The sequence below is a fragment of the Brachyistius frenatus genome, unplaced genomic scaffold (assembly GCF_029030835.1).
Source record: "Brachyistius frenatus isolate BFR_SWC_R1_liver_20210118 unplaced genomic scaffold, ASM2903083v1 Contig_538, whole genome shotgun sequence".
NCBI classification, from domain to species: domain Eukaryota; kingdom Metazoa; phylum Chordata; class Actinopteri; family Embiotocidae; genus Brachyistius; species Brachyistius frenatus.
Genome location: NW_027211137.1, coordinates 658 through 72746, shown reverse-complemented (window position 1 = coordinate 72746; position 72089 = coordinate 658). Strand labels below are relative to the sequence as shown.

The window sequence follows — 72089 nt, the reverse complement described above, 5'->3', positions numbered from 1 at the left end:
TGTTTGGATTCGAGCTCCCTCAGCACGGGTAAGACCACATCACAGATGACACAGATGTCACATTATCTTTGGATGGACATCTCCTCGGAGACTGGAGTACTTTTGGTTTTAATTTCACTGGTATCTGTCCTCACAGGCAGCTGGTGTCGTCATACAAGGGGAAGTTTGGCTACGTCCAGTACTGTGTGAAGGGCCTGATGGAGAGGCCCCAGCTGCCCACGCTGGAGTGTAAAAAACCCTTTGAGGTGGAGGAACCTCTGGATGTCAACACGCCAGATCTGCTGGTGAGTTCACTGACACTTGTGTACATTTATGTGGTTTTTCTGCTTCAGACAGCCAGAACACACAGAACTGCTGTTTGTAGTCCTTCTCTGATATCGTGCTGCTAGAGTCGGACTTGTAATCCTCAGATGAACTAAGTGAGGTCTTCCTGTGTGTCCTCAGTCTCCCACAGGTGGCATGAAGGAGAAGAAGGTCACCTGCATGTTCATCCCCGATGGCCAGGTGTCCCTGAACGCTAAAATCGACCGCAGTGGTTTCTGCGAGGGCGAAGACATCTGCATCAACGCCAAGTTTGAGAACACCTGCTCCCGCATCGTGGTGCCCAAGGCCGCCATCATCGCCAAGCACACCTACCAGGCCAACGGCCGCACCAAGTTCTTCCGGCAGAAGCTGTCGTCAGTGCGCGGGAACCACATCATCTCCGGCATGTGTGACGCCTGGCAGGGGAAGAGCATCAGGGTGCCCAAAATCAAACCCTCCATGCTGGGCTGCAACATCATCCGGGTGGAGTACGCTCTCATGGTGAGCGCTGCGTTTCTGCCTGAGCTTTATGACCATCACATCCTGAGAGCTGAATCAGTATTAATGTGTCCATGATCCTTCCTCCAGATTTACATGCACATCCCTGGCAGTGAGAAGCTGATCCTGGAGCTGCCTCTGGTCATCGGGACCGCTGGGTTGGGCAGCCGCAGCAACAGCGTGAGCAGCCAGGACGGTTCGGTGAGCAGCGCCTCCCAGAGCTGGGTGTCTCTCCGGTTGCCCTCCGAGCCTCCGAGCTACTGTGACGTCACCCGTGACTGCCGCCTGGACCAGCCGCTCACTCCGCTCCTGGACGACTTCGACGGGGACGACAGTCCCATCTTCATGGCACCGGCCTTCCAGTTCCCAGCACTTCCGGCATACTCTGAGGTAGGAGTCTCAGACAAGCTGTTTAAATCTGTCACCTCAACACACTCGTAGAGACACATGTATCTGGTGACAGTCCATCTAATCAACTCGCATGTTTTCCAGGCTGAGGAGGAGTTCAATGGGATAGCCCGCATGCTGCCGGTCTGCTGAAGCCCAGGAGTCCCAGAACTGGTCCAGTTCATCTGAGGCTCATGAAACAGAGCGAAGGTCCAAACTTCAGAGCAGATCTGATGTTAGGAGGAGAAGTAGAACCAGAACTGTGCAGGTGGACGGAAACGCGCGTCCTCGTCTTCACCACGCTTCATCCCCTATGCTGAATCGGAGTCTTCCTTCTGGCCCTCTTCAGGGCCGAGACCCGCAGGTTGAGCCACCGACTCGGTGGCGTGCTACATTTCTGAATAAGCTGTCCCTTCCAGAGACCGGCGGGTCTCTCTGTCCCTTCACAGCCACTTTATGACTGTTTTCGGGGCACGCTGTGTATGAGGTGGCCTGCTGTGACGTTTGTGCTTCCGTTTGGGGGTTCGGCTTTTCCTCGAGATGCTTCGTCATTCCGGTCGATCCCTGTAGTTTAAAGAGATTTCACAAGAGGAACAAACCTTTCTGTTAGTTTATGCGTTGCTGCCAAGAGCTTGTTGGGAACATCATCACCTTTGAGGCATTCAGCATGTAGATAATCTTCCTGGGATGTTAATAGAGCCTCGTGCAGCATCCATGATTCCTTTGTTTGAAGAGACTTGGCTTATTCCTGTATTTTATTGCACTTTTCGATTGCATTTTGCTCGACTACTGCCTACCACAGTTTCTGTGTTTTCAGTTTTGTTTGTTTTTATGTGGAAAGTGAATTTTCTGTCTGTAAAACAGTCTGAATTTATATGAACCTTACATTTGATTTGTCCAAATCCTAGCTTGGTGATTGGCTGTAATGTGCCAAAAAGGATCCATGCAACACACACACACACACACACACACACACACACACACACACACACACACACACACACACACACACACACACACACACACACACACACACACACACACCGCTGTCATGGACGGCACCTTCTGTGTGGATAATCATTGAATCCGACCTGCCGTTGTCCCAGACAACATTTCATTGAGAGCTCCAGTGTGGAGAGTTCACAAACTGTTCCTTCACGGTGCAACGAAAATCACAGCTCAAGACTTGACTTGTATGAAAGTATGCAACCTTGATACGTCAAAGTATTTTGTATGAGACCCTATGGGTTAAGTTTTTTTTTTATAATAAAAACATTTTTGAATAAAATGTTCTGTGTCTGCTTTTCTCTTTGAAACTTGTGGAGGCCAGAGGTTTCACTCCTGAGTCGAGGGAAGATGCTGTGAGCGCGAGGCCCGGTTCAGGGTTTCCTCTGGTGTCCGCTTCCTCCCACAGTCCCAGATTAACCTGAGAGGGAGTGAGACCGGTTTGCTGACTCTTGACCTATTTTAGTTCAGATATTAACCTTCAGGACTCCTTTGGAAAGCACATGACTAACATGATGAGCAGATGGACTCTTTACAGTCCAACAGATGCAACACGACGGTGCGTCCAGCCTCCAGTGAAGAACAGTTCAACAGTGACCAAACATGGGATTTCTGCCGACACCTCAAAAGATAATTGCTGACATCGTGTATCTGACGAGGAGCACGAGCAGCTCAACGTTGGGAGGATACATCAGAGACGACTGTCCAATGAGAGCGCAGCATCCAGTCTGCAACACGCCACAGCTGCAGATCCCCGTGTCTGCGTGGCCCAGAACGTTTTGGTGATTGTTGCAATCAAAGATTCTTGATTTCGCAGAATCTTTTTTTCTCAAAACTTATGATGCAATTTGCAGAGTTTATGTGTTTTTGTGGTAAAATTGCAGCAACTGGAAAAAAAATGTCAATTATAGGAAAAAGATTTTGATTCTTTTTTTAAACTGCTACCCACTAAAAAAAAGTCATGGGATGAATTCCTAAATGAATATGCATCCTACATGCTCTGTGAATAAGAGCTTTAAATGTCCTTTAAATCATATGAACTCAACTCCTACTGTATGTCCAGAAACACAGGGCCGTCTCCTCCAGCTGGGAGGGTGCAGTTCTCAGGACAGCATTTCCATCATTTCCTGTTGTGCAGTTTGTTTTGATGATCGGAGGACAGGTTGAAGAGCCCTGCTGACAGTAAATTAATTATTGTTGTTGATAAAGCTTGTTTTGTTTTGGAAGGCTGTAATGCCTTCAGTAGAGCTTCGGTTGAGTTTGTTTAATGCAAACAAATTACTGGAATTTATACAAAGCTGCAAGACTCTGCAGATATCAGGCAGTCTAGTTGAATGTGCATTAATTATTCGGATTGTAAGGCAGTGGTTTTCTCGAAGGACTATTTGTGAACACACCATAACCAGCTAATGTACTTATAAAAGCTGTGAAACACATCCAGAAATCCACCATCCCCACACACCCAGTCCATGTGTGCAGTTTGTTGATGCTCTCAATGTGCATGGACTGATATAAATTCAGCAAAAGCCAATTTTTTTTTATCAAGATCATTGATGAAGCAGGGGGTAATTCTAAAATAACACGGGATAATCTAAAGAAGTTAACAGACAAACATAACAGCAATTCAATGAAGCAACTTAAAATGAATGTGAACGGCTGCCTTACACAAGATGAAGTTGTAATTTGTACAGCTTTCAATTCATACTTTATCAACTCAGTGGACGCTTTAACTCAGAGCTCCAGTGTTGGTCAATTTCATCGTACACCAGTAAATAAAGGTCAACCATGCTTCTCTATTCAAGAAGTCTCTGAATCTACTGTCACCAGAGTTCTAGACTCACTCAAGAATTCTAGGGCCAAAGATGTTTTTGGAATTGACAATATTTTTCTGAAGAAACACTCGCTCACCCTTTCACAAGCATTGTCAACAAATATCTCAGCCAACGTGTTTCCGAAAGGATGGAAATCAGCCACAGTAACACCTGTTTTTAAGTCAGGAGATTCAACCGATGTCTCTAATTATCAGCCAATCAGTATTCTCCCTGCTGTTTCCAAAATTGCTGAGAAATGTGTTGCAGAGTAACTTATTAAACACCTCGACAGCTCCATATCAGCTACATCCTATGCAGTTTGGTTACAGGGCTAATCATTCGACTGAAACAGCCAACTGCTTTCTCTTAGAGAATGTGAAGCTTAAAATGGATAAAGGGGGTGTAGTAGCAGGGTTTTTTCTTGATCTTGATCTCAAGAAGGCTTTTGATACAGTTAATCACAATGTCCTGATTAATAAACTGTAAAATTTTAACTTTTCCCGAGAGTCTCTTGCCTTGCTGAAATCCAACCTTGAAGGAAGAACCCAGTGTGTCAGAGTGGGTGATGTTTCATCATCTGCTCTGAGATCTAATGTGGGAGTACCCCAGGGTTCTATTTTAGGACCTTTATTATTCAGTTTATACATTAAAGATTTTCTAGGTGTGATATTCAAATGTACGCTGATGATAGAGTGATTTATGTGCACGCAATGAACAAAGAACAAGCTGCGCTGAAGCTCACATCCACAATAACAAATGTAACTAAATGGCTTGCAGATTCCTGCCTTCACCTGAATGTTAAAAAGACTGTTTGTATGTTCTTCACAAAGAGGGCTTGCAAAGTGTCACTGCAGCCGGATGTTTATGTTGCTGGTGAGAGGCTACAGTAGGTGTCAGATTTTAAATATTTAGGACTCTTTATTGATTCTAATCTCTCTTTTTAAAAAAACAGGTAAAACATGTGACAAAGGTCTTAAAATTTAACCTCATGAATTTCAGATATATAAGAAACAGTCTAACCATGCAGGCTGCGAAATTGTATTTTAATGCAAAGATTATCCCCCATCTGAGCTACTGATTAACCAGCTGGGCACAAGCCAGCAGCACAACATTAAAATCGATCCATATTCTCCATAAACAAGCTCTAAAAGCACTTGATAAAAAGACACCATCACTGCAATATCCTCATCAAACACCATATCTTGAGTTGGGAAAACCTCATTAAATTCACTGATGTGTGTCTGGTTTTTAAAATTTTACATGGCATGTCCCCGCCTCCGCTTAGTGATTTTATTAAACAACGCACTCAAAGTAGCAGAAACACTATATCTGCTTCAAGAGGTGATTGTGTCATTTCATATGGGTCAAGCTCTTTTAGCAAATCTGCATTATCTGTGAATTCAGCACACTCGTGGAATGCTCTGTCATCACACATACACACAAAAAACACGTACAAAACATTCAAACAGCCTTAATGAATGGCTTGTTGCCAATCAGGTGTGCAAGTATTAATGTACTGTCTGGCCTGCCTGCTTGTTTCACCGATATGTGCGTTTGTCTTGTTCAGTGTTGATGTACAGTATGTTATGTACCTCAGTGTTATATGCAGTATGTGCTTGTACTGTAGGTACAATTTTCTTTTGCTTACTGTATCTGTGAAATGTTTTTGTCTATAAGTTACTGTCTGTTTATCGATGAATTTTAGTTTCATTATGTTATTTGAAATTTTGAAATTTTAGGCTGCCTTCAAACATCTGGCCGGGGACAGCAGATGAAAATTAGCCTCTCTGGCTAACTCCGGCTCACTTACAGTTTTACTGTTGATTAGTGTGCATTGTCCCTGAAAAATATAAAATAAATTAAAAACAAATTTAAAGAAAATTCTTGTGATGAAATTAAAGAAAAAAAACAACCTGGTCAATAATTTTTCTGAACAAAAAAACCCCCAAAAGTATTTGCTAAATAATCAGTTATTTGTTAACTAGTGGGGATTGATTGACGTGTGGAGAGTATGAGTGCATTAACAGCCACAGCTGGAGGTGAAAAAAGAAAAGGTTCTTGCTGCTTGTCAGATGTCTCAGAGTTTGTGCAAACGGTTTCTGCTTCCTTTAGTGAATGAAACAGGTTCATTTCCTAGTTTAAAATTATTATTATTATAAAATATGAGTGATTGAAGATCCCATTAAGTCATGAGTTCTTCTGCAAGATGCTAAATGACGAGTTGATTATTTCTGTAATGACAGAGATAAATTTATGTTTTGATTGTTTGACAGATGTTGGAAATGACAGGAGCAGAAGACGGACGTATTTGGAGACGAAGGTCACACTGAGGGGGATCAGCGAACGGAAAGTCCGGCCTTGGTTTCCCTTCTGTGGTATGCAGCCACACAAAGTGAGTTCTCAGCTCTGCACAGATGACGTCTTCTGACCTCTCAGATAAGCAACAGATAAGGAGAGTGTTTATCTTGGAGCCCCTGTGCGAAAGGGGTGGGGCTTCACAGCCAGCCCAAGACAGGCCATGAGGACAGTTAGTCAGATATTCACGGTCCTTAGATGTCTTTAAGTTTACTGAACTGAGGGAACAATATAGCTCTATCTATTGCTATAAAAGCTGCTAATAGACCTGAAGACACTAATCATGAAAGAGTTTGATTGGTTATGTTGTGGGAGGGTTGAGGATGGGCTTAACCTGTGAAGCAGATAAACAACCAAAGTGTAACAGAAGGTGAAATGTACAAGCTTTCACAGCAGCGCAGAGTTCAGAGTCTGCATCACTTCAGCTGATCCAATCTGCCCTCAGACATTTGGGTTGAGCCAAAGTTGGTCGTTTCCAGGAGGAAACCCTTTTTTGGTTCAGTGACTTGTGTTCTCAGAATCATGACTCACTTTCTTATACACATATAATACACACCGTTGTTGTTCAGGGTTTTCCTGATGGTTGACTCATGAACATTATTATTAGCCAATGTGAGAGAAGCTTCTGTTGCTTAGAAATGACCCTGTTTTCCTTTGAGACCTCACCAACTATCCCATGATCTTTGTTGGTCGTCTGCTCCTGGGAGCGTATTCTGTAATTGTAATTTATAGCTTCTTTTTCACAACATCTATATTTGAAGCATCGTCTACAGTCACGACTACAAATTCTTGTCTGTTGTGTTCTATCAAAATGAACGTAATCGGTTGATCATGTAAACACATAAGGATTCCTTTAAAGAGAGAGGTGCTGAAAAGTTGATGAACCCTTTAAGATTTTTCTTATTTCTGCATAAATATAGAAAAGTAAAAGTAAATATCTACTGTTTGGATACCTCAGCTTGTTGCTGAGGCTTTGTTCTGTGTACTTTCTTACTTTGGTGTATCAGTCTAGCATGCAATCACAATCAAACTCAAATGGCTCATTTCCTGACAGTTTCCTTGAGGATCAGTGTAACGGAGACGGAAAGTAGCGTCTTTTCATTCACTTACACATGTAAGTCTAGCTTTTATCATATGAATGATATATTCTCTGACCAATGACAAGCTGCAGGAGGGTCTCAGGAATGCTCTCATTACATACGAGCCAAACTATGTTGAGATAGTCAAATATAGGCAGTAACTGTAACGAACGAACGAACTGACTGACTAACTAACTAACTAACTACCTACCAACCAACCAACCAACATGGTTACCTACACAAGCTACCATAATGTTCACAGTCAGTTTTTATGAACCAGCTGACTCCATTAATGATAAAGACGGAGTGAAGATGACATCACAGCAGTTTAATTCGATGATTCTGGGTGCATATATAATTTATCAGAACTCCTGAGTGTTAATCACGATCAGTCTATGTATCACAGCTAACTTCAGGCTCGTGACCAGACTTGCTGTGTCAGCACAAAGAAGTTCCTGTGGTGAATCAGAGCTTCACTGAGTGTACAGAGGGAGAGGAGGAGGGAGGCGCCTGCAGGAAGCCAGCTCAGTGTGTGTGTTTGTGTCTGTGTGTGTGTGTGTGTGTGTGTGTGTGTGTGTGTGTGTGTCTGTGTGTCTGTGTGTGTGTGTGTGTTTGTGTGTGTGTGTGTTTGTGTGTGTGTGTGTGTGTTTGTGTCTGTGTGTGTGTGTGTGTGTGTGTGTGTGTGTGTGTGTGTGTGTGTGTGTGTGTGTGTGTCTGTGTGTGTTTGTTTGTCTGTGTGTGTCTGTGTGTGTGTGTATAACTTATATTAGTGATGTTCTGGGGACTTTAATCGGTCACATTACGGGGACTGGTTTGGAGAGAAGAAGCCTCGTGGACTTGATTTGGCCAGTAGTGGCCCTGGTTAATATACAGTGAAGTCGATGTAATGTCCTCCGAAGTGGTGGAAACATGACTGTGTGTGTGGGTGTGTGTGTGAGTGTGTGTGGGTGTGTGGGTGGGTGTGAACGTCTCTCGTGTGCTAACAGTCGTGCACAACCGCTTCAGCGAATGAAAAGACGAGTGCTGCGCTGCCTCAGCCAATCACAGCCGGCGTCTGAGGACGGAGAGAGGCATGCACACTGATCACCATGAGTCATGAATGATGGTAATAATGTTTTCACCTACACACATACGCTGTTGTGACTTTCTATAGTTGTGAGGACACTTATTGACATAATGCATTAAACCCTAATTCTACCTGGACTCTAAAACCAAGTCTAAACCATCACATTTCCCTTTTTATAAAAACAAAACTGGTCCTCACAATTATAGAAAGACACACACACACACACACACACACACACACACACACACACACACACACACACACACACACACACACACACACACACCTTCAACATGATAGCATGTTGTGTCAGGTTTGTTTACAGATAAGGAAACCCACAGATGAGTCACAAAGACAAAAGTCTTTTTGACAATATACACACAGGACACATTGACATGTGACTGACATGTGTATCACACAACAAAGCTTCATGTCTCAACCATGTCCAGTAGGACATAGTCGTAGTCGTCAGTGAGATCAGGTGGAGATGGAGGGGGAGCCACAGGTGGAGATGGAGGTGGAGCCACAGGTGGAGATGGAGGTGGAGCCACAGGCGGAGATGGAGGTGGAGCCACAGGTGGAGATGGAGGGGGAGCCACAGACACCCAACTGTCCAATCACGTGCAGAGTGGATTCACGGGAGAATCTGATGATGCCACAGAAAAGAATCTTATGATGTCACGGAAGAGAATCTGATGATGATACAGTAGAGACTCTGATGATGTCACAGAGGGGAATCTGATGATGTCACAGAGGGGAATCTGATGATGTCACAGAGGAAAATCTGATGATGTCACAGAAGCGAACCTGATGATGTCACAGAAGAGAACCTGATGATGTCACAGAGGGGAATCTGATGATGTCACAGAGGAGAATCTGATGATGTCACAGAAGAGAACCTGATGATGTCACAGAGGAGAATCTGATGATGTCACAGAAGAGAACCTGATGATGTCACAGAAGAGAACCTGATGATGTCACAGATGAGAACCTGATGATGTCACAGCAGAGAACCTGATGATGTCACAGAAGAGAACCTGATGATGTCACAGAGGAGAACCTGATAATGTCACAGAGGGGAATCTGATGATGTCACAGAGGGGAATCTGATGATGTCACAGCAGAACAGTAGAAGTTGAGCTTCAGAAGTGTCAGGAAACATTTCCAACTGGTCTGAACAACATCTCCCAACAGCAGGTTCATGGTGAAGACAGCATGAAGAGCAACGCAACCAAACACGCAGCAGAAAGCTGCATCTAAGAAAAGAGAGCTGCAGTTTGTGGACACTGAACAAACTGCAGGTACGACGTGCTGCCTTCTACCGCAGGATCTCCAGTTCAATGCTGCTGAAGATGATGGACAACAGCACAAGACAACAGTGGGACGTCTCCAGATACTGGAGCAGCCGTAATAAATGCGACGGGCCCAGGTGAGACAAAATGTCCACTGATTAACAGGAACAGTTGTAACTCAGCAGATGAACACATTCTCGGCCTGTTATTAGTGTCCATAATAAGGATTCAGATGCAGTCCAGTGTCTCTTTGTCCACCAGACCTTTGTGACTTTCACATCTTTTCCTGGTTTCAGAGTTTGTTAAAACACCTCTTTCTGTCCCTCTGTCTGTCTCAGTCCCTCCCTCTTCCTTCCCTCTTCCACCTGTGGGACAAGGTGTCCCACTTTATGTGGACTGCACAGCATTTTCATGTCTTGTCCCACGTATGAAGACGATGTCCCACATTTTGATTGTCTCTTATTTCCAGTAAACACTGCAGGACAGAAACTTTTCTAACTTCTGTCTTTTGTCTGAAGGCTGTGTAGAAAGCAGGAAGGCTGTTATCATTGAGCTGTTGGATGTCAGTCTGTGTACACGTGGGTCCAGTGCAGGTTCGTCTGTCTCCATCTTTGCTGCCATCATTACGTGACCACAGAGTCACAAGCTGAGCTGCAGAATGTGAAGGAAACTAGCAGAAAGAAAAGGAAATGCAGCGGCTGGGACACTTTATAACTGGATGAAGACGGTAGGAGGACATTCTCAGAGGATTTTGATCAAATAATCAAATCAGCTTCAATCAGCAGTGTGACAGAGGGAACAAAGTTATGAAATAAATAAATACTGAACACACAGATATGACAGGTTTCCTCACTTCTCTTTCTTTCCACCCACAGGTCTCCTCCCCTCTGTCTCCTGAAAAATGCTTAGCATCGATTGGATGAAGTCTACTGCCAGGTGTTCTGTGATTGGTTGAAGTCCTTGTTCATCCAGACAGGATGTGTCGGCCTCCTGTAGAGGAAATCGGTGTCACAGAGGGACGTCCTGCTCACTGCTGCTGAAGCTACTTTCACTTCTTCACTGTGTTTGTCTTTGTGGAGGTCAACCTCTCTTCTCTATGTCGGAGCAACACAGTAGACTTACTTTGGCCCCATCTATTAATTCAACCAATGTAATCTTAAATCTAGTAATAAGAGACCTGCAAAGCAGCTTTGTGCCTGAGCACCTCGGCCTGTGAACAAAGTGTTGAGAGGAGCAATCCTGTAATATCTGGAGAGACAGAAGGTAATCAAGTCAAATGAAAAACAGCTTAAAAAAAATAATTTTAGTCAGATTTGCAGATTTTCTGGTCCAATGAACACATCTGCTCCTATCTGAAGGATGTGCTTCACGTCTCCAAGGATATATGTTGGTGAATGTATTGTCTGATATCCAGCCAGCTGTTGTTGGTCATGTTAGGCTGGATTTATCCACTAGGGGGCCTCAGGACAAAATGAGCTGTGGGTGCAATATTTTAACACCCTTCCATACTAAAACAAAATAATTTAAATAATGCAGGTGTCACATTTCCACTTATAATATTTTTCAGTGGAGTGTTAATTATGACAAACACGTGTTATTGATTAAATCACCATAAACTGACTGTCCCATCGTAAACCTTCAGGACCCCTGAGGTTCTGCTGGTTGTTTCCTCGTCGCCTGATTGCTGAGGAATCTTCAAACAAACGTCAAAGCTGGATGACCAGAGTTTCAGGGTCAAATCTACAAAAAAAAATCTGTAGCAAACAATGTCTTCGGCTACATAATGTACATAACATCAACAAGGTCATCAATGAAAAGCAACACAGTCATAACATCCACTGTATTTCTACAAAATATAAACATCAATAAGAACAAAAATCAGTTTGGAAGCAGTTAGAAAGTCTTCCGGAGTTCAGTCGATGAGGAGTCTGATCATCAGTGTGCTTGTATTGACGTCTGAGCGTGCCCAGACCGAAAAACACACACTGACATCAACAAACACAGCGTACAAGACGGAACATGCAGCACAGATGTGATCATAATCCAATGAGACTGAGTCTGTGCACATGCAGATGGTGTGTGTTGCGTAGGTGTGTGTGTGCATGCAGAGACCTGAACCCGGAGGAGAGGAAGCAATAAAAACACAGTGGGAATGTGAAACGCCTGGCTGCACCTTCAGCAAACCTACCGCAAAACAAGTTTCATCACAAGGACAGGAGGACGTCGGCCTCTCGTCACCCCACCTGCAGACCTCAGCCGCCACTTCACCAGCACCGATTGTTTCTATGGGATTATGTAAGGTGTGGTGCTGGTGAACGCAGTTCTTGATATTCAGAGTCATAGATTGTAAACTGCACCGACCTCAGTCAGATAAAGAACCGTTGCATTTAACTACATATTAACAACAGGTCCTCGGGGCTGGAGGTGGCCGGTTGGTTAACAAGGAGGATGCAGTTTGGTTTCATTTGGGTAATAAAGAGGATGTGTTAGGAGGTGGGTGTATTTTTCCAGGACCCAAATGCAAGCACACAGACTCGAGGTATAAGTTCCAAAAATACTGTCTTTATTGTCCCAAAAAATAAACCAAAAAAAACTACAAACCAAAAGGTGGCACCGAGCGTGTCCACTTTACGTCCAGTCGGGAGGGCAACTCAACCGACAGCTCCAGGGGGACACGGGTAACAGGGCAGCCGGCAGACCAGCGGAAGGGACGGCGTCAACAATCCTCCTAGCCGGGAGGGCAACTCCACCGACTGGTGATTTTGACGGGGATATCCGCAGGAGACACAGAGGCCGGAGGAACGGGAACAGAGCTGACAGAGAGCTGACTGGGAGCAGACGGAAGATGGACGGGGAGCAGACAGAGGACGGACGGGTGGCTAACAAAAAATGAACCGACCACCAGAGTTGTGCAGGGGCAGGTTACATATAGTCTGGGGAGGTGATCAGGGAGATGCAGCACACCTGCAGGTGGTGATCAGGGGTGAGTGGCTGCATCTGCTGGGACCGGTGAGGGGCGTGGCCACAGACAAAGACAGGGGACACAGGAGGAGAGGTGATCGGGGGCAAAACTGAACTCCTGACAGTACCCCCCCCTCAAAGGGAGCCTCTCGGCGACCAAAACTGGACCGGACGGGAGGAGGGGGGACCGGAGGAGGGACGGAGGACCACACTAACACAAGACATGAGACAGGAAACCTAGGTGGACGGAAGAAGGCCACGGGGCAAGACGGCCTGGGGTGACCGCTCCGGAGGACGGCCACGGGGCAGGGCGGACTGGGGTGACCGCTCCAGAGGACAGCCACGGGGCAGGACAGGTTCGGGGGATCTCTCCGGAGGACGGCCACGGGGCAGGACGGACTGGGGTGACTGCTCCGGAGGACGGCCACGGGGCGGGACAGGTTCAGGGGATCTCTCCGGAGGACGGCCACGGGCAGGGCGGACTGGGGTGACCGCTCCGGAGGACGGCCACGGGGCAGGACAGGTTCGGGGGATCTCTCCGGAGGACGGCCACGGGGCAGGACGGGTTCGGGGGACCTCTCCGGGGGACGATGACGAGGTAGGGCTTCGACCGCGATGGAGGACGGAGCCGGAGCGATGACATTCCTGGAGGACGGAGCGGCGACCGAACAGGAGGATGGAGCAGGAGGCGGGGCGGTGTCCGCGCCTGAGGCCGGAGCCGGAGGCACGACCTCGCCGGAGGACGGGGCCGGAGGCGTGGCGCCAACCTCGCCGGAGGCCGGAGACGGAGGGACGACATCCCTGGAGGACGGAGCAGGAGGCGGGGCGGCGTCCTTGCCTGAGGCCGGAGGCATGGCGCCGACCGCGGCGGAGGCCGGAGTGACGACCGAACAGGAGGACGGAGCAGGAGGCACGACTTCGCCGGAGGACGGGGCCGGAGGCGTGGCGCCGACCTCGCCGGAGGCCGGAGGCGGGGCGGTGACTGCGCCGGAGGCCGGAGCGGGAGGCATGACCTCGCCGGAGGCTGGAGACGGGGCGGCGACTGCGCCGGGAGGACGGAGACGGAGGCGGGGCGTCGACCGCGCCGGAGGCAGCAGGGGCCGGTGGCGTGACGACGACCGCACAGGAGGACGGAGCAGGAGGCGGGGCGTCGACCACCCTGGAGGACGGAGTCGGAGGCGTGGCGACGACCGCGCCGGAGGACGGGACCTGAGGCGTGGCGACGACCGCGCCGGAGGACGGAGACGGGGGCGTGGCGTCGACCGCGCCGGAGGCAGCCGGGGCCGGTGGCGTGGCGTCGACCGCGCAGGAGGACGGAGCCGGAGGCGTGGCGACGACCACCCTGGAGGACGGAGTCGGAGGCGGGGCGACGACCGCGCCGGAGGACAGAGACGGGGCCGTGGCGACGACCGCGCCGGAGGACAGAGACGGGGCCGTGGCGACGACCGCGCCGGAGGATGGAGCCGTGGCGACGACCACCCTGGAAGCAGCAGGAGCTGGAGGAGGGGCGTTGACCACCCTGGAGGACGGAGTCGGAGGCGTGGCGTTGACAGCGCCGGAGGCAGCAGGGGCCGGTGGCGTGGGGACGACCGCATAGGAGGATGGAGCAGGAGGCGGGGCGTCGACCCATCCGAAGGCAGCAGGAGCTGGAGGCAGGACGTCGATGACCCGTCCAGCGACGGGGAACGAAGGAGCAGCATTACTGCCGCATAGGCCATGCTGCAGGTACTTGAGGGCCAACGCCCGGGCCCGGATGGCGTCCGGATCTCTCGCCGGCGCTGCGGGGGTAGAGAGTTCGTAGCGGCCGACGGGGCTGTAGGCTCGCCCGTAGCGGCCGACGGGGCTGTGAGCTCGCCCGTAGCGACGGACTGGACTGACGGCTACACGTCCAGAGATTAAGGGCGCAGCAGGGCCGGATGGCCGGTGACCCCGGCGTCGCCGCCTCCTTCTGGGGGGGTCCCAGAAGGCCAGGCGGGTTCCCTCGAACCCAGTCCGGGGTTCAGCGGAAACCGTGTCATTCAGGCGGGCCTGATTGGAAAAATATTGAAATAAAGTCACGTATTTAGGATTCGAGTCTGTGGCTGCTGGGTCCCTCCGTGGTCGGTTCATTCTGTTATGAGGTGGAGTATTTTTCCAGGACCCAAATGCAAGCACACAGACTCGAGGTATCAGTTCAAAAATACTGTCTTTATTGTCCAAAAACAAACAAAAAAAACAACGAACCAAAACGTGGCACCGAGCGTGTCCACGTTACGTCCAGTCGGGAGGGCAACTCAACCGACAGCACCAGGGGGACACGGGTAACAGGACAGCCGGCAGACCAGCGGAAGGGACGGCGTCAACAATCCTCCTAGCCGGGAGGGCAACTCCACCGACTGGTGATTTTGACCGGGAATATCCGCAGGAGACACAGAGGCCGGAGGAACGGGAACAGGAACAGGACTGACAGAGAGCTGACGGGGAGCAGACAGAGGACAGACGGGTGGCTAACAAAAATGAACCGACAACCCGAGTTGTGCAGGGGCAGGGTACATATAGTCTGGGGAGGTGATCAGGGAGATGCAGCACACCTGCAGGTGGTGATCAGGGGGGAGTGGCTGCATCTGCTGGGACCGGTGAGGGGCGTGGCCACGGGAGGTGAGGGGCGTGGCCACCGACAAAGACAGGGGACACAGGAGGAGAGGTGATCGGGGGCAAAACGGAGGACAAAACTGAACTCCTGACAGTATGTCATCCACCCTCATCCTCCCTCCGTCCCCCCACGGACGGTGTGTGAAACCGACGGGGAGGACGATTAGTACCTGTGGCTCTGGTGGTTGTGTTGTTTGGAGAGAGGGCGATAAAAAACCCAAAAGAAGAAGATGTGTTTGTATCACTTAATGAACATGTTTACAATAAAAAAGACTTCAGCCTCTGTTCATGTCCTCCTCTCACGTCAGCCAATCAGCATGTGTCTGTGCTGGTGGGATCATTTCACAGTCACATGAACATGCATGGAAACAATGTCCGTCCTGTCTGTCACACGGCCGGACACGGAGACCTTCAGCACCTTCAGGGATGAACACATGGGGAGTGTCTTCAGCGGGACGACTCCTTCCATGATGTTAACTTGAGGAAGACCTGAACAATGTTGCTTCTCTTTCCACAATCTGATTTTACAATCATCAGCAAACTACAAACTACCAGCAGGACAAGAATCTGTAGATTCAAACTGCAGCCAGTGTTACACTGAAATCTGTCCCCCATCATCTTCTGTCACCTGATATTCTTCCCCTCAGTCCTCACGACTAAACAAAACTAAGAACCAACACTGTGGGTCACGGACGTCAGTGGAACTCGTACTGAAGGCAGTGACTCATTGTCAAATTGTCCTTATGGACAAAGTGCTTTTACAAGATGGATTTACACCTTTAAGGTTTGAGAACTGTCACACAGTCCAACACATCGAGTTGTCACAAACAAAACAGTAAACACAGAGCACATGGAGACGAGAGAGGCCCGGAGGTATTCGTGGCCTCATTTACGTAATGTTGTTGTGTAAACTTCCTTTCTGGGAAGTGAATTCCTTGAAGTGTTTGTGGAGGTCATGCTGTCACTGGAGCTCAAAACTCTCCTTCAAACAACCTCATGTTTTTTACTGTGAAACTTCTCCGTCATCACTTTCTTACATACAGTGGTGTGAAAAAGTGTTTGTCCCCTTCCTGATTTCCAATTTTGTTGTATGTTTGTCACACTTAAATGTTTCAGATCATCAAACAAATTTAAATATTAGTCAAAAATAACACAAGTAAACACAAAATGCAGTTTTTAAATGAAGGTTTAAACATAACTTAACTGTGGTTTATCACCTGAGTTCAATTTCTCGAGCCACACCCAGGCCTGATTACTGACACACCTGTTCTCTATCAAGAAATCACTTAAATAGGACCTGCATGACAAAGTGAAGTCGACCAAAAGATCCTCAGAAGCTAGACATCATGCCGAGATCCAAAGAAATTCAGGAACAAATGAGAAAGAAAGTAATTGAGATCTATCAGTCTGGAAAAGGTTCTAAAGCCATTTCTAAAGCTTTGGGACTCCAGAGAACCACAGTGAGAACCATTATCCACAAATGGAGAAAACATGGAACAGTGATGAACCTTCCCAGGAGCGGCCGGCCAACCAACATTACCCCGAGAGAGCAGCGACGACTCATCCAAGAGGTCACAAAAGACCCCACGACAACATCCAAAGAACTGCAGGCCTCACTTGCCTCAGTTAAGGTCAGTGTTCATGACTCCACCAGAAGAAAGAGACTCGGCAGAAATGGCTGCATGGCAGAGTTCCAAGACCAAAACCACCGCTGAGCAAAAAGAACATTAAGACTCGTCTCATTTTGACCAGAAAACATCTTGATGATCCCCGAGACTTTTGGGAAAATACTCTGTGGACTGACGAGACCAAAGTTGAACTTTTTGGAAGGTGTGTGTCCCGTTACATCTGGTGTAAAAGCAACACCGCATTTCAGAAAAAGAACATCATACCAACAGTAAAACATGGTGGTGGTAGTGTGACGGTCTGGGGCTGTTTTACTGCTTCAGGACCTGGAAGACTTGCTGTGATAAATGGAACCATGAATTCTACCGTCTACCAAAACATCCTGAAGGAGAACGTCCTGCCGTCTGTTGGTGACCTCAAGCTGAAGCCAACTTGGGTTCTGCAGCAGGACGATGATCCAAAACACAGCAGCAAGTCCACCTCTGAATGGATGAAGAGAAACAAAATGAAGACTTTGGAGTGGCCTCGTCAAAGTCCTGACCTGAATCCTATTGAGATGCTGTGGCATGACCTTAAAAAGGAGGTTGGTGCTGGAAAACCCTCCAATGTGGCTGAATTACAACAACGCTGTAAAGATGAGTCGGCCAACATTCCTCCACAGCTGGAAAATATTGAGAGACTTTAGGGGGAAACACTTTTTCACACAGGGCCATGTGGGTTTGGATTGTTTTTCTCCCTTAATAATAAAAACCTTCATTTAAAAACTGCATTTTGTGTTTACTTGTGTTATCTTTGACTAATATTTAAATTTGTTTGATGATCTGAAACATTTAAGTGTGACAAACATGCAAAAAAAAAAGAAATCAGGATGTGGGCAAACACTTTTTCACACCACTGTACATGTTTCATTTCTGTGTTGTGTTGCAATAAAAACGTCCTTGTTGCAGACCGGTGGATCAACACTCACAGAACCTCCTGCTCCACATATTGACAGTAGAAAGGTGCCTCCCACAGTCCCAGCTCACACTACAGTAACACGGCTGTTTACACACACACACACGCACACACACACACACTCCACAGGTCACATGACCGCCCTGTGTTGTGTAACATGTTTTCCTGCTGCGAACACAAAGGAACTGAGGTGCAGCGGTTTCTGTTCCTGCAACATGTTCAAGGCTTCATCAGCACGTTTCACGGGTAACTCGGTAGACAGAAACATTTAGTGGAGGTCAGCCTGAAGAAGGAAACACACGAGTGTGAAGAAGCATTAAATCTCCAATAAAAAACAAGCAACGTGTGAAGTAGATTTTAATGTGTCACAACTGGAGTTTCCAAAAATAACCTCAAAACTGAATGCAGTGTTGTTTCCTATGTTTGAATAAGTCCAACGATCTATCTAAAACCTGCAGATATGAAGTGTTACAGAAACAGAAGGAGGACAGTTCCTGTGTAACTCGGCGCTGGCAGCTCATTGGACAGCACAGTCACAGTCGTTATCAGTGGTCACATGACGCTGGGGCCCAGAAAGACTTCTTTCTGCTACAAGCATCAACAGAAGGTTCGTCTCAGGGTCTTTGGTTTCATGTTTCAATTTCATTGTGAGAAAAGAGGTCGACTTGGTTTGACTGAAACTTTCCACAGATCATCAATCAGAAGGACTTAAATCTGACTTCCAGTTTAAGGTTGTGTAATTAACGACTTGTGTGGGAGAAGTTTTGGAAGACGTCCACTGCAACTTCTGTTTTTGGAAGAAAAGCTTTCATCCAGTCGCTGCTGTAAATGTGTTCCAGCTCAGCGATTCGCTCTTCTCGAGGAAGACTTCAAATCTACTTCCTCACTTGTCCACTTCCTTCCTGTGTGGAGCAAACGTTCAACAAAACTCAGCCCAGAGCTGAGAACTCAGTCGGTTCTTTTAGAAACCTGTTCATGCAGAAATCACGTGTAATCGACCAGAGAGATCAAACACACCTCAAGTTTCAAATAACACATTTAACACAATAATACATTTAGTGATGTTTCACGGGGATGTAGTCACTTTGATGTGTCCACCAGTCATTCCACAGCAACATAGCCGAGGACACAGCAGACACGAGCAGACGCTAGAAGACACACCCTGAGACGTTTATCAGAGGTGAACCAATCATGAGGCAATGCTGCCGAAGGTTTGGACCAGCTCCCGTCCTGTTAGCGACGTGGCAGAGCTGCAGACAATCATGGGACATTTGAAAAGTCCTGTTACACCTCAGCAAACTCAATGTAAAGAAGACTGTGATATACTTCACAGCCTGAACTACAGACCCTGATGTTGTGTCTAAATGTGTTCAGTCAACACTGATGATGAGAGCAGGTGAGAACTCATGAGAGGTCAGAAGATGACATCAAGGAAAGGACACAACGCTTTGATCCTTTTCCTGTCTTTGATGTAAAGAACCTCATTGAACACCTGTCCCTTTACCAAACTGAACAGTACGTTCATTCTGGTTTCTATGGCGACCTCACATTGATGTCAAACCCAGATAGGACATCTTTCCTCACAGCTGAGTTGACGTGTGAAGGGATCCTTGCTTCGTGCTGCCACCTAGTGGTCAGCACGAAGCAAGGATCAGGTCAGCACGACATGAACGGCCTCTGAAGTGAGCTGACGTCAACAAGCTGAGGATGCGTTCAAGATCATTCTGACACTTTCAACTTTGAAAGACATCCTGCTCGTTGTCCCCTGAACGAGTCACGCTCCAAATAACTATGCTATATTACCCACAATACACTGGGACAGCAACCTCCATTAGAGTTCACTGCCCACTTCTTCCAAACCTCACACCTCCAGGTTCAAGTCAGGTTCTCCAACACAAGCTTTTAACTCTGAGACATGTTTTAGAGCACTGAACAATTTAAAATAAGCAGCAGCTTTAACTGAGCAGCTCCACCTTCGGTCCAAACTTCAGGGAGCTTCTGATGTTCAGGTCACTGAAGGTTTCTGGGAGGAGATTGAAGCTTATCTTCACTTACAGGCTGCTTTTCATTGTTATTCATATAATAATATTCATATAATTCACATGTTTCGTCTGTTCACTGGATGTGTGTGTGTGTGTGTGTGTGTGTGTAAATGAAAGCAGACTGAAAGCTCCACACACAGGAAGTATTAAACATGTGAGGATGTAAATCAAAGAGCTGACTGAGGTGAATGATGTCACACTTGAAAGCAAATTGTTTCAACCTTTATTAAACATAGCTTGCAAGAGATAAATATTACAAAGTTATTTCCTCCAAAATTAGCTTATTTTTTCAATCAATGCATAATTGTCAATCAACTGGCAGTATTCAAACAGCATTATTTTCTTTTACTTTTTTGAAGACCGTTAAATATCAACTATGTGCAAAAGGTCAGGAGTGATGTAAGCAAAACAAAACGAACTCTGTTTAGTCTGTGGTCGATTTCATCGTCGTTTCTGCTTCCCTAGATGTTTGTTTGTTTGTTTGTTTGTTTGTTTCAACATTGTCAACACTATGCAAAAAGAGACGCTTATACATGTAAATTGAAAATTGATAAAACTGATTCTGCAATTAAATCTTTCCCTGCATTAGCAACGACAACTAATAGAAGATAAAGCCAAAGAGTACATGACCATACGTGTTGTATGCTGGTGTCGGCAGACAGCGGTCACTGGTTCAGGCATCGAGCAGAGCAGACTTCAGATCAGATACCCGGTTACATCCGCACACGTCGGTCTGAAACAGACCGTACGATCACATTCGTGTTTTCAGAGGAAACAGGGAGCAGAAGAGCAGAAACCCTCATTAAACAAGCAGCTTTATGTTCCATCCTCAAACCAGGACTCAATTACTGACCACTTATCTTTTAAGATTGGATGAACACTGTTACTATGGAAACCATGGATCATTGTTGACTATTTAAAATGTTCATTTTACAACAGGATAAATTTGGCCTCTGCTGTTGCAGCGTGGAGGAGGTGAGCAGTCGTCAACGTGTCAAAGCACCAGTCAGGTGTGAGATGACAGCTGGATGGATGCAGGACGATTCAACCAATCAAAGTGTTTTCATCTTTGTTTGTTTCATAAGAACAGAAATGATTTCCAGCTGCAGTGAACCGGCGGTCAGACGCGCTGCAGCCCGTCGCTCTGAACCAGTGAGGCTCTCCTGCAAACTTCAACTAGTCCAAAATCAAAGCGAATGCATCCAGCGAGGCCGCTTCAAGAAGCAGAGGAGGGGAGAAAAAAAGAATCCCAAACATTTTGCACATTTGTTACACAATAATACACAGTGATCACAAAACGAAATGACAAGCTTCACAATATTCATGGCTTTTTGTTTGCTTTTCTACACAATGTACAACCATTTAATTTCTTTTTTCAGTACAAGGGAGGAAAAAATGCTTATGTACAATAAGTCATTATTACTTCAAAACCTAGCAAATATCGTGTCATTTATTTCAGTCAATACTTTTATTTTTGCTTTTTTTTTTTCAAACTGCAACAGAAAGAAAACAACTGAATTGAGACATCAGAATAAGAATGACTTTTGAAATCTAAAAATTTATCTTTGAAAAGAACCTGAAGTCCAAATACAAAGGTGTGTGGATGCATCTGCAAAAGAGGAAGAGAGACAGGATTTTTTTTTTTTTTTTTTTTTTTTTTTTTTTTAATTTAAACTTCAGCTTGGCAGCAAAAGTAGAGATGCAGGACGAACATCAGATATCTGATCAGGAGTGGCAGGAAAAAAAAATCAAATCCAGGTATTTGAATTTGGGAAAATATGTTGCTGAATCCAATTTCAACTGTTCCACCACTGGAGAGATTTAGAAATAATTTTAATATAATAAACAACAAAATTTAATTTGGAAGTGTAACCTTCAAACTAACAGAACCGGAACCGGAACCAGAACCAGAACCAGAACCAGAACACATTGTCTGACAGCCTGCGTGGAAACAACACGAGCAGCAGCTGTAACGTGCCGAGGAGAGTGACGGCGACACCGATGAACAAACACGTGGAGGAGCTGCAAACATCCAGCAGCTCGGAGAGACCGACCGGAAACCGACAGAACCGATCCACTTCAGGATTCATAGGAACCAGGCAAACATTGTTTTCTTGTCCTTAAAGGAGGTCATGAGAGAGCAGGAGCTGTACGGTACTTTCTTTCATTTGGATAAAAAAAAAAAGAAAAAAAAAAAGGTTAAAATGATCATTTTCTTCGATTCTGAACGAGAAAAAAAAATAAAGGGCGACCAATCAGAGAGCAGCGTCGGGGGGTCAGCGCCACAACGCTGAAGTCCAGCGTTTCTATTTATCTCCTGTGCGGCTTCACTTGGACCGAGCAGCGCTTTGAGCTAAATGCCAACGTGAAGGTGGAAACACAGGAGGAGGTCCGCAAACGTTGCTGATTAACACTTTTGAAGTCCAGCTGAAGCTAACGAGAGCGTCGATACTTGGAGGATCAAAGATTCCAGGATGAAACCAAACATGGTTCAAACCAGCAGGTCCGACCCAAACACACGGAACCAGAGACCCATTCACACACAAGCACAGATCAACATGTTGGTAGGAACGTCATTTACATAACCCCGGTTCTGAAGGAATCCAACAGGGCTGCTGCAGCAGAACCTGGACCACCATGTTTCCCTACACACCCGGCTGGACGCTCCTAACAACTGTTTCTGTCCTCCTGCCTGAATGTCATCTTTATGGAGGTTTTTAAAATCACTCGAACTTCTATAAATCTGAATCCGATGAGACTCCAGGAAGCCGTGACGGTCTGAGACTCGTGAGATGAAGTTTCGTCTGACTGAGGTGTGTCGGGAGTCACCGTCCTCCATCAATAATACTGACTGACTGAACACTGCGTTAATAACCTGCTGCTAACTGTGTTTGACATCAGGGTGCTGATGTGGAGGAGCGAGCGACACAACACAATCTGACGTCACTCTTCCCTCCTGACACGTCTAACGGACTCTCATGACAGTCCTGACGTGGACCTTTGTAAGGAGGGTTTCTGTGGTCTGGACCGCCCGTCCTTCTTCTTTTTTGATTATTGCTGCTGATTTCTGTAAAGCAGCGTCTGTAAGTCTGAGGATCTCCTCCCTTCAGCTGCAACCGCACTTTGACAATTAGAAAATAGTCGCAGGGAAACAAATCTGAAACGTGGGGTTCAACGATTGTGTTGATGTGGGTGTGTTGTCATGGCGCCACAGTTCAGGACGTGTGCATCGAATGTTTTCCCTCAGAAGGTCCCAGTAGAACTCTGTTGACAGACAGAGTGCACAAAGAAAAAACCACCAGCTGACCTGAAGCCGCTTCTTTGGTCTGAAACGGTGACGTTCTGCTGCTCCGACACGCCCCAGCCAACCCCGCCCCTCCACGCCCAACCCCGCCCCTCTTCACCCTTCCCCGCCCAACCCCGCCCCTCCGTGCCCTTCCCCTCCTCGCCTCACTTTCTGAAGCCTTTCAAGCGTCTCTGCTTAAAACCAACTCTCCGAGCTCTCTGCAGGTCCGTGGTGATGTCGTCCATGCAAACGAAGCAGTGGTCACTAAAACACACGTAACGGCGGCGCTGAGCTCAGATCTCTGGACACATTCACCTGCTCCGTGAGCATCACTGGACTAACAGGAACCACCTCGGACCTTCTGGTGGAACGTAGTCGCTCCATCTGTGAGCTCAACCTTCTGTACGCTGCCTCGTGATTCGGCCAGTTTGAAGTAAAAAAAAACAGCGGTGCATCGTGGAAATAAGTGAGACAGGTTTTGTAGAATAAAGTTTACCTGCAGACTGAGAAACGTTTTCCTCTTGATTTGATCTCTGACTGAATCCTGGAGGAACACGATGCGTCCGTTCACCAAGACGTTCAGCTCACAACTTTCAGGACAGAAACGTTCAGCCACGATTCATCATGAAACATTCTTCACTTTAAAGAGCTGAAGACCTCCAACTGGACCTGGTTCTGGTCTGTGTGTCGGTATGCTACTACACCTGTAGTTCAGACCTCAGAGCAGCGAGGTGCACTGAAAAATACCTCCTGAATCCTGAAGTCACTGCTGTGGTTCCTTCAGACAGCGAGTCAGCGGGTTCTGGTACCGACGCTGCTCAACGACGGGCCGGGTCGGACCTCATCACTACATTTACAGAGATCAACACTGGCGAAGTAAAGAGGATGAAAACACACAGCCTCCTCAGAACATGTCAGCCAGCATCCAGACCTCCGTCACTCTCAGCTCTAACAGTCCGTTCCTCGGTTGATAAAAATAATTTCCAATTGGAAATATGCAAAGTGCTCCTCTGGAGTGAGGCGACATGTGCGCAGAGCATGCACACAATGATTGATCCGTGTCTCTCCCATAAAAGATAAAATCCACATCATTTTTTCTCTGAAGCTAGGTATCTATACATAATTCATACAGATATTTCAATAGTTTCTGTTTTATGTTGATTATTATCGTCTCCGGAGGCTAACACCTCTCAGGTACGCCACCGTTTCATCAGGAGACGCCGCAAAAAAAGGAACAAATAAACAAACCAAAGAAACAGGAAGAAAAAAAGGGGGAGGTGGAGGTGGAGGGGGGGAGGGGAGGGGGCACAAGAATCAGAAAACAACCTAAAAACCCAAATATAAAAAGAAGAGGAACACAGATTTCTAGGTACAGAATCTGGGTCGGGACGCACAAAGTGTGCTTCCACCTCCAGATCGGAGTTCTGTTCACTCTCAAAGAACACGCGATGACGTCCGAGAGGAGCTGCTGGGTACAAAGGGTTCAGTCTGTGCATACTGAGAAAGCAAAGGTACTCAGGAGGGGGGTGTGGGTGGGTGGGGGAGGTGGTGAGATGGGATGGACTCAGGCGGGATCATCAACCGGACTCTCAGCGCGGAGACCACCGTCCCCCTGAACACCGCCGGGTCTGCAGGTCCGCTCCGTCAGCTTCCTGTTCGGTCTGCTGGTCGGCTGGAGGGGCGGGGGGGACGTCTGTGTGTCTGTCAGTCCTGATTGGTATCACTACAGTAAGTCACACACACACCCGTCTGCTCACCTTTCAAACCTGCAGCAGGAGCAGCTGACGTCTGAAACCAGGAAAGTGAGGAGGACCTTCAGACGGAGGAAGGAGGAGGAAGGAGGAGCAAAGGAAGCGGATCACATAGGATTCTCTTCAGTGTGTCAGTCACCTCCTCGTCACCACAACTCAGGCTGCAGCACTAAAACATCCAGGTGGACCATGTCAGGAAGGATCGTCGCTGCAGGTGAGCATGAAAAAGCTCTTGTGTGTGGGCTCTCTGCTCTCGATTACCCCCCCACCCCCACCCCACACCCATATTTTATATTTATAGAACAGGCTCGTCATCCTCTTTTCAAGAGAGCAGAGCTTCATATTGTCTGTTCTTCTTCCTATCAGTATTTTCCACTTTGATACTTCTAACACGTTTTACAAACTTCAAACTTGTTCAACTTTATGTTGCATAGCAACCAGAGTGCACCCTGTTGATCTTTTACTAGCAATGGTCACGTCTGAGCTTCAGAGTCGAATGGAGAAAAAAAAAAAATCCTATATGATCGTGGCCTAAAGCGACCCTACGATTATCCACCGTCACCACGGACGGCAGAGGAACAAAAAATGAACCATGCACTTATAAAAGATAAAAGCATAATGAGTATAGTAACTGAAGCAAAAATGGCAGTTGCAGGTATAATAGTGCGACCACCAGTGATAATAAAGGGAATTATAATCGTTAAACAATGCTGACGAAGGAAATGGTTACGCCACTAAGAAGGTTTGAGATGCACTGACAGTTAGTGTCTTCATCCAGCTGGGTGGGTTCATGGGGCGGTTGAAGGTAGGCACACGGACAGGCACTGCATGCGATGGTCCATCTGGGAGTGCTTCAGTATGGAGTAGGTAGGCAGATGGGGGTGGGCGGGGCTTCGAGGGGTGGGGGGTGGTGGGTGGGGAGGTGGGGGTGGGCGGGGCTCATTTCTGTCCGGTGATGGACTGCGATATGGATCGAGGTGGGATCATGTCCAACAGGTACTCTCTCTGCCGGTCTGCTAAGCTGGAGCTCTTATGGGCTCCGACCGCCGCCGGGTTCAGATAGGCAATGTTTAACCCTGCAGGGACAGAGGACACAGTCAGAGAAAAAGACAGGAGACACAGTCAGAGAGGACAGGAGACACAGTCAGAGAGAGACATTCACAGTTTCATAAAGTGGGCGGGACTTTAAAGTGTTTGACCTCAGAGAGGATCATGGAGGACCTTTGGGACCACACGTAAAATGGAGATGAAATATATAAATCTGTTTTCAGAAAGACAACATATCAAATGTTGATATGGAGAAAATGTATTGTTTTATGCTCATTTTGAATTTGATAACCACGTTTCAAAAAAGTTGGGACAGTATCAACAAAAGACTGGAAAAGTTGTGTAACGCAAAAAAAAAAATCACCTGGTGGAACATCTGACAACTAATTGGGTTACCATGGCAACAGATCAGTAACATGATTGGGTATAAAAGATGATTTCAGAGAGGCAGAGTGAAGATGGGGAGAGGTTCACCACTCTGTGAAAGACTGAGTGAGAAAATAGTTCAGCAATCTAAGAATAATGTTCCTTAAAGTAAAACTACAAAGAATTAGTGGATTTCATCGTCTACGGTTCATAATATCATTAAAAGATTCAGATCTCTGAACACGAGGGACGAGGCTCTGTATTTCTCTGTTTCAACATTGATACGTTTTCTTTGGTCTTTTTGAAATTAAATATGAGTTCATGTGACTTTCAAATCATTGCATTGTTTTTATTAAAAAAAATGTCTACTGTTTTAGAAACTTTTGATTGTGAACATTTGAAACGTCTGAAATCTAAGAAGTCTTTGATGTCGCCTGATGACAGAACAGAAGGACGTCCACGGCGAGTTGTCTTCTCTCAGTCACGTCTCAGTTGGACTTTTATTCATAAATAAATGTTAAACTTTTAAACTTAATATTTCTGTAACAGGATCAAACTGCTCGAGACCATCGACAGCAGTCACGTCCGCTAGTCAGAATGTCAGCAGATCTCAGGTCACATCTGGAATCAGCACTTAGATCATATTAAAGGACCAACATCTGGCCATCTCAGGTCGCATCTGCTGGATGTCATCTCATATCAACTGTGTGTGTATATATATATGTGTGTGTGTTTGTGTCTGTGTCTGTGTGTGTGTGTGTGTGTGTGTGTGTGTGTGTGTGTGTGTGTGTGTGTGTGTGTGTGTGTGTGTGTGTGTGTGTTTCAGTGTGTACCTGGGATGTTGTAGATCTGACGGCGGCTGTCGTGTTGCAGCCGGTTGCTGCTGCTTCCTCCTCCTCCACAGTGTTTGGCGCTCGTCATCCCCATCAGGCTGCTGGCCACCGACAGCTGGGACGCCTGGGCGAAGTTGGACAGGACGCCTCGCGCCGAGTTGGACAGACCTCGCTGCAGGGAGGCCTGAGGCTGCGGAGCCTGAGGACAAAGGAGACGGCATTAATGTCACCGATGACAGAGACGTGCTGCTGAAAACCTCGTGGACATATGACATGTGACAAAACGTTGGTCAGGTACGCTGAGCTGAGGGTCAGATGTACCTGGCGGAGGGCATGATGTCGGATCATGGAGTCAGTCTTGGAGGCGTTGGGGCCGGTGGGGGCGGAGCTGGGAGAGAGCGCCGCCTGTTGCTGCAGCCTCTGTTCAATCTCCTGATATGGAAACACACTCACGTTCAGGAAGTCACTACCACGTAAAACACTTTCACAAACGTTAAACCAGCAGAAGACTCCGAGAAACACATGAAACATATTCACACTTCACCAGGCTGCCAGATGGTGGCGACATTCAGCACCGCGTCATTTAAGTTTATCTTGATGCAAAAGAAAGAAACATTTCAGACACCTCATCGGAGATGAGAGGACATTAAAGGACAGAAGCACCGACCTGCTCCTGCTGCAGCGCCTTCACGAAGGCGTTCTTCAGCCGGTTGGTGTGCTCCGCCTTCAGGGCCTTCTTCTGGTTGGAGGTCATGCACTGCTCACACAGGATCCTCCCACTCTTCTCCTGCTTCCAGTGGGGGGTGAAGTCAGTTCGGCATTGGGCGCAGAAGAACGGCTCCATCCGGGCCAGCGTCCCTCTGAGTTTACCTGCAGAGAAACCACACGGTCATGCTGGAGTCCATCCTGTCAGGTGTGTTAGTGTCTGACCCGGAAACAGTTTGGACCAATCAGAGTCCTGTGAGGATCCTGCTGACAGATACAGGTGTTTATGTGGGACAACAGAGAGAAGAAAGATCAGGATCTACACACTCAGGTGAGATCAGGATCTACACACTCAGGTGAGATCAGGATCTACACACTCAGGTGAGATCAGGATCTACACACTCAGGTGAGATCAGGATCTACACACTCAGAGCTCACTGACACACAGCTGTTGGTGTAAGATGGTTGGTTGATGGGTTTTCTTCAGATCTACAGTTGTGTACTAGAACACACATCCTGGTAGTTAGGGACCGTCTGAGAACAGGACAGGTGAACAGGACAGGTGAACAGGGCAGGTGAACAGGACAGGTGAACAGGTGTGGGTCAGGGAGTAAACACCTATGTCCAGAGTTTGTTGTTGAGGTGAATCTGATTTCTTACCTCCATGTTGTTTATCTGTTTGGTGTCAGAGGTTTTAGTTCCAGAGAAACGTTTGTATGAACACAGATGTTTGTCCAATGCTTACCCTGACTGTCCAGCACGCTCTGCACCACCTCCTCCAGCCCCACCATGTAGATGAACTCGCTGTTGGCAGCGGAGGGCAGGAAGTGGAGGAGGGGGGCGGGGGGTTTGGGTGGAGGGATCTCCAGCAGGGTTTTCTCCAGCTGCTTCCTGAGGGCCAGCTTGGCCGCCGCCTGGCTGCTGGCCTGGTCGGCCATGGAGCTGGCCGAGCCCGACATGGTGGACGGGCTGACTGCCGAGGCTCCGCCAAGTCCGCCCGCCACGCCGCCGGCCCCCGCTGCCGCCGCCGCCTGCATGTGGGCCAGATTCATGTACATGGCACTGGAGCCTGAGCGCTGGGACGCTGCCACCTGCTGGCTGGCCTGAGGGAGACACGAGGTTACACAGTTGTCAGGAGTCATCACAGAAATAAAAACAGTGTCTGTGTTTCTACTGTATGTGTTTCTAGTGAATGTGTTTCTGCTGAATGTGTTTCTGCTGAATGTGTTTCTAGTGAATGTGTTTCTACTGAATGTGTTTCTGCTGAATGTGTTTCTAGTGAATGTGTTTCTACTGAATGTGTTTCTGCTGAATGCGTTTCTAGTGAATGCGTTTCTACTGAATGTGTTTCTGCTGAATGCGTTTCTAGTGAATGCGTTTCTACTTGTGTTTCTAGTCAATGTGTTTCTACTGAATGTGTTTCTACTGAATGTGTTTCTGCTGAATGCGTTTCTAGTGAATGCGTTTCTACTTGTGTTTCTAGTCAATGTGTTTCTACTGAATGTGTTTCTACTGAATGTGTTTCTACTTGTATTTCTAGTGAATGCGTTTCTGGTGAATGTGTTTCTACTGTACGTGTTTCTAGTGAATGTGTTTCTAGTGAATGTGTTTCTACTGAATGCGTTTCTAGTGAATGTGTTTCTACTGAATGCGTTTCTAGTGAATGTGTTTCTACTGAATGTGTTTCTACTTGTATTTCTAGTGAATGCGTTTCTGGTGAATGTGTTTCTACTGTACGTGTTTCTAGTGAATGTATTTCTAGTGAATGTGTTTCTACTGTACGTGTTTCTAGTGAATGTGTTTCTAGTGAATGTGTTTCTACTGAATGTGTTTCTAGTGAATGTTTTTCTAGTGAATGTGTTTCTACTGAATGTGTTTCTACTGAATGTGTTTCTAGTGAATGTTTTTCTAGTGAATGTGTTTCTACTGTACGTGTTTCTAGTGAATGTGTTTCTACTGAATGTGTTTCTAGTGAATGTGTTTCTACTGAATGCATTTCTAGTGAATGTGTTTCTACTGAATGCGTTTCTAGTGAATGTGTTTCTACTGAATGTGTTTCTAGTGAATGTTTTTCTAGTGAATGTGTTTCTACTGAATGTGTTTCTAGTGAATGTTTTTCTAGTGAATGTGTTTCTACTGAATGTGTTTCTAGTGAATGCGTTTCTACTTGTGTTTCTAGTGAATGTGTTTCTACTGAATGCGTTTCTAGTGAATGTGTTTCTACTGAATGCGTTTCTAGTGAATGCGTTTCTAGTGAATGTGTTTCTAGTGAATGCGTTTCTAGTGAATGTGTTTCTACTGAATGCGTTTCTAGTGAATGCGTTTCTAGTGAATGTGTTTCTAGTGAATGCGTTGTGGAGTATGAGCATGAAATTAAACTGGTATAAAACAGTTGGAGTCAGGTCATGTTGTTGGGCTGTAGTAGTAATTTACCTGATTAAAACATGACAAGGAGCTGTTCTCACTTCTATAATAGAGCCTAGGAGGTTCTGGTTCCACCGTGGCTCATGTTGGTGAGTCATGAACAGTTTCACTTTAGAACTACTTTGTTCCACAGACAGAACCTGCTGTGGGTCCTCTGCATGAGACACCTGTTTGAACCTGGCTGCTGTGGGACAGACTAAGTGTGTAGCTCTTCTTCCCCCTCGCAGAAATGTTCCTGTTTTTTTATTTCAAGTCAAAATCACATGACAAGCTTAGACCTCTGTCACACTGACACCAAGAGCAGATGTGGAAGAAGGACCACATCACTCGATTACAGACCGTGGAACAGAAATGAACAAGAGAAGGATGTGGACATGGAGGGAGACCGGGGCTCAGAGGAGAAAGGAGCTGCCGGATTTTTGTAGTGACTACAGTTAACAGGCTTAAGATACATCACAGAAAAACGTGCTTGTCAGAAGATGAGCAAGTGGGTTGTATTGGTCAATACTTCACCAGGAGTCAGTCAAGTCAGTGGACTGAAATGTTTGGGAACTGAGGAGACCAGTTTCTGGAGTTTTGAAAATGAAATATTGTCCCACTATAGGATTTCAGCTGCTCAACAGTTCAGGGTCTCCTTTGTTGTATTTTTCATGTCCTGATGCTCCAGATGTTTTCAATGATTGACAGGTCTGGACTGCAGGAGGTCAGTTTATCAGCGGACTCTTCTACTATGGAGTCATGCTGTTGGAATACGTGCAGAATGTAGTTGGACGTTGTTCTGCTGAAATAAACAAGACCTTCCCTGAAAGAGACGTTGTCTGGATGGCAGCATATGTTGCTCCAAAACCTGAATATCTCACTCAGCATTAATGGTTCCTTCCAGATGTTCAAACTACCCATGTCATGTGTACTAATGCATCCTGTACCATCACAGATGCTGGCTTTTGAACTGAGCACTGATAACAAGCTGGATGGTCCCTCTCCTCTTTAACCTGGAGGATGCAGCGTCCATGATTTCCAAACAGAATCTCAGATTTGGATGAATTATACTTTAGGACAGTTTTACACTTTGCCTCAGTCCGTTTTAGATAAGCGCAATCTTTACATGGTAGAGTTTTAGCCTTCATTTGTGGACGCAGCGATGAACTGTGTTCACAGACGATGGTTTTCACAAGTGTTCCTGAGCCCATGCAGTGATTTCCACTCCAGAATAGTGTGTTTTTAATGCAGTGCTGCCTGAAGGCCTGAAGATCTCCACCATCCAATATTGGTTTCCAGCCTTGTTCCTTGTGTTCAGAGATTTCTCCAGATTCTCTGAATCTTTTAATGATATTATGAACCGTAAATGATGATCTTATAGAACCACATCATCCTGACAGATCTTATGGAACCACATCATCCTGACAGATCTAATAGGATCTCATAGAACCATAACATCCTGACAGATCGAATAGAACCACATCAACCTGACAGATCTCATAGAATCACATCATCCTGAAAGATCTCATAGAACCACATCAACCTGACAGATCTCATAGAATCACATCATCCTGACAGATCTCAGAACCACATTATTTTAGATTTTTTTTTTTTTGGTGATTTTATACACTTTATTAATCCCCGAGGGGAAATGTCTTCACTACAGCAGGGGGGCTCTCAGGGGGGAGCTGCTGCAGCAGGCTGCCACGACCGCGGCGCCAGGTAACCTGACCTGAGGTGCATGTTTTTGGATGATGGGAGGAAGCCGGAGAACCCGGAGAGAACCCACGCAAGCACAGGGAGAACATGCAAACTCCGCACAGAAAGGCCCAGGACCGGATTCGAACCCGGAACCTTTTTTGCTGTGAGGTGACAGTGCTAACCACTGCACCACCGTGCCGCCCAAATCATCCTGACGGATCTTCCAGAACCACATCATCCTGACAGATCTCATAGAACCACATCATCCTGACAGATCTCAGAACCACATCATCCTGACGATCTTCTAGAACCACATCATCCTGACAGATCTAATAGAACCACATCATCCTGACAAATCTTATAGAACCACATCATCCTGACAGATCTTATAGAACCACATCATCCTGACAGAGATCTTATGGAACCACATCATCCTGACAGATCTTGTAGAACCACATCATCCTGGAAGATTTTATAGAACCACATCATCCTGACAGATCTTATAGAACCACATCATCCTGACAGATCTAATAGAACCACATCATCCTGACAGATCTTATAGAACCACATCATCCTGACAGATCTTATAGAACCACATCATCCTGACAGAGATCTTATGGAACCACATCATCCTGACAGATCTTGTAGAACCACATCATCCTGACAGATCTTATAGAACCACATCACATTAACTTCACTCTTTCACTCTCTATAACTCATATCTCATCATCACGTCTCATTAACTTCATGCTTTTTCTCTCCTGACAGATCTCATAGAACCACATCATCCTGACAGATCTCAGAACCACATCATCCTGACAGATCTTCTGGAACCACATCATCCTGACGATCTTCTAGAACCACATCATCATGTGTTTCTTCTTATTGTCTGTTGTCTCCATTCAGTTGCTTCGCTCGTGTAGTTTCTGTTCTTTCTTTTCCAGATGTCCCGTCATGGAGCTGCATGTCTCTGCTCTGTGATTGTCGTCTCCACCAACAGTTCTTCTCTTCTATCTCTATTTTATCCTTTTCTCTCTCTGCTCTCCTCTCACCCCAACCAGCAGATGTTCTCCACCTCTGAGTCTGGTTCTGTCGGAGATTTATTCATGTTCAGAGGGAGTTTTTTTCTCCTTGCTACTCACATAGGAATCGTTGAATTGTTGGTTTTCTCTGTATAATGCTGTAAAGTTCTGTTGTCAGGACTTCACTGGTGTTAAGTGCCCTGAAATAACCTGTTTTGCGTTGTGACCATATAAATAAAACTGAATTGATTGAAACACCTGAGCAGTGCCCACTTGACAGCCTCAGAGAGATAACACACAAGAACACTTCCTGTGTGTGGTTTGTACGTGATGTGTGAAGGGTTGTGTCAGGAGACTTTGTGCTGACTTGTGTTTTACTGGAGTGTGCTGGAGTCAGCGTGTCATCCCATGAAGGCAGCACACAGAAATAATGCAGCTTTCAGTGAAGTGGCTCTTGGTGTGTTTCTGGACTCATATGGCCCTCTGTGTGTCGTAAGAAGCATGAATGACTGCAGGTCAGAGCTCAAAGCACTCAGCTGATCACCCTGTGAATCCTACCTGCTGGTAGCTGACAGCGTTGGCCATGCTACTGGAGCTGGAGCGGGACATCCCAGGTTTGGAGGAGATCCTCTGGCCCTGCAGCTGGGCTGGGTTGGGGGCTATCACTCGTTGGGACATCAGCATCGGGGGTAGGCTGGCATTGGCTGCTGACCGGATGACTGTATGACCCTGAAGAAAGGAAGAAGAACAAGGTTTATGAAAGTAAAAGGTTGAAGGGACAGTTGTATTTTCTGAAGGACATTTCAGTCTGTGGGACAGAAGTCCCTTCATCATCATCAGACCTGCAATAGAATATAATCCCCAAATTATACCTGGCTGTCTCGTCTGAAACCAAAGTTTGAAAAGATGAATGATCAGGCTGATGTGAAGCTGCTAATACTCAGTCAGCTGCTTTACTTTTCTAAACACAGTTCGATGGCGGATTTGTTATCTTTAATAACACTGTACTCTTATTTTGAAATAAAGGCAAGATGAGTATCGATGCGAAACCATAATTAGATCATTGTCATGTAATTACTCATATTTGACTAAAGCGTGTTCAGAGCCTGGGTCAACACATTTACAGACATATGTCTCATCTGACCATAAGTTCTCAAATAAAGTCTCAAGTAAAAGTCGGTCCAGTCCACTCTTCTATGACATGCAGCTCTATAACTGCCACCATCATATACAGTGTGCCTGGTGTATTACCAAAACTACTCAAATCAAGTCAAACTACGCTGCTTCCAGTTCTCCTCTAAGAGTCCCGGTGTTTCAGTATCAGAGTCCGAACATGTGTATCATAGAGGACGACTGGTACCGCTGAATGTGGATCATGACATGGATTCATCATGGCTCTAAAAACATCTGTGTTTTGTAACTAATGAACTAGAACTAAATTTGAAGTCTGTATACGTTCAGTGGGCCAGATGTCCTGCTTCACAGTGTTAATGTGAAAATGACATTTACTGGGTTCCTTCCTGGTCCATGTTACACCATCCCACTAAGTTTGATTAAAATCAGGCCTATAATGTTTCTGTAATGCTGCTGACAAACAAACAAACAAACAAACAAACAAACTGTTACAGGCTAAGTGCTGCAGGCAGCGAACCACCTGAAACAACCAAACAGCGAACTCCGCATCATGACCCGTTCTGCAGCTCTGATTGGTCAGAACCACCGTAGAGTCCCGTCACCGCTACACTGAGAGGAGTCATGTTTTCAGCTGCTTCTTCTCTGCTGGCTGGCCAACATATGGATGTCATGCTATGAGACCAGATGTCTCAGATATTTAACATTATAATAATACTCCTGGTTTTAAAGGCTGCATCACCGTAAAGTAATTCTCTCACGACACTGTTCCAACTGCTCCTCGTCATTACAGCAACACCGCTGATCAATATTCATCAAACAACTGAGTGTAGAAATATCCATCATGCCTGCAAGGCTGTCGTAATATTGGTATTGAGGTATTTGGTCAAAAACATCATGATATCTGATGTTGTTTGTACCGTTCTGCCCTGCTTTACCTCATGGACCCCCTCCAGTGTAAAGTCTCATGTTATACACCGTGAGGACAGCAGAGGGCAGCAGCTGCCTGCTCAGTGCACCAACAACAAACCAGCAGGACTTCACCATCCATACAAAATGAGCTGATAAGACAATCCAACACATACAAAGACTCTCTCTCTCTCTCACACACACACACACACACACACACACACACACACACACACACACACACACACACACACACACACACACACACACACACACACACACACACACACACACACACACACACACACACACACACACACCCCCATAAACAAGGAGATGTGCTGAATATTTAATCCCATCTCAACATGTAATGGAGGAGCAGAGCTGCGTCACGCAGGAACAAAGGAATCCAGCAGGAGGCCGTCTCAGAACCACAGAGAGCCCGTCCACCGATCCATCCATCCTCTGAACTGAACCGCTCTACTGTCAGTCTGCACCGACATCTTAATTCTAACCCGAACCTCCGGTTTAACCCCCACACACACACACACCCACACACGGAGGTTCAGGCCTTTGGAGAACCTGAGATCCTCAGTGTGATGACATAAAGAGGCATTTCTTCATTTCCTGTTAGGATGCCTCCAAATGGAAGACCACATAAGTCCGAGACAAAAGAAGTGTCCCTCTGGAAAACCTGACTTTAAACAGGGACAGGCTGAAGGAGTCCTAATGTGCAACCACACTTCAGGAGGAATACAAAAGATATGTGAAATTAATTAGTGCAGCAGAAGCTCAGATATTGGAGATATCCTAACTTTTGTATGGTTCAAGTTCCATCTTCCTTCCTACATTTCCCACAATGCACTGTGTCTGATAGTCACAACCCACACCTGACAAGAGCTCCTACACACACTGAAAACATCAAACCCGAGAGTACCGACCAGTGAGCCGAGCTGCTGAGTGACCTTCAATCTGAGAGAAACTGTGTTTATCGTTTTAATAGAGAGATAGATGGACATCTTATTAAATAATGGAGCTCTACTTGAAAACATATTGTGGTGATACACTGTAAATCCAGCTAAATACACATTTGCTCTACTGTATATCAGTCCTACAGGTGTTCATCACAATAACTGACGCACATTCAATCAATAGACACAATATTTGCAGGGGCTGGTCATTTTGTGACAGTCCAGTGATTCCTCTGCAATAAAAGCTCAACTGAAGACATTACAGCTCCAAGTAGGCCTTTCAAAATAAAACTTGGCCAATTAGCAAGGCTCTTCATCCTCTCCTCTCCTCATGAAAACAAGCACTTTAGACAAACTTCCAGTTGTAAGGGATTGCATTTTTTTTTAGCCTACAGTATGTTACATTATTATGATTTAAAATGCATTGAAAGCAATTTGATAAAGATGTATTCTGTACTGCAGTCACAGACTCTGCATTTTGTAAAATTATGTCACTTTTATGGCTGGAATTCTTTTGGTTCTTAAAGTTCAGAAAAAAAAAAATTTGAGAGCTAAAATATTTTCCATCTATTTCTGCCTGCTTCTTATCACAAGAAGAGATTCCACATACATTTTTTCTTCCTTAGGCAAAAAAAACCAACCTTTTTTCCTCCTTCCAATTCCCACAATTTAAATCACAACAACAACAACAACAACAAAAAAATCATAAAATAAAACCTTTGCATCCCAGCGGATCACACCGACCTGAGACGTGCGCATGTTCTGGGGATCAGGGTTGTGGAGGCCGGGCCGCACCGGCAGCTTCCCCAGGCCAGGAGAGCTGTGGATGGGAGGAGGCTGCACAGAGGAGGACGCGTTCTGGACCACTGGAACCTGAACACACACAGTACACACACATTAATACACACATTAACACACAAATATCAACACAACCTGAACACATCACATTAACACACATCAACACATACAGTACACACATCAACACATACAGTACACACATTAACACATACAGTACACACATCAACACATACAGTACACACATTAACACATACAGTACACACATCAATACATACAGTACACACATCAACACATACAGTACACACATCAACACATACAGTACACACATTAACACATACAGTACACACATCAATACATACAGTACACACATCAACACATACAGTACACACATTAACACATACAGTACACACATCAATACATACAGTACACACATCAACACATACAGTACACACATCAACACATACAGTACACACATCAACACATACAGTACACACACATCAACACATACAGTACACACATCAATACATACAGTACACACATTAACACATACAGTACACACATCAACACATACAGTACACACATCAACACATACAGTACACACATCAACACATACAGTACACACATCAATACATACAGTACACACATCAACACATACAGTACACACATCAACACATACAGTACACACATTAACACATACAGTACACACATCAATACATACAGTACACACATCAACACATACAGTACACACATTAACACATACAGTACACACATCAATACATACAGTACACACATCAACACATACAGTACACACATCAATACATACAGTACACACATCAACACATACAGTACACACATCAACACATACAGTACACACATCAATACATACAGTACACACATCAACACATACAGTACACACATCAACACATACAGTACACACATGAACACATACAGTACACACATCAACACATACAGTACACGCATCAATACATACAGTACACACATCAACACATACAGTACACACATCAATACATACAGTACACACATCAACACATACAGTACACACATTAACACATACAGTACACACATCAACACATACAGTACACACATTAACACAACACATTAACACAACACATGAACACAACACAGCAGCTCAGATTTCTGTAATATTTCACTGATGATGTTTACTTCTATTTTAAATGTTACAGAACTTATTTACAGCTTGTAACCATAACAACCAACCTGAAAACAGCAGAACAATGTTTAACACTGATCAAGTTTGTAAGTAATTTATTAAAGCACAGCATAGTGTTGTAAATGTCACTGCTTCTTCCTGCCTTCAACACAGCCTTTTGTTTCTGTACGTTGTCATAGCGACATGGACACACTTGATACTAGCTGCAGTTAGTCCAGAGGTTGAACCACAGTGAACTCTGACCAATCAGAACTCCTCATGATTTGTGTGACGCAAGATAAATGTTCAGGTAGAAATCACCGACATCCACCTGATGGCACCATCATCATCTTTATCTACTTCCTCCCTGACAGCAGCTCTGTGCTCTTATTGGTCAACACCAAACACAAACTACACGTTGGGAAACTCCACAGCACAAAACACATTATTGTCGGTGTTATGAAGCATCCTTTATAACAGGTGTGCTTGTTTTACACTCTGAAGATGCTTCTGTGTCTTTGAGGATCTACACGTCTGTCAGCTGGAGACATTACTGGACGGATATCAGTCCAAATAAGAAACGTCAAACAATGCAAAGTCAGTGTGAACTGTTGAACACAAACCTGCTTTAAGAGCACGTTGTTTGTAGATAGATAGATAGATAGTTACTTTATTAATCCCCAACGGGACATGTTTTCGCTACAGCAGCATTTATAGATACAGGAAAGCAATAAAATAACAGTAAAAAAAATATTAAATATAAAAATGCACAGTGCATACAATAAAATAAAATAGAATAGAATAATTAAATTAAGACTAACTAAACAATAGTGCAAAGTTTTTTGTTTGTTTTATATTTAAACAACCAAGAAAAACAGACAACAGTGTTATTGTTGTGTGATGGATTTTGCCAGAGGTGAGTTATTGTACAGTCTTATTGCGGTCGGCAGGAATGATCTCCTGTATCTGGAATGATCTCCTGTATCTGGAATGATCTCCTGTATCTGGAATGATCTCCTGTATCAGGAATGATCTCCTGTATCTGGAATGATCTCCTGTATCTGGAATGATCTCCTGTATCAGGAATGATCTCCTGTATCAGGAATGATCTCCTGTATCTGGAATGATCTCCTGTATCTGGAATGATCTCCTGTATCAGGAATGATCTCCTGTATCAGGAATGATCTCCTGTATCTGGAATGATCTCCTGTATCAGGAATGATCTCCTGTATCAGGAATGATCTCCTGTATCTGGAATGATCTCCTGTATCAGGAATGATCTCCTGTATCTGGAATGATCTCCTGTATCAGGAATGATCTCCTGTATCAGGAATGATCTCCTGTATCAGGAATGATCTCCTGCATCTGGAATGATCTCCTGTATCAGGAATGATCTCCTGTATATGTCCTTCTGACAGCGGAGCTGGAGGAGTCTTTTGGAGAACGTCCTCCTCTGTCCCTGCAGCAGGTGGTGGAGAGGGTGGACAGGATTATCCAATATGGACAATAGTTTATTCAGCGTCCTCCTCTCCACCACCTTTTCCAGGCTGTCCAGTTTGCAAGCAATGATGGAGCCGGCCTTCTTAACCAGTTTGTTAAGTCTGTTGGTGTCTCCAGCTCCAATGCTGCTCCCCCAGCAGACTACTAGAAGTACAATTCACTGGCCACAACAGATGGTAGAACATCTCCAACATCTCGCTGCACACATTGAAGGATCGAAGTTTCTTCAAGAAAAAGAGTCGACTCATCACCTTCTTGTAGACAGCGTTGATGTTGGTCTTCCAGTTCAGTCTGTTGTCATGGAGACACCCAGGTACTTGTACTCCTTAACCATGTCCACCTCCTCTCCCAGAACTCTCAGCGGTTGTGGAGCCGTCGTCTTCCTCCTGAAGTCGACCACCATCTCTCTGGTCTTGGCCACGTTCAGGAGCAGGTGATTTCTTCCCGCCCACTCCACAAAGTCCTCCACTACTGTCCTGTACTCGTCCTCCTGTCCATCCCTTATACACCCGACCACTGCAGAGTCATCAGAGAACTTCTGCAGATGGCAGGACTCTGAGTTGTTCTGGAAGTCAGTGGTGTAGAAGGTGAACAGGAAGGGAGACAGAACAGTTCCCTGAGGAGCTCCAGTACCACTGACCACCGTATCAGACAGCACACTGCCCAGACGGACAAACTGTGGTCTGCCTGTCAGATAGTCAGTGATCCAGGAGACGGTGGACGAGTCCACCCCCTCCACCTCCCCTCCACCTGCAGCTTCTCACTCAGCAGCAGTGGTTGGATGGTGTTGAATGTACTGGAGAAATCAAAGAAAGTGATTCTCACAGAGTCACCGGTTCCATCCAGGTGAGACTGAGCTCGTTGCAGCAGGTAGATGATGGCGTCGTCCACTCCCACATGAGGCTGGTACGCAAATTGCAGAGGGTCCAGTGAAGATTTCACCAGCTGTCTCCTAACCTGGCCAGTTGTCACAGAGAGGGAGGTGGAGGAGTGGGGGGCGGGGGGGGGTGGTCATGGTGTCATGGAGGAAGAGCCCTTTGGAGTTGAGGACTCTATACAGCTCACCAGGGGGGGAAGAGGGGGGAGGGGGGGAAGGCAGCAGAGGTGTTTAGGAGGTGTAAGGTGTGGAGGAGACAGATGAGGGTGGTGAACTAAACCTGTTGAAGAAACAGTTTAGCTCATTGTTCCTCTCCAGGTTCCCCCTGGTTGTTCTTCTCCAAGTTCCCCCTGGTTGTTCTTCTCCAGATTCCCCCTGGTTGTTCCTCTCCAGGTTCCCCCTGATTGTTCCTCTCCAGGTTCCCCCTGGTTGTTCTTCTCCAGATTCCCCCTGGTTGTTCCTCTCCAGGTTCCCCTGGTTGTTCTTCTCCAAGTTCCCCCTGGTTGTTCCTCTCCAGGTTCCCCCTGATTGTTCCTCTCCAGGTTCCCCCTGGTTGTTCTTCTCCAAGTTCCCCCTGGTTGTTCTTCTCCAGATTCCCCCTGGTTGTTCTTCTCCAGATTCCCCCTGGTTGTTCCTCTCCAGGTTCCCCCTGGTTGTTCTTCTCCAGATTCCCCCTGGTTGTTCTTCTCCAGATTCCCCCTGGTTGTTCTTCTCCAGATTCCCCCTGGTTGTTCTTCTCCAGATTCCCCCTGGTTGTTCCTCTCCAGGTTCACCCTGGTTGTTCCTCTCCAGGTTCACCCTGGTTGTTCCTCTCCAGGTTCCCCCTGGTTGTTCTTCTCCAGATTCCCCCTGGTTGTTCTTCTCCAGATTCCCCCTGGTTGTTCCTCTCCAGGTTCCCCCTGGTTGTTCTTCTCCAGATTCCCCCTGGTTGTTCCTCTCCAGGTTCCCCCTGGTTGTTCTTCTCCAGATTCCCCCTGGTTGTTCCTCTCCAGGTTCCCCCTGGTTGTCTCTCTCTCCGCTTGAACCCAGTAATCTCCTTCATACTGGTCCACACCTCCCTCACGTTGTTCTGCTGGAGTTTGGCCTCCAGCTTCCTCCTGTAGGAGTCCTTGCACTCTCTCATCTTCTCCTTCAGGTTGTGCTGAACTCTCCTGAGCTCCTCCCTGTCCCCAGACCTGAAAGCTCCTTTCTTCTGATTAAGAAGCACCTTCAGGTCCCTGGTGATCCACGGCTTGTTGTTGGGGAAGCAGTGTACAGTCCGGGATGGGACGGTGGTGTGTTCACAGAATTTGATGTATTCTGTGATACAGTCCGTCCTGCTGTTGATGTCCTCCCCATGTGGTCCACACAGCACATTCCAGTCCGTGGACTCAAAGCAGTCCTGCAGGGCGTCTTTAGCCTCCTGTGTCCACCTCCTCAGTCCTGGTGGTTACAGGCTGCCTCTGTAACATACTTTGGTGTCAGCAGGACCAGGTTATGATCCGACCTACCAGGTGGGGAGGGGAGGGCAGTAGTACTGTATGCATCCATGGCATTAGCATACAGTAGATCCAGAGTTTTATTGTTCCTTGTGGGGCAGTTCACATACTGGTGCAAAGTTAGCAGTACTTTATCCAGACTGGTTAAAGTCTCCAGTAACTACCAAAAATGCACCGGAATGCTGAGTCTGCAGTTTAGACACAGTGGAGTGGATGGTGTCCACTGCTGCCTCTACGTCAGCTGATGGAGGAACATACACAGCGATAACAATGGCGGACGTGAACTCCCTCGGTACATAATACGGGCGCATCCCCACGGCTACAAGTTCAATGTCCGGGCTACAGAAACGTTCCTTCACACACACGTGGTCGGGATTACACCACCTCTCGTTCACATAGACTGCAATCCCTCCACCTTTCTTCTTGCCGCTCTGAACAACGTCTCTGTCCCCCCGAACAGTCCTGAAGCCGGGTACGGCCGCGCTGTGGTCCGGGAGATGTGAGTGCAGCCATGTCTCGGTGAAACACATGATGCTGCACTCCCGGTACTCTCTCTGGGTCTTTACCAGCGCCGAGCTCGTCCGTCTTGTTGGCCAACGACCTCACGTTCCCCATTAAGATCTCCGGTACCGATGGTTTAAATCTCCTCCTCTTCGCCTTCAGTTTTGCTCCAGCTCTGCAACCCCGACGTCTTCTCCGAAGTTCGTCCGGGATTTCAGGCCTCAGCGCGATCAGCTGATCATGAGAGTAAACAATGCCCCCAATCCGCTGTGCGTAGCTCTCCGTTACGAAGAGGGAAAAAAGTAGAAGAAGAGCCACCAGAAAAGTGGAAAAGTTACAGTCCATTGTCTGACCGTCACTTAACACACGTGAAGAAAAAAACAACAACTCCGAAGAGAGGAGAAAGAAAGAAAAATACTTAAAACACACTCGAGGGCGGGGGGAGCTGCTGTAACAGGCTGCCACTAGCACGGCGCCATCTTTTATTGCATTTATTGCATTGTATTTACTATCTTATATTATTTATATGAACTATTCCCATGATTCTCTTACATTATAGAGCTGCAAAGTTAACTCATTTCATATTTCACTCTATTTTAAAGACAGATGCCTCCTGCTGTGCAGTGGGATCAGAGGTGCTGACTGTGGCTTTGTGTAACAGCAGCAGCACCACTACCACCATCACCACCACCACCAGCAGCACCAGCACCACTACCACCATCACCACCAGCACCACCACCACCAGCAGCACCACCACCACCAGCAGCACCAGCACCACCACCACCGCCAGCACCACCTCCACCACCACCACCAGCAGCACCACCACCACCACCACCACCACCAGCAGCACCACCACCACCACCACCACCAGCAGCACCACCACCACCACCACCACCAGCAGCAGCACCACCACCACCACCACCACCACCGCCAGCAGCAGCAGCACCACCACCACCACCAGCATCACTGACCTTCTGCACCACGTTCTCCTTCTGCATCTGACTCTGTCGGAGCTTCTTCAGCAGCACCAGGCGAGCCTCCTCCAGACGGAGCTCCTCCCTCAGAGCTTTGATCATCTGCTGCCGCTCCTCTCCCGTCTTCCCCTGGATACGCACGCACGCACGCACGCACACACACGCACACGCACACACACGTTAACAAACTTAGTGCAACTTATCAAGCATGATTGAGTTCAACTTTTAAATGAAGGACTGACATGAGGCAGTGTGAGCACTGCAGGATGCATGTAAGATACAGACAGAGATACTTCATCTCCACATTCAGCAGGTAGCACACGTCAAACAGGAGCTGCTATAATGTGGGCAAACAGCTGGATCAGTCAACCTGAACACACTGATCGGACCGGAGCTGTTCTTACCCAGCAAAACTTACAGTCCAGTTTGAAAAGGAATGAGGTTTATTTGACATGAAATTAACATCATGTCTTTCTTCTTTTTAACATGGATGATATTCTCCACTTCTACTTTTGTTTTAAAATATAACAGACAGACGGATATATTGTGGAAGTGTTTTTCTGTGTATACCCATGTTGATTGTTCTGTGAATGACGTCCTGATGTTGCTGAAATCGAACACACAGGACGGCCCGGATCCTGTGATGCTCAGATTACACTAGGATCACCAATAGGAAGTATTTCAACTAATCATCTATCCGTTATATGTGTTTTATTGTGAACAGGGTCATGGGAGGTGGAGGGGAGGAGCCTATCCCAGCTGTCTGTGGGTGGAGGTGGGGTACACCTGGACAGGTAACCAGTCCAACAGAGGAACACCGAAAAACATTTACACTCATATTCATGACAGTTTGCATCACCGATCGACCTTCTGTGGTTGTCTTTGGATTGTGGGAGTCAGTACTATACTGAGTCAGTACTATACTGATGTAGCAATACTACACTACCCATGAGCCTCAGGTGCTGTTCACCATGGAGAAGCAGCAGCCAGATTTAAATCAGACCATTAAAAAACTCAAGAGTGCTTCGTGTTTGCAGTTGTAAATAAACATGAGTTACAGCTGAGCTTTAAATGAAAGGGAACATTTCAGATGATGTCATCTTTGACTCAGGTCGTCTGGACTTTAATAACAAGGAGAGGAAGTCACCGACACCGTCTTTAAGGCAGTAGGACTGTCTGCCCCAGCTCGTCCTGCTCTGCAGATGTTCCTAACTGACATGTGATTCATCTTTAAAACATCTGGACAGACATTCAGTGTGCTTGTGCAGGTGGAGCAGAGCTCAGGTGAGTGCTGTTACCTTGAACATGTCCAGGTTGGCCTGGTGCACGCGCTCCTCGGGCCGAGGTGTCGACCTGGGACTGGACGCCTCGTTGTCCGACAGGATGATGACGTCTGGAGATGGAGTTCGTCTGTCGTGGTCCACATCGCTTCATCGGAGAACAAAAGACAAAAGGTCCCGTCAACACTGGAACATCTGGACTCATCATCAAACACCTTCTAAACCCCATCTTATTCTGAGTCCTGTCACATTTCATTATATCACACGTTAAATATTTACCCACTCCAGTGTTTGTTGTCAGCTATTATTATTCTAAAAGCATCAGTCCACCTCTGAGTGCAGACAGCTTTCTGTTTTTTTTTAGTGAATCCTGCTCAGTTGTATAATCAAGGCTGTGTTCTTGTTTGTCTTGTTGTTCATTCAGAGGTTGTGATTAGAAGTGAGATGTTTGGTCGTCTGCTCACTGGGATGTCTCACTGTAATTACCCGACATTTTAACGACCACTCCCACCACACTTTGATCAAATATTATTCCTGAGATTTAAATCAGAAAAAAAACTTTTTATATCCAGCTTCATTTCAGTGGGCGGAGCTACATCTTCTTTAAACTAAATCAAGTTCAGAGGAGTTTTAAATCAGATCTGTAAGGATGGTTGTTACATCATTTGTAGTTTTAGATATAGTTTATGTTATTGTCCGTCTGGTTTTGTCTTACTCGACACTTTCTTCATCTCGTACTGTAATGGAGGACCACAATGGAAATTTCATATATGAAGTGAGTCATTCGTGATCAGCCTGTCCTGCCTGCATGGTTCCATCTATCTCCATACAGTTACAGTCACAGCTGCTTATCAGAAATAATCCCTCAACATATACGACCTCCTGCATATAGTGGCATTAGAGGAGTCGTGAAGTCCGAGAACACGGCAGTGTACAGGTTTATAATCATAGCAAAGGCTCCGCCCACTGGTTAGTTACTCCTGCTCCTCAGTCAGAGGGACTGAGAGCTTCGTCTGCCGGGACGCTGGACTCTCACCATCTCCTCCCGGCGCTCATGTCCACCGGCTCGTCCAGAACGTTCTCCTTCCCGTTCTTACTGGGTCCAACGTGGCCGCTGTGGCCGCCCAGCCTCAGACTCCCGTTCAGCTTCTCCTCATAGGCAGCAGCACCCATCAGGCTCTGGTGGTGCAGGGTGCTGGCTCCGGGGCCCTTCCCGTCCCCCAGGCTCCCTGCCACCTCCAGGGCAGCCAGGTCAGCCAGGTCCTTGCGTTTGAGCAGCGCCAGCATCTTGAGGCGCTCCATGGCCTCGTGGCCCTCCATCTTCAGACGCTTGGCCAGCGCCTCCTCTCGCTCGCTGGGTGACTCCAGGCCTCGCTTCAGCAGGTTGAGTCTCAGCGCCTCCTCGGACATCCGCTCCATCCTGAGGGGGACACGACGGGGTTAGGAAGGTCACGTGAAACAAACATAAGGTCAAACACAGAATACATCGCTTCATGTGGCGTAAAGTGCAAGCAGAGTTCAATCACAGGTGGACCAACCCAACCCCAACATGTGACAGCAGCAGTGGATCTGAATCTGTTCCAACAGGTGCTACAGTGATCTGGAGGAGGAGAAGCAGAGTGTAAAGCAGGCGTGAACACAAACACAACACAGTCAGTGTCATGTCACCGGACCGTCCGGTCCCCATGTGGAGATGTGAGGAAACAGAGTCCCAGTCATTCATTCATGCTCTTCAACAACAACTACAGAAGCGCTGTGAATCTCCTCCACCTCCCTCATTCACAGATAGTTTCTCTGCTTATATTGTGTCCATTCATTCAAAAGTTGTGTATTTCAGGCTCCACCGGGAGCTCTTGTGATCTCAGGAATCTCTGTCATGGTCGCTTCGATTGTTTCAGAGCATCACTCGTGCAGTCTCCGCCAAACAAACATGTTTGTGTCTTTAATAGATGTTTAAATCTGACACTGCGTCCTGAACTAAAGCGTGACAGGTGATACCTGATGTATTCAGACTACAAGTATGTCATGCTGTGTTCACATGTTTGCAGTTTGGTTCTCAGATGTTTTACTTTGACATTCATAATAAACTGAACGGTTCAGTCAGCAGAGTGAACGAGTGTTCAGATGGACTGTCTCTTGGCTCAGTGACCTCCTCCTCACAGGTTTTCACCAGTAAAGGTTCTTTGCTGATGCGGCTGCCGTCTCTGGTCCTGATGCTGCTCTCTCACTGGATGGAGCTCCAACACCAGAACACCTCCAGCAGAAAGATCTCAGCTTCCTCACAGAATAACAGTCTGCTCTTCCCTTCCTGGTGTCGGTCCTCCAGTCCGGTCTGGTGTTCAGATGGACCCGTTCTCCTCCTAAAGTCGACACCACCTCCCTGGTTCATGTTGAGGAGCAGATGATTCCTGCTGCACTAAGTTCTCCACCTGTTCTCAGTTGTCTGACTCCCCGAACCATCAGGGTGTTCAGAGAACATCTGTACAGAGTGAACAGCCTCCTGTTGCTACCACACATCAGACAGCAGCACACACCGGGTCCTGTCTGACTGATGTCTCCCTCCAGGAGAGTCGACTCACTGACACCCGAGAGCCTCCGACTCAGTGGAAGTTGTTGAATGTATTAGAGACACTGGAGAAATCAAAAACCATCACTGTCACCACAATCAGGCAGCTGAGAGTCACCGTTACCCACATAAGACTGACAAGCAGGGCCAGAGCCAGTGTGTGTGTGTGTGTGTGTCTGTGTGTGTGTGTATATATGTGTGTGTGTGTGTGTGTGTGTGTGTGTGTGTGTGTGTGTGTGTATATATATGTGTGTGTGTGTGTGTGTGTGTGTATATATGTGTGTGTGTGTGTGTGTGTGTATATATATGTGTGTGTGTGTGTGTGTGTGTAGGGTACATACTAGATATATTTCTAAAAAACCTCTACAGATGAGAAAAAGCAGGAACCACATTAAAATACTGCAGTTAAACACCTCTGAGTGGACTCAGGTGCGGCTCTACCTGATGTGGTTCTAGGTGGTTCAGGGGTCACCATTACCCCCCACTCCTCCACCCTCCTCCCCCTCTCCCTCCTCAGTGTGCAGTGAAGCGGGGTGCTCCACATCCAACACTGACCAACACATTGCAGCTCCAGGATGATCAAACTATATGAGCAGCTGAAGTGAAGTCACTCAGAGGAAGTGGGATAAGGAGAGTCTGGATCTCTGCAGCTGACGGTGACACACACCTCTGACATGCCAGCTCTGCGTTACCGTGAGAGACGGAGGAGCAGGAAGACTTCTGGAAGGACGACAACAACACATGAGCTGTGTCACATGACCGACTCCAGCGTGATCAAGCGGCAGAGCCAAGACGCTGCAGCAGAGGCACGAGCTGGACGAGGCCACGACGAGGCCGAACCACCACTGGTGGTCAGAGGTGGGAGACTTGGAGTGAAACTGAAACAGGATCTCATCCGTTTGTGTCATCAAATAATTTTCCAAAACTGATCAATGTAAAAAAAAAATGAACTCCAGGTTTGTACTACATGATGTTGTGCAACAATACGAGCTGTGACCTCAGGAGTCTGGTTCCTCTGCTGCCTCCGTCTGTGTGGAACCACTGAGTCACTCTACATGTGTATAACCTCATTAGCAGCCTTCTCCTCCATCATGTGGAGCAGACAACATGCAAATGGATCACAAACATCTGGACCGACACTGGATCCGGTAAAAAGGCCGTGTACTCCGTTCATTCAGACGGAGTTAATTGGGCACATTATCACTTAATCAGCTTCCTGTTAGCCGATTCTACCTGCTGGTGTCACTCCATCGTCTCCCCTCCTCTAGTGTACCGCCACCGTCTCATTCAGTCTGTCCTCCTGTTCTCCTCCTCACATCTACAGGAAGGACTCTTAATCATCCGACAAAACAATACAATAAAAACATTTACAGGGTGGGGTCACCAGATTTCACCTGGTAATATTGTACAGAAACACAGACTCCAAGAATCATTAATTACATCATTAAAGACAGTCTGTGACTGATGTAAGATGAATAGACTGAAAACTGTATTTTATTCAATAAAAGGTTCCTTTGAGGAGATCATCTGCAGTTGAAATAAGTCACAACCATCCATCAGTGATGTCATCATCCATCAGTGATGTCATCATCCATCAGCGATGTCATCAACCATCAGTGACGTCATCGTTGGTTTGTGAATGTTATGAATCCTCCAGTTCAGATTCTGTCCGTCACCATCTTGGTGGTTCAGAGAGGTTTGGAGCAGGAAGTGACCATATTTGGACGAGCTGGGGGAGGAGTCAGCGGTGGATCCGACTGATCTGATTGGAAACCTGACAATACTATAGTATTGCAATACTCAACAGAGGGTGAAATCACAGTAATATCCCACTGTGACTGAAGTATTGTGATGAGATTATTTCGTGGTGATCTCCTCCCCTACAACACTTCTTCTTCTCTAATTAATCTGTGACGCAGCGAAGGCAGTGCCGAGCCGCCGCCTCCATTTGCTGAGAGGAAAACACAAGCAGCTCCTGCTTCCTCCACTTTTAATGAGCCACAGAGCTGCTGAGAAGGCGCCGATGAGCCAATCAGAGCCAGCCGGGTGCTGCACGTCACTAACTGGCACCCTACACCCTCCCACCCTACACCCTCCCACCCTACACCCTCCCACCCAGCTGCCCCTCCTCCTGGTCACCGACGCCGCCAGCCTTTACATAATATAATGACTGTTACAGTCAGCAGCTACCACACACACACACACACACACACACACACACACACACACACACACACACACACACACACACACACACACACACACACACACACACACACACACACACACACACACATTGGGCTCTCTGCCAATGCAATAAAGGAAAGAAAGAAAAGGAGACATGGAGAGATGTAGAGAGCGACAGGGTGGAGGTCCCTACACCTACAACCACAACCACACTTCTAACACTAACCCTGGGACAGTGCAGAGGTGGAGAGGACAAGACAGAAGGGGACAGGACAGGGGTGGACAGGACAGAGGAGGACAGAGGGGGACAGGGCAGAGGTGGAGAGGACAGAGGTGGACAGGACAGAGGGGGGCAGAGGTGGACAGGAAGGACAAAGGGGGACAGGACAGAGGGGGACAGAGCCACAACCACACTTCTAACCCTAACCCTGGGATAGAGGGGGACAAGACAGAGGTGGAGAGGGACAAGACAGAAGGGGACAGAACAGAGGAGGACAGGGGTGGACAGGACAGAGGAGGACAGAGGGGGACAGGTAGACTCCTTAGGCTATGATTGTGTGGAGGATCAGAGACTGAAGCAGCCTACTCCAGACGTCAACACTCAGCCCTGCATTCCTACAGAAGGCAGATTTTGTAACCCCCCTCTGCTGCTGCAGCTGTACAGTACCACAAAAACTCCTCCCTGCTCCTCTCCCCTCCCCCAACTCCTCAACACCCCCCCCCCCCCCCCCCTCTCACTGTAAAAATAAACACATGCTTACTTTCAGGGGCCCCTTAAACGCAGCCACAGCTCAGAGCTTCATTTGTTCACATTACACCGGCCAATCAGGTGTGGCTCTGCTGGGGGGGGGGGGTCGTAGTAAAGGAGTGACAGCCAAGATACACACAGAGAGGAGGAGGATTTTATTCTTCATCTCCAGCTATCTTTGCACACGTCTTTGTGTGTAAGCTGCATGTGTGTGTGTGTGTGTGTGTGTGTGTGTGTGTGTGTGTGTGTGTGTGTGTGTGTGTGTGTGTGTGTGTGTGTGTGTACAGGGCTAGAAAGGAGGCAGAGATGGCAGCTCTCTCCTGACATAATGCCAACTCTTAATTCCCTCCTCCCATCCCCCACACACACTCACACACACACACACACACACACACACACACACACACACACACACACACACACACACACACACACACACACACACACACACACACACACACACACACACACACACACACACACACACCATGTTCTTTATGCAAAGAGCTGTCGATCAGATGGCTGCTGCTAAAATGTCGTCCTCAGAATTAAACCAGCACTGCTGTGGATCCTCAGATCAGATCTTGTTCTGTGTTCCACAGTCCTGTTGTTCTGTGTTCTCCGTGTGGAACCACAGTCCTGTTGTTCTGTGTTCTCCGTGTGGAACCATATTCTCACTGTGTTCCACATTGACTGACTGTAATGATAATTACAGTCAGTCAATGGTAATGTGACCATTTGTGACTACACTGCTGAAAATCATCTCATTTCATGCATGATGAGCATCATGATAATTCATTCAGCTGATGTAACCCCCCCCCCCCCACACACACACACACCTGTGCTATTAATTCCCCCATAAATATGGCAGTGATGGAGAAAAGAAATGGAAGTCGTGACACCAAACTGTCAGATGCCTGAATCCAAATCGATATCTTGTGATATCACTGGACTCTCAGTGTTGGATGAGCTGCTGTGGAAACTCAATATATTCAGTTTCAACTAAAACATGTGATTCCGACTGAAACAGAGTGTGATGATGAAACTACTGATGAAGAGGAAACTTAACGATATCCAACTCATGAAGCCCAGTGGAGGGACAGATCCACGTCATCAGCCACAACACGTTCACACAGTTCACACTCAGACAGGATGTCACAACTCTGAACTGGTGCTTCATCACCACCATCACAAGGTGAGCAGCTCAAATACTGGGTGCACAATACAAAGTCATTTAGCACTAAGGTGCTCTGATTTTCAGCAGGACCACCACATGTTAGCTCCACCACTGCATCAGTGACCCTTCAAAGAATGAAAGGAGACAGGCAGCAACCAGAAGACCTTCAGGACTCACCTGAAAGCTGAACTCTCAGGCAGCGTTGGACGGACCGCACCGCATGTTTCAGGTGCACGTCTGTACTGAAAGTCACGGATCGGTTCAGCACTACCTTTAGATCTGATTCATTATCGCTGATTCTGACAATTAATAATAGGATATATAAATATCAGGAAAATGAGAGAAATTACCATTACAGTTTTTCAGAATGAAATTTACTTAATTTGGGTCAAAAACCCAGTTAACTATTTAGGATGAATTAGTTATTAATTTAATAAGAATCCAACAACAGAAGAATCCACTAATTCTCTCAACTCTAACTATTGGAAGATTAAACACGAGACCCAGATTAAAGGTTCAAACTAGAAAAATGACACAGTAAAAAATAATAAATCTAATGGATTTGAAATTCTAGCATGTAGCTCAAACGGTTTAATTTACAATAGAAAAGATGGGAAGTGACTTCAACACAACACTGGTGAACTGGACATCAGACAGCACACGTCCCAGCAGGCCGATGGACCATGAAAACATCCACACACACTTTTCTTTGTGCGTCTGTTCCTCTTTATGAGCACGATAAGGTTGTCGGTTATATTCTCTGCATTAGACTGAAGATAACTGCTGCTCTGTGAAAGCGTGATGTCTCTGTTTTACGAGCAGGCATTATCATTACAATTGATTCAGAAAGCATAAAAACTAAATGGATCAGATCCTTCATGCAGCTGTTACAGATGTATCATGAAGTACCTTTAGAAACATCTGTAAGACCTGATTTACACTTTGAACACTCCTCCACCCGACAACACTTCCACATTAGATCAGATCACATCTTCACCGACAGACTGCAGCCAGCTACACACCTGGAACACCAAACCTCCCCTTTATTATTCAGACCTTTGAAAAATCTGTTTTGAATCAATTATGTGGACAGAAATAACCAACAGAGACCAAGGATCTCCTCCCTGCCTCCAATGATACACCGTCTGTTAGTCCTGCTGGACACCACTCACCACATGTCACAGCAAAGACAGGAACTGGTGTTTCACATCTTATTTATCACATAGATGTCTATTTGTTCACGGGAACGATGCTGGTTTCATGCAGACTAAAGTTAGTTATGGAGCTCCACAGGGTTCTGTACTTGGGCCAATAGTTTTCACATCATACATGTTTCCTTGAGATGATATTATTAGGAAGCAATGCGTAAACTTCATCTACCGTGCAGGTGACACTCAGCTCTATCAATGCTTGAAGCTCGATGAATTTAATCAGTGAGTGAAACTTGAAGTGTGTCTACAAGACATAAAGTTCTTTTTTACCACAATATGTCCTTCAATAAAAAGTCTCCAGGACTGCCTTCCTTCACTTCCTTAATATTACCAAAGTCAGGAACATCCTGTCTCAGAGTGATGCTAGAAAAGTACCCCATGCATTTGTTCCCTGGAGGCTGAACTGTTGATGTACTTTACGATCAGGATGTCCCAGTAACTCTCTGAACAGCCTCCAGCTGATCCAAAGTGCTGCCGAGTCCTGACAGACAGCCGCGACCCTTCTCCAGGAGAAAACAACCACTACCATCGCTTCGTTCAACATGGATGCCGGTTTAGAGGCGGTGCTGATCTTGTTGACTCTGCTAGCAGCTGCTGTGGAGTTAAACTCTGCATTTTATTATCTAATACTGCCGACATGCCCAAGAGGTGATCTATTCGTTGGACAACTTGTGACAGTTCTCCTGTCTATCAGCCCGACGGGACAGAACCTGGTCGGATCATGTTTCCACTGAAGGTCATGATTGATGGTGAGACAACGCTCAAGAGGTCAGACTGCACTGTGAAGTGAAGTAGAGGATGTTGTTGTTAACTTCTAACCAACACACGGTATCCCACAATCCTGAGGAGACACCGACTGCTTCATCAGAGGGAAAATATTCTCTGAATATTAAAACGTGTGTGATTCATGGATGTTGTTGTCAGATGGTGTCGGTGTGGACGTTCATTTTAAAATAGAGTTTCAAACTAAACCATATCGGTGTGGATGTATAAAACACAGAGCGGCTGTGGCTCAGATTAACTGGTGACCCCATCAGAAGGTTCAATCCACCGTTCCTTCTGTCTGAAGTCTTGTGACACTAAACCCCAGGTTGCTCCTGATGGCAGGCGAACACCTTGCATTCGTACATGTGTGAGTGTGTGTGTGTGTGTGTGTGTGTGTGTGTGTGTGTGTGTGTGTGTGTGTGTGTGAATGGATAAACGTTGAAAAGGTGCTGCTATTCAAGTGCAGAGCATTGACCAGTTCCACGCTGCCTGCAGTCCACTAACAGTGGGCATCATAGAGAAGCATGAGCGTGTGTCGGTCCGGTTAACTGTGGTGCCGAGCTGCTAGTTTATTGTCTATTTCTACGTGGAGTTCATAGAGTGAACAGCATGACTCCTTGAGCTCAGTCCTGCACACACAACCTCCACATCATCCGGCTTCGCTTCGGCCCCGACAGCACGCTCCCACAACGGGCTCCACCGAGGGGTCAGACCTCGGGCCAACGGGCCCCGACAACGGGCTCGGTGGCTGTTTTATTGTGCACTGAAGAGTTTAGGAGGCAGAGTGAGTCACCTCATCTGTAGTAACAGTTAGAGGACAAACACTGCACTTCACATAGCTGAGCTCCACCCAAACCAGCTGAATTAGCTTATTTTTTTGTGAACAATAACAAACTGATACTCAACACACACATTTTTGTATAACAGCAGCCGAAATTCAACACAATGTTCATGTTTTTTCCTGGATGCATTTGTTCGTTTTCAATTGATGAAGCTCACAATGCTCAATTCTGTCATAAAAAACAATCAATGTTTATTTCTCTACTTCCCTACACATTCCCTCTGTCTGTACTTCACATGGATTCAGTCTTTTCTTTCTTTTAATTCCAAAAGTCGCAGCATTCAGCCGACCTGTGATGTAACTTTGATCTGTCACTCACTCAGTGACAGACACTCTTTATAGCTCCACCCCCTCTGGTGCTGTCCAGCTGAAAATATTGTATTTATGTTATTGACCTAATTCATTAGCACCGTTTTTTTCCAGGTCAGTGTGAGTGTTGTGTTTCTGTCCTCTGATCTCTGTGTCTCACTGTGGGCGGAGCTCCATCTCTGCTGTGTTTCTGTCCTCTGATCTCTGTGTCTCACTGTGGGCGGAGCTCCATCTCTGCTGTGTTTCTGTCCTCTGATCTCTGTGTCTCACTGTGGGCAGAGCTCCATCTCTGCTGTGTTTCTGTCCTCTGATCTCTGTATCTCACTGTGGGCGGAGCTCCATCTCTGCTGTGTTTCTGTCCTCTGATCTCTGTGTCTCACTGTGGGCAGAACAAACACAGGTGGAGGCAGCGAGGGGAGATTGTCCTATCGTTAATTGATCGCACCAATAGCGTCGTTCTCGCAGACGAATAAATAAATAAATAAATACATACTGATATAATGGATCTCCAAATATACCCGGACGGCCGTCAGTATGGGCGGCAAGTCTAACAAGTGGTGAGCTACTGGTAGCTGGTGAGCGACGATTTAGACACCACTGCTCTACCTTGATAGTGCGCAGAGTGGAACTCAGACTTGCCTTTTATAACAAAGTATATTTAAGGTGTATGGGATGTTTGTAAAAGAGAAACCCGATGCTGTGACTGGTCAGAACGTGGTCTTGCTGCACTTTAAACCTGCACAGCAACAGCATGTAGCAGGCGCTCTGCAGGGAGTCTGGCATCGCCTGGAAAGCAGCTCCTCTTCACACCAGTTTGTGGAGTCGAGAGAAACCGAGCTTGGCCAGTGAAAAAGCTGCACAGTAAGCAAAATTCAAAGCAGCATATCCATCACCAAAGAGGAAACACTGTTTACTAAATTCTTCAAAACAAGAGTATGTTTCCTGTCGGTTCTTCACCATCTGTCTATAATAATAATGAAGTGTATTTATAGATCTTATCTACATCAGTCATCACAAATAGCTTTACAAGGCGCACATAAAGGAGCAGAGGACAGTAAATATCCACCTATATTTAACACTGATATATCATTAAAAACAGGTCAAAATAAATCAATAAATATGAATTACAAAAAAGGAGAGTTTCCAGAAGCAACATCAGTCTCAGACTGTTGGGCCGGTTCTTCCAGAGAAGTGTGCCGGACAGACAGAGCAGATCTACGATCTATGATCTATGATCTACGAGCTATGAGCTATGAGCTACGATCTGCGTTCTTCACCATGATCCACAATAAAGGCCGTTACACTTCATCTCAGGTTCGTCATGAAAACTGAATATTCATATCTGAGGGTCGGGGATGGAAAACATGACGAGACGATCACACATCCTTTCTTTTACATTACTCCACCGAACAGAAGCAGCACCGGGACTGGAACCGGTACCATCTGAGAGCGGCTGCAGGGGAGAAGACGACCCGGACATAGCAGCTGGACCAGAGGACAGGGAGGATGTGGACGACACTAATCAGACCTACAGAAATACATACTGGATATTTAAAGGCCGAAATAATAACGATAGTTTGGAGCGGGAAAAAGCTGATTTATCAGGTGATATGACCGTCATAAATATGAGCTGTACCTCAGCCAATGTGAGAACTCTGGGTCAGTACCACTCTGGGTCAGTACCATTCTGGGTCAGTACCACTCATCTAATGCCATAAATCCACACTTCAATACAGCTTTTGAAAAGCTCCACGTGCGGTCTTAATATTCATGAGAAGTTATTTTTGTAGTTTTGAGCCTCTGTTCAGTTGCTGTCTGCAGCTTGTTGTGTGTCTGTGTCTTTAAGGCACGTTGATATTAGTCACCCTCTCCTCTGGTTGGTGGAGTCTCTAATGAGTGACACACGCCTCGGCCAACAACAAGCTGTGTTTGCTCCTGTAGCTTCTGGCTCCGCGACAGAGAGAGCGCTCTGTTTTCTCCTCTGATATGTTGGACAGTGGGCCGCGCTGCAGGACGGACAGACGACAGCGGTGAATACAGGCCGGGTGCTGCTCTCTGTGGACCGCAGCCTCTGACACTCATGGTGTTCACACAGCACACACACCAGCTTTATAATCAAACTATAGAAATATGAACTCATAAAGTTTGGGAAGTTTATTGTTACTTAATATCAGTAGGAGAGTATTCAGAGGTGGGACTTTCTAGATTACATCTTTGGTGACTGAACATCATTATCAATATACTATGACAAATATAATATCAATTTCAAGAACATACAGTTGCAACACAATAAGGGTTAAAGTTTTAGATGTCAGCAGATATGTAACCGTTTTCTTTCAGGTATTTATTAAAATATGTTGCAGTGGTTTGTTCTACATCTGACCGTTGACTCTACTGCAGTTGTTCCTCTTTTTGAATGAACTCCTCCACTGACAAGCTGCTTTTAGTTCACACACGCTGTGTGTCGTCATCACATCAGCAAGTTAGAATATTCACAATATCAAGGTATGAATTTTTTTCATCACATTGAAAATAAAGTAGTGAAAAAACTATCATCCTGAACATCCCTATCCTAGTGTGATTCAATGTAGTGTGAATGTTTTATTTACATGAGGCTCTGGTTTATGACAGAATGACTTTGTTGTTGTGCTGATCAGCATAGAAGCAGGTGACCAGTATAAACTGTGAATGGAGCTCTGCATGTATATTATGATCCACATGTTGCAATAAGAAGGAACTGTGCAGTCCTTGAAGTGAAGCACCGTAGTGACACAATTGAGCTGCAGACAAGTATCAACCAGCAATAATGTCATCATCCATCAGTGATGTCATCATCCATCAGTGATGTCATCGTTGGTTTGTGAACGTTATGAAGCCTCCAGTTCAGATTCTGTCACCATCTTGCTGGTTGGGAGCAGTTTGGAGCAGGAAGTGACCATATTTGGACGAGCAGGGGGCGGAGCCAGCGCTGGTTCTAACTGATCTGATTGGATACCTGACGATACTATGTTCCGCCCACGATAGCTATAACCTGACTGCACCACAGGCCTGTCAATCAAACAGACACGTTCCCAAAAACAGGTCTTCTTGAATCTTCTTTTCTAATGAATGAGGGATTATTTTCAGATGGACCTCCAGAAAACTAAGAAGAAGGAGTGACTTTAGCTAACAACACCGAGATAACTGATGGACACATTTTATTCACTTTGGATTTGATGAGACACATTTCAGCATCGAACTCATTTTTCAGACCCGGAAGCTACGTCCACTTTTATATACAGTCTGAAGCTAAATGGAAAAGTGAAAAGCACACAGCAGTAGACAGTTAGTGTGGAGGTCTGCCTGGTGTAAGCAGCTCGCTCAGACCTGGTGAATAAAAAGAATAAACTCCACTGAAACTGCATCAAGTATTATTGTTGATATCCTGGTAACGCTTACAGCCAGCAGACTGATGGCATCAAAACACGGACCACTGGGAGCACATGTACTTCTGGTTCAGCGATGGTCTGACTGACTGACTGACTGACTGACTGACGCTGCTGTGTGCTGAAACACCTTGTTGCTCATCACACCAACAGTCCTACAGGAAGGTGGAGGCAGCGACAAGAGATGGAGAGATGTTCAGAGAACAACAGGAGTCATCAGGAGGCAGCCGCTGAACTCACTGGTCCAGCTGACACACACCAACAACATCTTAACAACACACACACATACATACATACAGACACACAGATACACATACACATATATATACACACGCACGCACGCACGCACGCACGCACACACACACACACACACACACACACACACACACACACACACACACACACACACACACACACACACACACACACACACACACACACACTGTGGTTCTCTGGCTGTAAAAGATGATGATGACGGGGCTGCTGGGAATATGACCATAATTTGCATATGGCTAGTTTTTGACACTAATGAGGCAAATCAGAACGCAGCCCATAGCAACAGAGATGTAATTGGTTGTGTGGAGCAGCTAAGGAGTTGATGGTTGTGGGATGCAGATGGAGAGCCAATGAGAGCGAAGCAGGAGATGCTGCCGGTGTTTTGTTGTTGGCCGGTCCGAGTGTTGACTTTGTACACAAGTCGGATCCAGCAGGACCCCGGTGTGATAATCACACACACCTCCATCTGCTGTCTGCGGATACACACGGCATAATGCTGCTCTTTATTAAACTAGACAACAGTTCATTCTGGGCGTTGCTATGACAACCAGTCGTCTATTTTTAAGCCATACCACTAATCAATTCCTGCTCTGCTGTCGCCTGAGGGGTGGGGGTGTACATATGCGTGTGAGGGTGGAGGCTACTGATGGGAGAGGAGGGGGTAGCAGTGGGGGCAAAGGAGGGAGGGGGGGTGCATTCAGAGACAAAGAGAGGAGCACAGGAAGTGAGAGGAAGAACGAGTGGTGAGGATCCATCTCATACCGAAACAGTCCACACACACACACACACACACACACACACACACACACACACACACACACACACACACACACACACACACACACACACACACACACACACACACACACACACACTGCTGTTAACCAGTCTGCCTCAGACTGTGATCACCGCCTCCTCAGGTGGTGCAACATACTAACCACATCCAATCCACTCCTCATCAATTTCTATATTGTAAATACAAAAAAATAATTTGATCAAATCCCCCTGAGTGAGCGACTGATCTGTAATTCAGCGAATCATCAGCAGAAATGTCCCGAGCTGGTCGGGCTTGGATCGGTTCTGCAGGAGATCCTGATCAACATGGATCCTTTTTTGATCAAACTCTACATTGTTGATCACCCGGCAATGCTGAGCTCACAGCAACACTTCACTGCGTGTAAATGAAATGTAGTGCATGTGAAAAAAATATCTGGGAACAAAAGCAGGAGAATCTGAGCTCTGACACTGAAGGTGGAAAAACAGATACGACCAAAAATGTTCAGATTCTGGTTCCACAGTAGTCCGGTGCAGCTGGACCCAAATTCACTGTGAGTATCTGGTCTGTTTATGGTTTACAGGGAATCGATCCATCCTACTGCGGTAAGACCTCAGGTTCATTTTAACCAATCAGCACGAACCGAATCCGGTTGACACTTCGCCACCGCTGCCACTACCTGAGGCCCGGTCCCACCAAGTGGTTTTACCTATATATTCACCAAATGAGAGTGCAGGACAGGAAGTTGGACTGCAGTGATCAATGACAACCTGGGAGTTTCTCAGCTGACGATTTGAATAATGGGAGAGCCTGACTGTCTGCCTGTTCACTGTATATTATTGATGGTAGACTACGTACAAAAAACATGTTTCAGTATAAAGTCCAGTCTCATACTGAAGACAGTTGTTCTGTCAGGATCACTTTAAGACTGGAGTAAAGTCAACACCACTATCTTACTGTAGAGGGTTTCATTATTGAATTTATCCCGAGTGGACTGAACAACTGAACCACCTGGTTTAAAAAAAGATTAGATTTAACCACAGACTGGATATAAAAGTGTTCGTAGCTTCCAGCTCTGAAAAATGAGGTCGATGCAGAAGTGTCTGAAGCTGCAATACCACCGAGTGCCACTAGAGGTCGGCTCCAAAAAGCTGCCGGCTCCATAGACTCCCATTCAGCTTCTCTCATCAAATACAAAATCAATACATTGTTTCCATGAGCTATTTCTGCTGGCCCCTCCCCCAGCTTGTCCAAATATGGTCACTTCCTGCTCCAAACCGCTCTGAACTAGCCAGATTGTGATGGACAGAATCTGAACTGGAGGTTTCATAATGTTCACGAACCAACAGGTGAGTCACTGATGGTTGGTTGCGACTTATTTTAACTGGCTGCCGAGTATATATATCAAAGTGTGTGTGCATATTGAACATACAATAAGGCAGCAGAGGCAAAAAAAAAACAACTAGACTGATATCCAGAATCAAACCATTGTGTTGCTGTGACGATGCTCTGAAGTTTGATGTTTACAAAACTGTCAGAGATGTGCCTCATGTTGTGGTACTACTATTACAAATTAGTTTCATGTTCCTTTAAAAAAGGCACGAGACATCTTTTTTTTTTCTTCTGTGTGTGTGTGTGTGTGTGTGTGTGTGTGTGTGTGTGTGTGTGTGTGTGTGTGTGTGTGTGTGTGTGTTTATTTATTTTTGCTGGGGGAACCGAGTGCAGCCGAAATGCATTGAGCCAGTCTGAGCCGGTTTGTAACCTCAGGGTATGGAATTATCTCTTAATGTGTAGCCGTTAGTGGTCAAGACGTCACACAGTAAGACAACCAGAGACAGAGCCGAGTGGGGGGAGGGTGGAGGGGGGCAGCCCGGGTGTTTTCACAGCAGAAACAGGAAAATCTCTTCTTTAAGAGCTGGCACTTTGACAAGAAAAGACTGAGTGCAGAACTTCAGACCACAGGGTGGGGCATGCTCTGTTTCAGCAGCCAGCGCCAGGAGAAGAAAGCAGTGGGAGCGTTTAGTCGGAGGCACGGACATCTTAAAATGGGGCTGAATGTGGCAGCCAGGAGGAGGATCAATACACAGCACAGACAATCAGCCACATACACAGCATGTAAACACCCCAACGTCACACTGCATTCTGGGTATTTCAGGCCCAATCACTGCTGGGTGCCGGTGACTGTTTACATAGGGAGCAGATGTTACTGGAGCTATTTTTAGGCAACGTAGATTTGGGACTGAACAATGAATATTGAAGAAATATCATTGTAAACGTAAGCTGCTCTTATCCATGGCTGTGTGCCTTCCTGTAGGTAGTAGACGGAGGCTGTTGGTCTCTGGTACCAGACTGCAGCCGACTCCTCGCTGTTCTCAGAAATAACAGCCGAGGCTGCAGCGGGAGCTTTGAGTGAGACAAAAGCATTCGTGACTTATTTTTGTCAGTTTGGCTTTCAAATAGCGCCACAGGTTCATTCCGGGGTTAGCAGCGTTTCCACCTGTCACATCCACATAGAAGAAGAAAAGTATAAACAGAACCCATCCGGATCATTTCAAGGTTTCTTATTTTATTCTGGAACTCCAGCAGAGGAAGTTTGAATGATTCAGACAGGCTGACTTCCAGATGCCTGCAAGGGGCAGTAACACAATGCCAGGCAGACATGTGGGCGTGTCCCTGTACAAGGTGGGCGTGCGCCTGCACGAAGTGGGCGTGTCCCTGAATGAGGTGGGCGTGTCCCTGAACTTGTTGGTTTAAGTCATTATTTGAAACTGGCCACATTTCAGAGGTTTCCATTCAGAGTATTTCACTCACATTTGTGCCTTAAAATAAAATATTATTCAGAATCACTGTGAGCAAGTAAAGATTACAACCTACCAGAACCTTTTTTTTTTTCTTTTTTTTTTATAAAGGTCACATATCGCCCAAATATAAGACAACTGTGATTATAAATGACTTCGAGCCTACAGTTACTTACCACTGGTAGCAGGTACGCTGAAAGACTACATCCAAATTATTAGTTATGTTAAACTACCTGTTTTTACTAGCATGCAAATACGTAGCATTTCCTGCTTCACAATAAAAGCCCCACGCTAGCTCGCTGCTGTGAAGGTTTTTGACTGGACCACCATCGCCAGGCCAGCCCTGTAAATGTGAACGTCTATGTGCTATATAAATACTGTGAAAGTGTCAAAATGCTCAGTCCACATTCTGTAAGTTTGTGATGTCACACGTCTGCCCTCAACCCAGTTCACTGTTCAACCTATCACAAGGAACAAAACTCAGAGCAGTCCTTCCATCATGGAGCTGGCAAACTATAAAACCAACAAAACCTGCTGTTTGGTTTGGCGTGCATCATACAAAGAAGAGACAGCCAATCAGAAGAGGCGGTCACTGATATCAATTTGCCTCAAAGACACAGGCACAAAACAGTTGTTATGGAGCTCAACAGAGACTCTGATGAGCGGAGATGTAAACTAGATCTGACGGTGTTTGTGCCTCTGTGCTCAACACAGACGCACGTATCATGTTTCCAGGTTGTCCGTCTGCCTCAGTACTTTTGTGAATGTGATTTTTCAAGAACGCCTTCATCGAAGTTCTTTAAATTTGGTACAAACGTTCATTTGGTCCCAGAACGAATGGATTCGATTTTGGGGGTCAAAGGTGAAAGTAACAGTGACTTCCTCCAATTCTTGTGAACGCAACATCTCAGGAATGTCTTGAGGTAATTTCTATAAATGTGGCGCGAACATTCACTTGAACTCATCGATGAACTGATGAGATTTTGGTGGGTCAAGGTCAGTGTGACCTCACGTCTGTCCCAGTCTGGTGAATGTGATGCCGAAGATCAGGAACAGATCCTGAATGTGTGACACTAACCTCGGTGTCCACCAACAAACTGGGCTGACTGTATGGATCTTCGGATCTGTCGGGTTGAACACGTGTATGAAATGTCTACGTTTTACAATCTGGAGCTTCTTTGCAGCAACCTCCATATTTGAAGCATTGTCTGTTGTCTTGGCAACAACTTTGTGTTCTATCAGAATCAGTCGTACTGACCAAGCATATGAACACGAGGATTCCTTCAAAGACTTCGCAACATATATCCGGACAAACATGGATGTCAACTGCAACCGGTTGGCGGAGGCGAAGTTCCAGCCTGAGTCACTGCCTGGTGGTTACCAGGCAGTGACTCAGGCTGGAACTTTAAACCATCAAACATCTTCTTATCCATATCAAAACTGCAAAATAAAACATGGGAAACATGTAATATTAGAGACCTTTGTCCTCTGACTTAAGTGGTTATTATAAGGTTAATTTAAGTATTTACTTTTACCAAGTAAGAGTATTTTTATTTGAGTATGGTTATTCACTGTTCACTGTCCCACAAACTGTTGGTGGTCAGCAGACAGCTGCAGCTGGATTATTAGCATACAAGAGACTGTTATCCCACCTGAGCCATATAAATACTGAGTCTCTGTACCATTTAAAAGGTTTCGAGTGCAGATTAGTCTAGAAGGCAAAAAAAATAACTTGTAACTCCTTTCTACAATAACCCTCAAGATGAGACCAGTAAACTCCTCCTTTGCTATTGCAGCTCATTCAGGACTGCTCCTAGATGGACCTGCGCTGACACTGTTTCCCAACTAGAATTTCGAAGTTCAAGAGCGACGGCTGTCATTTATCAAGCACATTGAGAGTTTGAGGGATTTCACTGAAAACTGAATCACTTCAGACTTTTGGATGAAACTTGACATCAGGATATTTGGAGCTCTAAAAAACTGACAGACATTTTTCACTGCTTTCTAACATTTTACAGCCAAATCATTTAAACATGGAAATAATCAGCATATTAAATAATACTCAGTAATAATTTTTTGCAGCCTTGAATTTGACAAATTGATGGTTTATAACAGGACTGTCAAATAAAAAAGAAACATTCAAAGAGATGATGAATCTTCCCAGACATTCAGCACTTTGATCTTTGACTCTGTGAAAACACGTGTTTAGTATGAATAAAGCAGCACAAGTATGACAGCAGAGGTCTCAGAAAAAACTCATCCCCGTCCCCTGGCTGTCCAAAATGATGCTGCTGACCAGGATTTTGATCCACTGACTTCCAGTGTGTTTCAGAATTGTTTTTTAAAATGTTATTGATTACTTTTAAAGCACTTAAAGGGCGGGCAGCAGCTACATTAAAGAGCATCCATATTTTCAGGAGCCCGAGAGGTGACCATGGTTTTGTTGTCGGGGGTTTGAGTCTCTGGAGCAACCTGCCTGAGGACGTGAGAGCCACTAAATCTCTGTCTTCTTTTAAAACACATTTTTATTTCAGTATGCTGGCTGTAACTAACTGCCTGCTGGCCTTTATTCTCTATTTTTTTTAATTGTATTTTTCTGAATTTTCTAATTTTGACAGATTTTGTTTTATACCTTGTTGTGGTCTAGAGAGGCCTTAGTATTAAAGCCTTTTCATCTCCTTATTGCCAAAGGTTACACATAGACAGTTATTATTGCATCACATACTGTGGAATATACTGTTTTGTTTTTAACAATATGAGATCATTTCATTATTTCTAAATTAACAACATTAATTTTCCTCCCCTCAAATAAGAGATCTAGCATCTATTTTGGAGCCACTATGACCGACTGCTGCACACTCTGCTACCCCGTTGTATTTGTAGTACGAGTGCACATCATCCATTCAGCATCTAAATGAAATAATAAGGCGTATATCTCCCACATTTCATGTGGAGTCCCAGATCCTGCTCGCCCTCCGGTGTGTGAGCAGGACTGCACTCGGAGAAGTTGACTGCGGTGACCTTGTGCAGCACCTGGCTAAATGCAGCACAGCAATGCAGCACCGATGTGCACGCTGCTTATTCACCCGCCCGATTAGTCACAGCTGCACCGCTGACGACTGCTGGGCCATTTCTTCATCTGACTCGGAGACGAAAGGAAGAGCAAACATTTCCTCACCTCCTTTCATTGTACTCCAGCCAGCACACAGCGCTGCCTGCTGCACTCATTCACACACATTCATCCACATCTCAGAGATCAGGTCGGGCCGGGTTACACGTTTCATCCACAACCACCACTGAATGATCTCCGAGATGATGGTACAGATCTCTTTCTTCTCCAACACATGGTGATGCAGACAGACTCCGTCTCTGCAGGTTGTCAGACAGGTTCCACCTCCAAACATCACGCTGCTGCGTCCACAAATACAAACCCTCGACTCTCAGACCTGTAATCTAGTCTGGAAGTCTCATCCAGGTTCCCCTGACTTCATGATACGCATCCAAATACAGAAAGATGATGCAACTGATTGAATGATGGAACAGACATGTTTTGTTTTTGGAAGCATATACAATTCACAGAAAAGTCATTCAAATATAAAAAAAAAAATTAAACGGCATGTGTGACTGTCATTTTTTCCTGATTTCCTGTTTCCACCGGCACCTGGTTGTAACGTGTAACCCCCCCCCCTCCCTCCAGGGTTGTGGTAATGCACCTGAAAGCTCTCATTAAACAACATGAGAAGAAGAAGACGTTTCTACTCCAGATCTTTGCGAGCAGAAACACACAAAGACGACTGCAGCCGTCCCAAAAGTTCTGAGGAAGTCCTTAAAAAAATAAATGAAGAGGTGGAGTCAAACTCTGCAGGTGGAGCGAGCTTCAAATCTAGAACAGCCAAGCACTGAACAGATGGTGCATCCACTAATCAATAATCGACGGCCAGACGAAGTGAGTTTGATGTTGGACGTGTGGCGCAAACAACAACCCTCATGTCAAAGATGAAGACAAAGACGAGCTGCTCATCAGCTCTGTCCAAGGAGAGCGAGTATCAAATAGTATTTTTGCTTGAAATGTTCCTCCGTAACTTGAATATTAATTCATTTCATTTTAGATTTTGGGGGAGCTCATGCACTCAGTAGTCCCACTGCAGCATCTATCAGCCACAAACATGTCAAAAGCCATTTGTTACTAAATGAAGGCATCTGTAATGGTCCACATATGAATTGTATCCTTCACCTCTCTTCTGAATGTGTTAGTTACTGAACACCAGAAATCATCCGAACAGCCCCCCCACCCCTCAAACCCCAAAGTCATCCACTGGGTGGTAAGTGGTTGTTCACATGAGTAGTTGTGCGAAGAATAAAAACCCTTTCACAGCTCCACACCTGGATAATCCGGCATGGAGAGCAGATCAGTCTGATGTTAGAAAGGATGATCTGACGAGCACTTCGTGGTGCCTTAACGGGATGTCCAGCAGATATATTTTTATATGTTTAGTGCCAGATCCCATTGAACACAGTCAGGTCGAGACCTCCCAACATCACAAGAGAGAAACCAAACAATCCAACAACTCCCTCATGAGCCACGGCTGGAAGAACAAACGGCATTTTACCAGGAAGAAGCCTCCAACAGAAGTAGACTGAGAGATGATTGACAGGTCGGGGTGAGGGGAGGGCAGAGAGAGAAACAGCATAAAGACACAACAACCAAAAAACGAATGACATCATGTGACATTTTAGCAGAAAAAGACAGATTTTACAAATTGTGTTCATAACGCTCATATTTACAGCATAAGACAGATGCATTATGTTCACAGGTGCCTGGTACACACCTGTGTAATGGTAAATGGTCTGTACTTGTATGGCGCTTTATCCCCTTTTGGTCTCAAAGCGCTTTAACATGGTTTTCCCATTCACACAATAATGAGACAGATCACCATGCAGGGCGCTGCCATCAGGAGAACATTCACACAGCGATGGTTCACCATCGGGAGCAACTTAGGGTTCGGTGTCTTGCTCAAGGACACTTGGGCATGTGGACAGGAGGAGCTGGGGATCGAACCACCAACCTTCTGATTAGTGTTCAACCCACTCTACCGTCTGAGCCACAGCCTCCCTGTAAGGTATTCAGGTGAAACTGATCCCCCACCAGCCTCATCCTCGGGCCACCAGTCTGCACTGCTCTCTGTGTTTCCTCTCCCTGAGCCTCAGACCAGCTGATTACCCGACATGTTGGACTGTTTTACCTGAAGCCTCGGCTGCTCTCTAGGTTTGGTCGGGACACAGTGAGACCACGAGAGCGCCATGTCAGAAAAATGACATGAAATAAGCTCTCATTTTCAGTTCGCTTCACAATCTCCTTCACATCAGGCGTGACAGGAGTTCATGTTTCACCCTGACATTAGATGTCTGAAGTACTCCTCACTCATGATGTCATGTTTGTACATGAAGATTGTTTTGAATAACTCATTTATCTTTGTTGTTTCATATAAAACTTCATATGAAACATTCTGTTGTTCAGATGGAAAAGATGATTGTTGTTTATGATTTACAGAACAAAATGGGATTACAATGGAGTTGTTAGCTCGCCAGTCAAATCTAATCAAACCACACCGACAGTCACAGTGCAGAGGAGATTTGAGTTATCTAACTCTTGCATATAATAATACTAACTTTACCTGTGATTGTTGTTTATTCACTTCTAAATATTAGAAATTCAAGCTCATGATTCTCAGTCTAAATAAAATCTTGCCAACAACTCCCACGATGACGACTCCGATCCCAAACCACCAACAATCAACGTCTCCTAATAGTTCAGTATTGTGTGTGTATTAAAGCCTGATATATGTTATTCTTCTATGCCATCAACCTTCACGGTCTATAGTCTCCTGATATATTCCTTCCTGACCATGAACACACCGTACAGTCCCTCCAGGGTTTTTTTCTTGTCATTGTTGTGATCAAAAAGGATTTAACGATTTTACAATGTTTTCCTCAAAAATGGCAAAGTATTTTTTTTGGTGGCAAAAATATCAATTCAAGAAAAAAAAAAAAAGTGAGAAAGATTGATATGTAATCACTATCTATGATAAAAAGCATATTGCATATCACTGAAATAGCTGGAAATATTTTAGTTCTCATCCTTTTTCTTTTTTTACTCTTTTCTCAAAGTTACAAAAACTTTCTGATTCATAAAAGTAACACACAGTCTGTTAGTTAAATATAGAATAATGAGGCTTCATCGTTGGTCAAAATAAAATGACACGAACTCAACAGCTTTCATTGCAGCTGATGCTCACATGTTGGTTTCCTCTGTAATGTTGGAGGTTCTGTTATCAGGACTTCACCACTTTAAGGGCCTTGAAGCAACTTGTGTTGTGTCCACCTCCGGATGTGGTCTGAGCAGATCAGATCACACCTGAACCTTTAGCGCTCCACTTGAGACCAGACCAGGTGTGAACAGGACCGAACTCCTTACTAAAAACCTAAATGGGCCGAGCAGGCCTGCCTTACTGCATGATCCAAGTACTTGTTGTTTCCTGCTGCAATGGAGATTTTGAAAACCGTAACATGCAGCTGAAGGGGGTGAGACAACAGCAGGTTTACACTAACTGTGAATCAGTCTCCCCACACACACACACACACACACACACACACACACACACACACACACACACACACACACACACACACACACACACACACACACACACACACACACACACACACACACACACAGTTACCCCAAATACACACTCCAGCACCAAATGTGGATTAATCCGCCAACAAAAATAGTCCTCTCCTGCTTCCTCTCCCTGTTTGAATATCATGTCCCTCCTATAGAATAAAGCTTTATGCTTTAACAGAGAAAAAAAAAACCCAAAAAAACTGAACAGTGAACAGGACTCACTCTGACGAAGCAGAAAGTCACAGCTTTTAGTTCCTGAAAGTTTGAGCTCAGGGTGACGGACATAGTTTGGTCAGAAGTAGAAAATAGAGCGGAGCTGATTAAAGGACCCTGCTGGTATATCGGCCTCCATTAGCTCATTACACAGATCTCATATAACAGCACAGATCAGCTGCTCAGTAACAACCAGAGGTACAGGAGGGCGACCATATTTATGAGATTATTTACCCATAAAATGCCCCCATGAGCTGTTACTTTATCGTCTTGGATGTTGTGTTTGGATTCATGAGAATTCCTTATTGAAAATTCTCAGAAGCAGCAGAACCGTTAACAATTTACAGCCGGGTTGAAATTCTTCACCGAGCGGCGGATCGAAGGGACACCCCATGTCTGTCAAATGCCACGACTTCCTGTATCCGTTTCAAATTAAAAGCCCCCATTTCAAATGAAAAGCCCTCTAGTGTTTCATCCAGGATTCTGCTATAAAGCATGTTGTGATCTCGTCCTGTTTCATTCATGTGAACACCAACATGTCTTATCTGTCTTGGATGTTCCTCATCAGAGTCTTGAAGTGTTTTAATCAAAGTTCATCTAGGAGGTATATGAGGTACTTCGGTACTGTGCTTATTTGAAAGTGCACTATAAGTTTATTCTTTATAATCAATATTATCACAGCAATATTGTGTATGTTAGAGGGGACCAACAAATCAAAAGTGAATTATAATCACTATTATTTCAATGAGCTAAATGACATCTTTAAAACAGTAACTAACTGAGGGCCTGTAAAGAGATGTCCTCAGGGTGGCCGTGTTGGTGTTGCTGCTGGAGAAGAGCTCCATCAGTGAGAACATCATCCACTCTCCATCAGCGGGACCTTTCATTCAGACAGACCCACTAGCACAAGGCTGAGTGTCCAAGGTGGACCGTGTTTATCTCCAGTGGGCTTCCTGGACCTCCACACTCACATGGAGATGTGTGAGGTGAGCAGAGTTTCCTGAAGAGGCGGCAGGACAGGACAGGACAGGACAGGACAGGACAGGACAGGACAGGACAGGACAGGACAGGACAGGACAGGACCGGACCCAACAGCTGGGTGGATGATCCACTGCTGAGGAGGTGCTGTCAGCTGCTCTGTCCAACAGCTCTCCAGTTTTATTGTCAAAGCTCTTCTGTTACAAATGACAACACCACGGTGTATTTAAGATGGCACGTGAGAGGACCAGAAGGAGCTTTTGTAATGGCGGAAGGTAACATTAACAACATTGGACTAAATACATCCGCTGCTCGCCTCCATCTCCGCGCAGAGACACAATAGGACCCCAGTGATGGAAGTCATTAGTGGATCCATCTGCATGTCACTCCTGTAAACCCCGAGGAGCAGCGGAGCGGAGCGGCACGGAGACACGAAACCCTCTCCAAATAATAGCTGTGCACGTTAAATATTGATTCCTGCTCGGTGTCTACCGTTATCTGGACATCTTCCTCCGGTAATCCGCCACTCAGGAAACAATCAGCCGCCCAGCCTGAGCTCAGCCGGGCCCGTACGCTCAAACGTTGGCAGCGCTGTCAGGCGCCAGGCAGCCATTTAGGTGCATATGGAGCCAGTTGCGTCTCCACGTAAATGGCTGATGCATTTCGAATTTTTCTTCCTAATTGCTGAGAGCCGTCAGCAGCCCGGCCTCCTCCTAGCGCCTTTTAATCCGCCACTCCGCTCACAGGCTGCGATAAACCCGCACAAACACCGCATCTCGTTCCGCTGCTCGTCAAACGAGGCTTTAGCAAGGTTTGGTAGGAGCGAGGCTCTTTCTCCGGTCCGCGTTAACCCCCAGAGACTCCGGATCAAACAATGAAACGGATTGGAGGCATTCCGAACAACGATGCCACCACAACATCTCCGTCAACGGCTCGATTATTACCGAACACACGCAGCCCGGTACCGATTAGAGATCCACTAACGGTTCTGATCAGGACCTTTACGTGGTATTTAAGAGTTGGAGGCGGCGTTCTGGTCGCCAACATGTCAGCTTCCACCAAGGAACAGCAAAGCGACGGCGATCTATTGTCTGACAGTATATCAGCACATCCGCCGGCTGGTGAACCACACAACAACCGACAAGCCGTCGTGCCGCGTCATGAATCCCGCCGCTGCCGTTTCAAAACACCGCTGACCGGAGCCAGGCCCCGCGCGCATCCTCGGACTCACCTGTGTCTCCTTTCGCCTCAGTGTGTACCGTCTCCGGGTTCACGGTCCGGTCCTCACGCGCTGCAGCGGCTCCTCACCACCAGTCCCCGGCACCGGCAGGCAGCACTGAGCCACTGATTGGGCCTTACAGACAATCACCTCCTCGGTGCAGCCAGCCCGGCCGCTCATTGGTCAGACAGGCGCTCCGTGAAGTCCAGACAGACCGCTGATTGGCTGTCCGTTTCCACGGCAGACCCAGACAGACAGGTGATTGGTCGTTCATTTCCGCGGCGGAGACAGGGAGAGATGTGATTGGCTGGTCGTGGTGTTGTTGTCTGTGTCTGGATGGAGATTCACGTTAACTCTAAAGAAACAATGTGTTCGTTTACATCCACTCCATTAACGGCTCGGTTGGAGCCCGTTCAATGGTCGGTCTAACGGGAGGACGCCGGTTTGCTCGGTCTTATGAAGAGAAATCTGGCAGCAACATTTTAACAGGGAAACCCGGTCTGTCGTTACACCGGATTTTAACGGGCTTTCTGTGCACGCGTGTGCATGACAAAGAGCCAGGACGGTGCAAACGGATCCGTGACAGCAGTGCGGAGGGCTGATAGAAAACGTCATTACTACTATATCAACTAAAGCACTCCGCAGCGCGCGGGCCGCTGCGTGTCTGTGACAAAGAAAAGTCGTCACCCTGCAGCTTCACGTGCAGCTGAACGGTCACACGACCTGATCAGAGATAGATGAATGTGATCGGTGATCAGTGATCAGCTGCTGCAGGGGTGAACTGACCGGTGGCCCCTCACAGTGACATGTTCCCTCTGCTGCAGCTCAGAGGGAACCGGCAGTGTGAACCGGCAGTGTGAACCGTAGAAACCACTTGTTATTAATGTGGGTTGTAAACATGTATTGTCATCTGGCTCAGCTGCATCAGTCTGTAGTTAAAAGACACTGAGAAAAGGACTCTGTCACGTGATGTTTAGATGATACAAACTGATTTGTTTGCACAAAGCTGATCTGACCTTCAGTATGGTGGTCATAGACTTTCTCACCTACGTTGTATATTGGAATATTAAATTATACATGATCCACTTCCCATAGAATATTTTTAATTGCAGTCTGCTCTGTGATACCCTCTGGAGGTTGGACTGGCTGGTCACGTGGTTCATTTGTTACACTATTTATACACGAGGGTCAAAGTGATCTGC

General features: G+C 46.2%; 2 protein-coding genes across 2 annotated transcripts in view; one reads left to right on the top strand and one right to left on the bottom strand.

Annotated features, from left to right (window-relative positions):
- txnipa (thioredoxin interacting protein a) overlaps nucleotides 1-2476 on the top strand; it is a 3228-nt gene extending 752 nt beyond the window's left edge. Inside the window, exons 2-6 of the mRNA XM_069688184.1 lie at nucleotides 1-28; nucleotides 137-284; nucleotides 445-804; nucleotides 892-1191; nucleotides 1294-2476. The exon at nucleotides 1-28 is cut by the window's left edge and continues 48 nt beyond it. Of these exons, the coding sequence (XP_069544285.1) occupies nucleotides 1-28; nucleotides 137-284; nucleotides 445-804; nucleotides 892-1191; nucleotides 1294-1341 (884 nt within the window). The 3' untranslated portion in view covers nucleotides 1342-2476. The remainder of the gene's footprint in view (nucleotides 29-136; nucleotides 285-444; nucleotides 805-891; nucleotides 1192-1293) is intronic.
- A 22338-nt stretch (nucleotides 2477-24814) lies between these two features.
- On the bottom strand, nucleotides 24815-70992 carry gatad2b (GATA zinc finger domain containing 2B). Its single transcript, XM_069688183.1, has 11 exons — nucleotides 70900-70992; nucleotides 45751-46134; nucleotides 44733-44862; nucleotides 43432-43563; nucleotides 36880-37008; nucleotides 33683-33853; nucleotides 28744-29101; nucleotides 27961-28163; nucleotides 27615-27725; nucleotides 27294-27492; nucleotides 24815-26123 (listed from the first exon to the last, which is right to left on the bottom strand). The coding sequence occupies exons 2-11, from the start codon at nucleotides 46131-46133 to the stop codon at nucleotides 25987-25989; spliced, it is 1953 nt and encodes a 650-aa protein (XP_069544284.1). The 5' UTR covers nucleotide 46134; nucleotides 70900-70992; the 3' UTR covers nucleotides 24815-25986.
- Nucleotides 70993-72089: the final 1097 nt, after the last annotated feature.

Bases quoted from the DNA above. Each gene is read 5' to 3' on its own strand.
- gatad2b (XM_069688183.1), bottom strand. From the start codon at position 46,133: ATGGAGCGGATGTCCGAGGAGGCGCTGAGACTCAACCTGCTGAAGCGA. The intron at 44,863-45,750 runs GTGAGAGTCCAG...TCTCCGATGAAG, and splicing joins ATGAGCGCCGGGAGGAGATG to CGATGTGGACCACGACAGAC. The intron at 27,726-27,960 runs GTCGGTGCTTCT...TTTCCATATCAG, and splicing joins AGGCGCTGCAGCAGGAGCAG to GAGATTGAACAGAGGCTGCA.